The 58,647-nt window shown below is 47.7% G+C and overlaps 1 protein-coding gene across 1 annotated transcript; it reads left to right on the top strand.

The window, feature by feature from the left end:
• Positions 1-11,092: 11,092 nt before the first annotated feature.
• On the top strand, positions 11,093-37,348 carry PDE6D (phosphodiesterase 6D). The gene is made up of 5 exons (XM_083613006.1): positions 11,093-11,320; positions 31,004-31,092; positions 34,195-34,320; positions 34,556-34,661; positions 36,593-37,348. Exons 1-5 carry the CDS (start codon positions 11,268-11,270, stop codon positions 36,672-36,674), a joined length of 456 nt encoding a protein of 151 aa, XP_083469132.1. The 5' UTR covers positions 11,093-11,267; the 3' UTR covers positions 36,675-37,348.
• Positions 37,349-58,647: the final 21,299 nt, after the last annotated feature.

Raw genomic sequence — 58,647 nt, 5'->3', positions numbered from 1 at the left:
GCCAACAGGGGGTCTGGTGGTCATAGCTGTCAACCGTCGCTTATTTGTTGGGAAACTCCCTTATCCCAGCGCCGTGTCCCGCTGCTGTCCCTTATTGATGATGTCCCTTAAATTTCCCGGGTTTCAAAGGAAGCAGCTCCTCTCCCTCCCTCCCTGCCGGCCAGGGAGGAGGGAGGCTCCAACTGTGTTGCTTGGCTGCGTTGCTCACCCAATAAGGAGTCTAAGAATGACTGAGAGGTGGAGCTTGCATGCCTTGTGCCGATCAAATCGGCTGCGTTGCCTGGGGACTCGCCTTTGCTCAGCGCTTCCCAGCAGAGAGGTGATGGTGGTTTTCCTTGCTGCATCCCCTTTGCCGGGTTGCTGCGCTGTGGGAACCACTGCTTGAGGCCTCTTTGGCTGCTGGCTGGGCTTTCTGCCTTTGGCTCGGAGGGGCTCGGAAGTTGAACATAGCTGTGCTCTGAAAATCCCTTATTTTGGCTGCTGATCCCTTATTTTTGAGGCTCCTGGTCCCTTATTTTCAAATCTGTAAATTGACAGTTATGCAGGTGGTGCAGGACAGTATCCCAGCAGGAAGGAAGATTAAGCTGTCAGTTAGTTCATCCTGCACATGGGATTAGGCAGGAGAGAGGGGACCACCTTGTCCTTTTAACTCGGGCAGCAAAGTGTCTTGCCTGGGCCCTGCCCTGCCTTGATCCCTTTAATTTAAGAGAACAGCTTCGGTCCTATCCTACGGCTAAGCGCCCTCTGAGGACTTCCGGGGCTCCTAAGGTAACCTCGCTCAGTAAAAAGATGGATGCTCATCGACCAGCAGTTGCAAGACAAAAACAAGCATTGATCGGTCTCTCAGAGATGAAATTGAAGTATCTCTGCTTTGCTACAGCTCCCTCAGCTCTTGAAGACTGTCTGCTTTTAATGACCTGCTAACAGGGTAAATGGGTAAAAACATCAGGGGGCCAACAAGCCTGTTTTCTATGTGAGAAATGGAATTCTGGCTTGCTTGAAGGGCAAAAGCTCAATATCCTTCCATTTGAATTCTGCCATGCCTTTTTTTGGTTAAAAAATATGTATATTATCATAACTCTCAGTCCAAGTAAATATGGGGGGGGGAGTTGCTGCCATTTATCTGTATACATCTCAACAGCAAGAAAAAGCTTTTCCCTCTGGCGATAAAATGTGTGTGTTGGGGCTCACTTGTGCTCTAAGGTTTTATAATCTTGTGATGTTTTTATTATTTTATTGTACACCCTGCTGATATTCTTATCTTAAGTGGCAGTTTATAATTATTCCTACAAATAAAGATATACAGAAACACCCCCCCAAATGTATATTATCGTTTTTTAAAAAAAATCAAGTACAAGCATTGAATGTACAATCCTATAATTCTGTGAAAGAGCAAATCGAACAGGGTGGGATGTATGGCTTGACAGTATAAAAACGCTGCATGCACCACACTCAAAAATAAAAAGGGATTTTATTTTTTTTTAAGATAGGAAAGATGACCAAACATCATAGAATTGAAGTCCACCATCCGGCCATGCAGGAGTCACAGCTAACAAATCCATGACAGGTGGCTACTCAATCTCTGAAAACCTCCAGTGAAGGAGAGTCCATCCCCTACCAAGGGAATCTGTTCCACTGTCAAACAGCTCTTGCCATCAGAAAGTTCTTCCTAATGTTTTACTGGAATATGCTTTCCTGCAATTTGTTTTTTTTTAAATGATATTTATTCAAAATTTCATCAATACATAAACAAAAACAAGAAAAACAGAAAAATACAGCAAAAAATAAAACACAAAGAAAAAACCAAAGAAGAAAAAAGAAAGATACAAATCTCAGATTACAACTTTTCATTTGCTTATTTCTTGAACCTCCTCACACCTCCCTTTTTGTATTCTAGTTTAATTCGTTATTCCAGCAAATTCTTCCCATGTTTCTCAATTTTAATTTAAATGATTAATCTTCACAATCTATCTTATTTATTAATTCAACATAACCTTTGCATCTTTTAATATAATCTGTTATTCAGTTTACCTTAATCTCTTTAACCTTATCTTATCTTAAAAATCTTAAAATTTCAAAGTTTACATCATATTCATTCATATCTCCTTAAATCATTTCTGCTAAAGCCAATTTAGTTCCTTTCCAGCATATTCCCTGATATTTCATTAATGTTACACTAATTCCAAAATTAACAAAAGAATTTCCCTTGATATCTCTAATTTTTATCCAACATCCCTTCTTCCTGGTTTCAGGTCATGTCAGTCCTTTTGAAGGGTTAATCTCAATACTATCTGCACCTAAGCTAACTTCTGCAGTTGTGGTTAAGCAGCTAACAAAACCGCAATTGCTTTAGCTCTGCAAGCTGAGAGGCCAACTTCCTCTTTCTGCCGGCTAGCAGGCCAGGCTCTCTGCACATGCTCTCTGATGCAGTAATGCAAGAGAAGAACACACGAACAAGGGAAGGAGGGGCGTTTAGATAGCCATATGCCATATAAGGAAATAAGCTTAACCTTGCCAGCTGATTGGAGAATTTGAAGAGGTGGGAAGAGATGGGCAGACTCTCAGGTATAAAAATGCTTGTTTACTTGTATCGTTGTAGCCAGTCTTTGGAGAGGACTCCACTGGCTGCCTCTGCGCAGATCTCAATAAATCTCTTTTCTCTGACCAAGAAGTCTCTGGAATTGTTTTTCCCCTCTGGCCACGGGGTTGGCGGACCGCTGGACCTCCGGGTACTGCTAATCTAAGGCTTCATTTGGGGGCTCGTGTCCGGGATGGGTCCCCACCCCACGAAAGGTGGACCGAGGGGCCAGACTCGACCGGGTGAACAGCCCCGGACCGGCGTTCGCGGCTCCAAGTGCGCACCCCTGCCTGTTCGTGGGGGGAGCCGGCCACACCGCTCCGGAGTGGAGACACCCCTGGTCGAGGGAGAAAAGAGGACGGCCGAAGGAGAGGTCCACAGCGGAGTGCAGGTAAGCCCTAAGGGAAAGGGCGTGGTAGGAAGCCCGATCAGCTTCCTCTGGCTGTGAGCAGTAGAGTGCCGCCAGAGAAAAGGAACAAAGGAACTGGCCGTGGCAATAAGGTGCCGCCCCGCCAGACGGGAAAAGGGAAAAGGGGAAATAGACGTGGCAGTAGAGTGCCACCAGTAAGGTTGGGGAAAGGGGTAACAGAGGGAAAATTATTTTGGTGTGTTTTGTATGTTGCATGTCAGATACTCCAGTGGTTGAATTGTCAAGTGTGGGCCGGGGCTTAGCGTCCCCTTGGCCGAGCGATTGCAGGGCTGTGCATTTCTTAGCAACGCGAGTTCGCTAAGTCACAGCCTGTAGTGGTTGGTGTGTGAAAGGATCTTAAGCCCGGTTAGGAGCGGAGTATCTAAAAAAAAAAAAGGGGGGGGGGTCTGGGGCAAGCTAACGTAGTCCTCTGAAATGCTTTTTAACCAACTGGAAAGCAGCTACGAAGCATGATGATTGGGTTCAAATTGAGAAGAGGAAGAGGATGATGAGGAGTTTATGAAGGGACTAATTGAGTTAGCAAAGAAAGGAAAAATGTGGACACAGTATCAGACATTGAGATTGCAACAGTATGTACAACCCTATGCGAAAGAAGTGGATGTTAGTTCCCATTTGTTGGCACAGAAGGAATGGATAGAAGCAGAAACCAGGGCGTCCCTCCATAAGTCCCATAAGGCACAGAAAAAGGGTGGGACTGCAATGATGCCTCTACGCAGAGTGTATGACCCACCAGCCCCCCAGGACAGGGTGGGGAAGCACCACCTTGCACTTATACAGTCCAACATGTGCCTTTTTCAAGTGCTGATGTGTGTGTGCAGTTGGAGAAATTAGAACCCTACCTTTGAGGAGAACCCAGATGATATTGCCAACGCCCCATTATAAAGGCTGCCTTTGTAGCTCAGGCAGCGTCCGATATTCACCAAAAGAAAAAAAATCCAGAAGCATGAGAGGTGCATCGGCCATGGGCTGGAATAGATGTTGAAAATAGCTCAAACCACTTGCAATCAGAGAGATGAGGAAGCCCAGAGAAAAAAGCAGAAGTATAAAACAAAGAAGCTGATGGCATTACAGGCAGCCACCCCCACCCCTCAGGAAAGAGGAAGTGCCCGGGGAGGAGGGCGAAGCCGTCTGGGGAGGAATCAGTGCGCCATCTGCCGACAGGAAGGGCACTGGAAGAGAGAATGCCCTATTCTATTATTAGGAAGAGATTTGTTGGTAAAGTTGCAAGCCCAAATTACTTTTAAGCCATCGGGAGAAGCCACATTGTCCACTATGTCACTTGGGGAACTGGTTGTGGAGGCACCCCTGAGGGAGTACTGGCGCCTCATGATGGTAAAAGAAGAGGAGGGACCCATCCCCGCCAGTATTCTGGAACAAGTGAACCCCGCGGTAGGGGCTGAAGGCAACCCCCTAGGAATGGCAAAGAATATCCCACCAATAATCGTGAAGCCCAAGCCGTTTGTCAATCCTGATGCAGTAAATAAGTATCCCATCCCACGAAGGGCGACTGAAGGAGTGTAGGTGCATCTAGAGCGGCTGCTCCAACATAGGATCTTGAGGCAATGCCAATCACAGTGGAACACCCTTTTGTTACCAGTGAAGAAAGGAAGCAGGCTATTATCCTGATACCAGAACCAAAGAACTCTGTGGCTTTCTGGGGTCTGCAGGATTTTGTAGGATATGGATATTTAATTACAGCATCATTGCCAAGCCTCTACATGAGTCAACCAGAGGAACTGAGAGAGACCCCTTTGTTTGAGGCACAGAACAACAGCAAGCCTTCGTGAATTTGAAGAAGGCACTACAGCAAGCCCCAGCGCTTGGCATCCCAAACCCTGAGAAACCCTTTATTCTATTCGTGGATGAGGACCAAGGGACGGCGAAAGGGGTTTTGTGCCAAAAATTGGGAAGCTGGCAACAGTCAGTGGCATACCTATCTGAGCGCCTGACGCCTACAGAACAAGGCTTACCGCCGTGCATGAGAGCAGTTGTGGCAGTAGCCACCCTACTGAACAAAGCAGACAAATTCACCTTTGGCCAAGACACCATTTGTGTGACCCTGCATGCAGTCCCAGCTTTGCTTGACATGAAGGGACATGAAGGGTACCTATTTTCTCTCCCAAGCGAAGATGAGAAAGTGCCAGATGTTACTGCTGCATCCGCGTTTGAAGTTTCAGGTCACCACCGCCCTCAACCCAGCTACCCTGTCCCCGGTAGGAGAAGGTGAGGAGCAGATGCACATTGCATTGAAGTAATGGATGAAGAATATTTTAGCAGGCCTGACCTTAAAGATGAAGCAAACCCCCACTGGCCTTCATGGTTTGTGGATGGAAGCAGCTTTGTTAAGGCTGGACAGCGAAAAGCAGGCTATGCAGTGGTAGCCTTGGAAGACCAAGTGATCGAAGTGCAGCCACTCCCGCCTGGAACGTCGGCCCGGCTGGCATAAATAACAGCGCTCACCAGAGCCTTGTGGAAGGAAAGAGGTTTGCTTACCTCCAGAGGAAACCAGGTGGCCCACCCACAAGCCTTATTGAACCTTCTGGATGCCGTATGAGAACCTGAGGCAGTAGCAGTGGCACACTGTTATGGACACACAAGACTGGACCAGGAGAAGTGGTCAGAGGAAATCGACTAGCAGACAGAGTGGCCAAGGAAGCAGCCCGGGAACCAGCCCCCAGCGTCAGTTATTGGAGCACTGGTCCCTGGAAGGATCTTGAACACCGCTGATAAGCCAATATACACCAAAAGGAGAGGGGCACTGCAGATGCCCAGGGGCTGACCATGTCCAAAGAAGGATGGTACCTTACTCATGATGACAGAATATGGATTCCAGAGTCCCTTTCTCGGCAGATTACTCAGAGATACCATGAGTCCACCCACATGGGACCAGATGCCGCAACCAGACAGCTGAAGCAGTGCTTCTACATAGCCCACCTTTATCAACTGGCAGCCCAGATTTCCAGGAAGTGCCCGCTATGTCAAAAGAATAATCCCAGAACCGGACCCTTGGCTCCCCCGGGGATTCAGCATAGTGGAACTGCACCCATGGAAGACCTTGTTGTGGATTTCACTGAATTGCCGCACTGTGGACTATACCGCTACCTGCTTGTGGTGGTCTGCACGTATACAGGATGGGTTGGAGCTTGGCCTACCAGAACTGAGGGGGCGTCCGAGGTAACCAGCTGCCTGTTATAGAAGATCATTCCCCGCTATGGACTACCTAGGTCAATAGGATCTGACAATGGACCAGCCTTTGTCCACCAGTTTTGCAATAACCCCCCATGCTAGTCAAAATGTGCAGTTTGATAATTATGTGCAGTAATTCTCCCGAGATTTTTTCTCTTTCTAATAGGTGGACCCACGAACGCACCCCGTGTGCTCTGACTGAACCCCTGCACCAGTTCGAGCCGGGTGACGAGGTGTGGATCAAAGACTGGGCCCAGACACCTCTACAACCGTGTTGGAAGGGTCCCCACACTGTCCTGCTGTCCACACCCACCACTGTTAAAGTCACCGGCATCACCCCTTGGGTCCACCACACTTAAGTGAAGAAGGCTATTTTAGATTGGACAGTTACACCAAATCCTGATGATCCTCTGAAGCTAACCATCTCCAGAAGAGCGCCAGACGACTGGACAAGTGGATGGGAGGGACGCCCGCGGGCAGCGTCCCCAACGTAGAGACTTTTTTTTTTCCAGCAAATTCTGAGGCACCGCCAGGACTTTTGATATTGGGGCCAGAACTCTTTGATATGGTCACTCCGTGTGTCAGGCCTCTGCAAGGGTGGATATATATTCCTGTGGGTATATGTTAATATATGTAGAGGGAGAAGCCCCCTTTCGGATACAGTATGTTGGGAGGAAACCATGAGAGTATTAAGCATCCACAAGGACAGGTGGGAAAATTGGTTAAGATAATAGGCTCCTCCTCAGAGAGGTGGGACACAATCTCCCAAAAAGCAAGGCAGCTGATAGAGCACGAGTATCAGTGGGCCCTTCAGCAATAAAATAGATATGTCCCAGATAATATTTCAGCCACCATTGACCACATGGAAACAATGATAGCTGGAAACCCGTTGAAAACTACAGGAGGTGATCTATGGGGTTGGTTATATTTTTGGCTGCCTCATGGCAGTTGGCTCAGGCATATTGTGGTATTATTAGCAGGGCCGCTGTTAATCCTTCTGCTTCTTTGCCTCTGTATACCCTGCTTCGTGCAATGCTTACAAGGTGTGATGCAAAAAAAAAAAAAAAAATATCATGGCCCTTATTGTTCTCCCCCAGGATTATAAACCCAAGAGACCAGGACGAACCTAGGAGATAGGTTGTCCAAAAGAAGAGGAGGGAATTGAAGGGTTAATCTCAATACTATCTGCACCTAAGCTAACTTCTGCAGTTGTGGTTAAGCAGCTAACAAAACCGCAATTGCTTTAGCTCTGCAAGCTGAGAGGCCAACTTCCTCTTTCTGCCGGCTAGCAGGCCAGGCTCTCTGCACATGCTCTCTGATGCAGTAATGCAAGAGAAGAACACACGAACAAGGGAAGGAGGGGCGTTTAGATAGCCATATGCCATATAAGGAAATAAGCTTAACCTTGCCAGCTGATTGGAGAATTTGAAGAGGTGGGAAGAGATGGGCAGACTCTCAGGTATAAAAATGCTTGTTTACTTGTATCGTTGTAGCCAGTCTTTGGAGAGGACTCCACTGGCTGCCTCTGCGCAGATCTCAATAAATCTCTTTTCTCTGACCAAGAAGTCTCTGGAATTGTTTTTCCCCTCTGGCCACGGGGTTGGCGGACCGCTGGACCTCCGGGTACTGCTAATCTAAGGCTTCACTTTCTGTCCATTACATCCAGTCCATCAATCTGGTGTTCTTATGTCCGAGGCCCTTAAGTCTCTTCTAGGCCCCTTCTGCACATTTTCTTGTCCTTGTTTGTGCTTGCGCACTTCTTTGTCTATTGTTGGTTTCTTGGGGAGTGGGTCTCTGGAGGGTTCCATCCGGTAGTAATTTCCATTTTCCTTCGTCAGACTGGCCCCTTCCCTCCTGTCCCACTCCCCGTCGTCATCTTTGTAATCCAAAAAGTATTTATCCAAAAGATAGTTGTTCACCTGTTTCATAGTCCTACTAGAGTTAAGAGCTTCCTTGACTTCAAACACTTCCCAGCACTCTCCAAGTTCAATCTTCCAACGCAGTGGCTTTAGTTCCTGCAGGACTTTGGATCTCTCCATTTGTGTTGTTTGAGGAGTAATCACTGCCTCTTCCTTCTTCATCTGCCCTTGGACTTGCCTTGTCAAACCAGATTCTTGAATTGGTCGCTGTATAACTTCTTTATCCTTATTCCCTGTTAAATCATATTCACTGGCCACAGCACTCATCAAGTCCAATTTTTCATGCATCAAGTTCATTTTCTCATGCAGCTGCTCCAGCAAGGCATTTGTCATGCCAAGGGCAGACACCAAACCTTCCTTCCAACACATTTCTGTTCAAGGTCAAACGGCTGGTCCCATGATCCAAATCTCGCAGCTGTAGAGTCCAAGTAAGCTGCAACAACAAACTGACAGGCTCCCTCTAGGGGACACAATTTCTATTTGCATCCATTTTTAAAATGTATCCAACAAAGGAGATTACTTTCGGTTTCAAATCCTTTCGATTTTCAGATACTTTGTATCTTTAAAATACAGAAATGCAGAAGGTAGCGTTGAAGTTAATTTGTTTCTCTTCTTTTTTTTTTTTAAACTATCTGTCAAAGCACTCCACTTTCAATCAATGGACGTCTCAAACAATTTCTGTCCCGACACCCCGTCCCCAGGTTTGGGACGATGGAAACTTAAATTCCTTTACTCTCCTCCTGCAGGATTAAACAGTCAAATCCCCCCCCTTTTCTCCTGCTTCCAAGGGGGTTTTATTGGTTGTGGATGCAGGAAATTTCCAAGTTTAAAGCAGTTTTCCAGGCTATTAGGTTGCAAGGACTTTGCTTCAGTCTATGTACAAAAAGCGGAAGGCGGACTTCCTGTTTAAACCTTCCTGCTTGTGCCTAATTCATAAATTTTGCAAATTTCTTGATCCAATTCTCCGTTTTTACTCACGGGTACTTGATTTAGAGTCCAAATGTCATCAGGAAAAAGTCAGCGCTCTCCGGCGATGGCTGTGCGGCTTCCCTCCATGGAAATAGCGATCGGTTCGCAGCACCGCGCTGCTCACCCCACTTCGGAGCCCCGAAAAGGGGTTTCCTCGTGAGTAGGGGAGGCGCTCTTGGTGCTCTGCCGAACCCCATGTTCCCAGGCTTCTCCGACTGGGATTTCTAGCGGGCCCCCGCCTTCGCCGCGGCGGGAAGACCCAATTTCCACAGAGCCTGTTCCTCCGATCGGAGGAACTCCGCCATTCGTCGTTGGCGCTAACCCGGAAGTCATGCTTTCCTGCAATTTGAATCCATTGGTTCTGGTCCTCCCCTCCGGAGAAGCAGAAAACAAGCTTGCTCCATCTTCCAGGTGACAACCCTTCATATATTTGAAGGGGGCTGTGGTATCACCTCTCGCCTCCTTCCTGGAGGTTTTTAAGTAGAAGTCAGATGGTCATCTTTAATGGATGCATTAGCTGAGATTCCTGCACTGCAAGGAGTTGGACTAGATGTACCCCGGGGTCCCTTGCAACTCTACATTTCTATGATTCCATGCATATTGGGAGAAATTCACCAATGAATTTTCAGAGAATCATAGAATCGTAGAGATGGAAGGCTTCTAGTCCAACTTCCTGCAATGCAGGGGGAAAATAAAAGATTGGTTGTGTTGTGGAAATGTGAAGAGCTGAAACTTAAGATGAGAAAATGAGATGAAAAATGAGCAACTGAGAGAAACCCAAGTGGATGGATTCTCTCATTCCTAAATTGGGTGTAGAGGAGAAAACTGTAAGATTAGACCTGAATGCTTATAAGAAGCAAAAAGCACAGCCTGTGATGGTTTCATCGGAACCTGGCTGCATGGCAACAATTTGTGGTGATCATTTCACTCAGGGTTACTAAGACGGCTTGTATTAACACAAATAAGGTAAGAAAGCACTTCTCCATTCTGCCCCAAAGGAATCTCATTGAACTTCTCAATTTGTGGGTTGACATTCAGCTGCTTTGTCCGAGACAAAGTCTCTGAACTCAACTTCTAAGGAAGGGAGCTTTAGTCCGCTGAAGCCTCTGCTGTATATAAACACATAAACTTGCTAGCCTGTTCCAACACCACAGGACTCTGCTCTTTTTGCTGTCATTGGCCAATATAGCTGACCCCGCAACCCACAAAAAGGTTTAAAAAACATTTAAGAGTAGTATAGTCAAATGAAATGTTTTTTATTTGCAAAATATGTGTAGATATATTTTTTCAAAATGAGAGCAAGAGAGCATGAAGCCGTGATATTGAAGACAATCCTAGTTGTGACCCAGAATCACCGTTCGAACAAAGTGCTGGAGAAAACTTCTTCATAATTATATTTTGGTAATGATTCATGTTATTATGTAGCTGCATTGTTTTGTACTTTCTGTATTTCCCACGATCGTATTATAAAACAGTTGTGTTCTGTGTTATAAATCCAGCACAGCTGGGAGCTGTTCCTTTTCCAATCTATTGCTTATCAATATATATATATATTTTGTGACAGGAGTAAATTTTTATTCTGAAAAGTGTGGCCCCTGGTTTGAAAGAAAAGAAACCCACACAGGACTGGACCCACAATCTCTCACAACTACCGTAAAGCCACACACGTGTGCGTCAGGCGATGATCGCGTAACGTGTGAAGGATGCCCGGGAGTCTAGCGTGACCCGCAGGTCCGGCCGCCAGGGGGCGCTCTTCACCCAGAGGCGGCCGCTTTCCCCGCGGGAGGGACGGCGCGCCCGCCTTCCGACTAAGATTGTCCTGTGGCGACACCCGTCCTCCCCCGCCGCCAGGGGGGCAGTCAGTCAGTCAGGCGTCCCTGCCTTAGCGACCAGCGGCGAGGGAGGCGGGGCCACCACCGCCGCTAAACCCGCGCGGATTGGTCGCCGGCGTTGCCAGTCGCGCGTGCGGGGGGGCGGGCGATTGGCTGGCTGGGCGGGGCCAGCCGGGACCAAAGCGGGTTGGTTGGTTGGTGGGTCTGTCTGGGCTCAGCGGCGGGCGCAGCGGGGTCCGGGCCGGCGCGCTCTCGCCTCCTTCCGACGCCCCCGCCCAGGTCCGTGAGGGAGCGAGAGCGGGAGCTCAAGGCCGGGCCGGGGGGCGCCCAGCCCAGCCGCGAGGAGCGGGACCATGTCGGGCCAGGAGGAGGAGCGCGCCAAGGAAATCCTGAGGGGGTTCAAGCTGTATCCGGCCTGGCTTGGCGGGGGGGGGGGGAGGGGGGTAATTACGGTAGAGAGATTGCGGGGGGCGCGCCAGACGGGGAAATACGGTAATGGCTAAATATTATTATAGGCGGTTTTAGCGCGAGGAGAGGGGGAAGCAATGCATGCATGGGGGCGTGATATTCGGAGGGAGCGTCAAGAGTTGTAACTACGGGGTGTGCAGATTCCTGCATTGGAGGGGGTTGGACTAGATGACCGCCGGGGTCCCAGCCAATTCTGCAGCCCTGTGTCTGGTACGCCTAACTGGTGTAGATGGGGTGGTGTGCTTGCAGGGATATGCCCTTGCAGGACTTAATTGGCCGGGGCGTGGGGAGCTGGGTGTGTAAATGTTCCCTTGTAGGTGCGTGCAAGTATTGGGATGAATGGGGCATGCGTTTTGGGGGTGTTCAGCGAGTCAGTGGAATATACTTGGGTGTGATTTACGGTGTTCCTGGCATGGGGAGAGCGCAAATAGCCGGTTTTGTGTCTTCGGGGGTGTTTGGGAATGGTCTTATGTCTGCAGCAAGCCTTCCTCCTTATGCACTCTCCATGGGCAATGTGAGATGGGGACTTTCCCTCTGTTACAGATGCTCCTCAGTTTTAGTCTGCTGGAAAGGGGTCTGCGGTAAGCTTCAGAAGCACATTGACGTGCCTGTTTGTGGCTTGGTGCCAGCGGGCCCTGGAGCTTGGCAAGTTTGCAAGCCTTCCATACTGTATAGGAGAAAAACTGGAGAGCTGGAAAGAGCCAGAAGCTGCGGCTCTGGCCCTATCCCCCTCCATTGCAAGATTCTATAGATGGGAGCCTCTGCGGGATTAACCCACATAATCCAGATCATAGTGTGCCAAGAGCAGGAATGGGTGCATTGCAGGAAAGGGCTTTCAGAGCAAATGGGCCCAACTCGGCCTGATCTGAGAGGTGGTAATTCGTTTACCCAGCAATTTGTACTTTCAAATGACAGCTGTCTTGGGCTGCGGTTCTAGGTATGATTACTTAGGAGTAAGCCCCATCAAACCTACAGGAATAGACTTCTGAGTAAGTGTGCCTAGGCGTGACCTATTAGTAGCTATGGCCACTTCTCTCTCTGCCCCCTGTTTCTTTACCATCATATACCTAGGAGAGAGAGAAATGCAGAACATGCCTACAACATCCTGCACGACAGTCAGCTGACTGCCATTGTTTGCAAAGTGCTATGCACTTTGTCGCAGGCACACCTTTATCTGCCTTCCACCTAGCACCATATATATGTATATATAATATGTTTTTATTAAAAGATTTTTCTTGGGCAACAATAGACCACGCACAGTCTCTCTTTTCAAGTCATAGAATCATTCAAGCAGATCAGTCATTTTCAGAGTGAAATTCTAATGCTACAGGCAGCACGGGTCTGAGGGGAAGAAAGAGGGGAAATACATTCTTTTACATGGTATATGAACAAAGCTTTCGTGTCAGCGTCATGTAAACAGGTACTTTATTTTTGCTGGCGATGCGAAAATCCAGAGGACCCAGGAGGTTACACCCAGTCCTTTTTTGCTGGCAGCACTCAAGGGAATGCAGTACCAGCACCTTTCCCCCCAAATGTTAAAAGTGTGGCACTTACTGTAACAACTTCATGATAAGAGCCAGCACCTTTTTTCCTGAAAAACAGGAGCACTGGTTACACCTAGCGCCAAGTGTGAAATTAGGTATCAAGTAGGTGGGTGCAGCCAAAAGGAGAACTGGTGGGCCTGGTTAGGCCTGCAGGCAAAAGCTTCTCCCTCCCTGCTGTCTTTGGTGCCACTTGTTTTGAATGGTGGTGGTATAAAGCAGGCTCTCTCAACCTCAGCCCTCTAGCTGTTTTTGGCCTACAACTCCCATGATCCCTAGCTAGCAGGACCAGTGGTCAGGGATGATGGGAATTGTAGTCTCAAAACAGCCGGAGGGCCGAGGTTGAGGAAGCCTGGTATAAAGCAATCAAACTTCCAGCCATTCAGTACAACTGAGTGTAGTTTGTAGAAGGAGGCATTTGTGGGGATCAGTACTTTGTCTCCAATGGGAACTCTGGCTAGTATGGTTTGTGTTGCCAATAATGCAGGAGGTAGACGGCATGCCTCTCTGGTTTGCTTTTGAGTATGAACACAGCACATTTGGGCAGCCTGGGGACTGTTATCACACGCAAAGTGGGCTCAAATGAGCTTACTAAACTGCGGGAAGTTTCAAACACAGGCTTCCTGGCTGAAGCAGAGCCTCATCTGAGGACCCCTGTACTTGATTGGTATGCTTTGCACAACCTGTGTTCTACCCCAATTGTGTTTGTGGCGGTCTGTTTTTGTTTGGTGCTCACAATTGGAAAAAGGACAGTTGGAGGAGTGGAATGGTTCTTCTCTAGGGCAGAGGTCAGTATCCATAGGGAGTGGCTCAGTAACGCTGGGTAAATAACTTTCCTGAGAAACTCTTGCAGCCTTTCTCTAATGTCTCTAAGAGTTTTTACGCACTCTCCGCTGGCAGAGGCACATTTCATTGCAACTGCTCTTGAAATTACCCTGACTTTTCAATAGCTATTTCACTTTGCAGTATATATGGGGTTATTAGTTTTTTCTTTTTTAGGAACTTGGTTGGATGCATGGTCAGCTAGGCTTCTAAATAGCCACCTGGTCACCTATGATGAGTTAGAATTTCTTCCAGGTGACCAAGAGGTAAAACTTTGCAAAAGATCTTCAGCTGATGGACCAGTATACTGGTCAGTTGGTGGACTAGTATAATGTTAGGGCAATCTAGTAACTGTGAAATTCACCTGCAAGGCCAGACCCTCAGTTTTTAGCAGAAGTGGCTCATTATTTTTCTTCTGGTTATGAGAACTAAGAACTAGCTTGTAGAGGAAAAAGCTGTAACTTGCCATGTAGGCCCCAGGATACTACATGAGACTCTGCATCATGGTTACCAATTTATTGAGCCCTTGTTTATGAGCCCTGGTTTCCTGATGTTTTTCAGAGCTAGGGAGGTGTGGACAAGATAGATTGAGAAGATTCATAGTCAGCAAGAACTGAAGGCTTGATGAAGGTTTAAAGACCACATTTTGAGTTCCTTGCCAGCAAGGTGTCCTTCGAAAATAGTGCCAGGGAACCTTCTTTATCTGGGGACTGAGAGAAGTTTCTCACATCCATCACACCCCCCCTCCTAACAGTGAGAGCTTGCTAACATCAAAGCCTTACTTTGTAAGTTTCCCGATGTGATTCCTCCTCTGTGATTTTTGTATTTGTGCTGTGGCTTTTCCATGTCAGGATTGGTGTCCTTGCAGTGTGCCCACCTTGGTCCTTTTGGCTTCGGTGGAGCTGTCCAACAAAGCTGTTTCTGATAGGAAGCCTCTTGAGTCTGACGCTGTACTCCTGGAAAGCAAGCCATGCCCTGAGAGAAGAGATAAAGCCACCAGTATATTCTCTGCAGTTCAGCTGTGCTGAAGCATGGCCTGTTCACTGAGCTTTCACATTCTCCCTTGCCTTAGATCAGGGGTGGGCACTTGTGTCCTCGCTGCAGTTGCTGGACATCAACTCCCATTCTCCCCCACCCTTGGCCATGCTAGCTGCGGCAGGAGTTGGTGCCCTGCAACTTTTGGAAGGCCACAGGTTGCTCACTTCTACCTTAAATCTTTGTGCTTGTCCATCCGTCCTTTTCCATCCTTTCCCCTTTTTGGTGCCAGAGCTCGTTGCTCTGAAATGTGAAATTGCAAGCAGGCAGAGTACCACTAAACAGCAGCACACCACACATCTGACATAAGAGCTTTCAGGTCACATGAGGCAAGTTCCAAGCAGTTATGAGCCTTGACAGTTCCCTCTCCCTCTAGAAATTAAGTGGTGTCAGCCACCCTTGGTTTTTTTCCTCTCTCACCCAATTTCTTTGGAAGCAAGTGACATTAGCGAGGATTGGATAAGCTTGATTCTTCTCTTTTCCCTCTGCCCCCAGTGGAGGCTTTTTCAAAGCAGGAGGTTTCGGGAATGTTGGGTGGGAGACTCCAGAGAGAGCCTATTATTGTACTACCCTCCCAGCTCTAGGATTTCCAGAACTCTTCTTTGTGTAGTTGATGCCACAGTCCTCTAAACTTTCTCGCAGTTGCTTCTATTTACTTCTGCGTCGCTCAGGAAGTTTTCTTTCAAGACATGATGAATATAGACATAGCTGAGGGAATCCACCCTCTGACTCAGTCATGTTGGACAGTGATTTCCTTCCTGTAACAGTAGTAATGCAGGGATGTTCTGTGGGAATAAACCTTGGGACTGAATAGTTTGGCCCAGACTCCATGGATTTAAATATTCACTTAATGGGATTTGTGTATGTGGTGTTTTTGGGTCTGCTTAGTTGGGCTTTGCTCTAAGAGAGAAGATGTGAATTCAGAAGAGTTGAGGACAATTTGGTCGTGTGCTTTTGTTCAGTATTCTGAGCCTGAGTATGAGAGCCTTTCAGTGGGGTAGGAGATGGGGGCTAAAGGGTGGAGATAAAAATTATGTAAAATAATATAGTCGTGTGGTCATTTGCTTGTTCACCAGCCTGTGGGAAACCACTCATGTTGTCCCACTGCCACATGCACAATTTAACCTACAAAAGTGTGCCTCCTGAGAGCAGATCCGTGCATGGGATGATGCCCTGGTGTGTGTTAGGTCTGAATAAACAGCTGTGTGTGAATCAGAATTTGCTCCTTTTTATAAGGAAGCAAAGAACTTGCCAATAGGTCAGATTGTGGGTTGGTAGCTGTTGAAGTGAGGGTTCCTACAGCCAGCTCATACTCGATTGCTATCTTACTTAGGGTTGCCATATTTCAAAAAGTGAAAAGAACCTTAAAAAAAGAAAGAAAGAAAGAAAGAAAAGCAAAGAAAAATAAAATGTAGACTTCCAACATGGTTTGCCATACGTCTGGATTTTCCCAGACATTTCAGTGATTTCAGCCTGGACATTGCTTCCGACTGCTGTATTCCGGCTATGTCTGTGCAAGCTAGGTGAGCAAGCTGCCCTGGTCGAGTTCTCTCACCTTGTGGAAACTCAATTCTCTGTATGGTCCTGCCAAGTGACCTGAAGAATCTGATTGTGCACCTGGTTGAGATTTCTGGTAAAATGACTCTGTAGCCATCTTAAATTTCTTCCTGCTGACTAATCTTCCCTCCAAAATGTGGGTCAAGTTATCACTCCTACATACAGCTGGTGTTTTGTGGATGGTGGTCCTTGGGATGTCCTCTGTAAGATACATAGGTTGCACCTGTAGCCATCTGGCCAATGCATGATCCCCATACTTCTGTGTGTAAATCCTGAATTATTTTTTGAAGTATAGCCGTGAGCTCTGCGTGCTACAGATGTTAAACAAGACTGACAACTGAATCGGTTCCTAAAAATGAAATTCCTTAGCCAACAGCCTCAGGCAGGCAACCACTTACACATGTGTTTATCTGTCTGTGTAACTGTGTGTTTAGCTTCTGACTTGCATGGGGAAATGGTTGAGCATCCTCCAATATCAATACGTGTACTACTACTACGTATTAATATTTAGCTTTAATATAGTGCTTTTGAGTGTTTCAAGTTCAGACTATATTATGGTGAGCTTTACAACAGACCAATAAGGTAGGCTGATATTATTCCCATATTGCAATTAGATGGTGAGCCTGACCAAATGTGACTTGCTGATTTGTTCATGGTGTAGTCAAGATTCAAAGTACAGTTTCTGGATCCACAGGTCAGTCTCTTAAGGCCAAAATGGGAAGTGTTGGCAACAAACTCATATAGCAGAATTTGGTTGCTGCTGAGAATCCCTACAAAGGTGGGTTTGAAAATACAGTGTGAGAAGCTGGGAAGAGGAGTTCTGTGCCTTCCCCGGAAACTGCCTCTCCCCAGCCTCTTTCTCCCAACACTGGAAGTAGCCCCCGCTGGAAGAAAACCAAAGTGGAAGAAGTCGTGCTGGGAGGGAAATAGTATGATTGTGTTTTTAAGTTCCTCAAACACAGTAGAAGGGAGACGGAGGCACCAGTGGGTATGATCCCAATGCTGTCTGGGTGTGAGGGCAAGGGAGAGACATTTATCAAAGGACTGATGCATGTGCTTCTTAGACTGCCGATGAGCTGCAAGAAAAGGCGCCTCAATCCAAGCAGTCTTCCAAGGATTCCTCGATGAAGAGACTGAGATTCTCAGAATGCATTTGGGAACATTACCACTCGTACAGCTGTAATCTTTTTAAACATTTGGCTCTTTTCCACAGCTGTTTTTGATCCGCTTTTATCTCCTGTAACTCCCCCACCACCACCATGGATGTTTGTGCACGCACACCTGGAATTTTGGCACAATCTAATTTGGATCATATGCTCACCAGCTCACATTGAATTCTGTGATAACCCAAAAATAGATATATATTTCAGGCACGTGTTAGTGAGTGCTGATTTTCATGTTTAGCTTGTCTGTCAACTTTCAGCAGTCTGGGTCTTGAATTTTCAGACACAAAATTTGGGATTCAGGATTCACCAAGACTATAACACCCTTATGGATGTAAGGAGCTGCCTGATATGATTCTTGGTCTGGTTCTGGATCCAAGGTTCTGGGCAGAGGTCTTTCAGACTAGTACTGAGACCGGGGGATTGAACCTTGAATCATCTGCCTTTGAAGCATGTGCACCCTTTACTGAGCTATGGTGCTTCCTTGTTTCATCTTCTGTGTCTACACTGAACAAAAAGCTTCAGTCTTATACAGTCATACCTTGGTTCTCAAATTTAATCTGTTCCGGGAGTCTGTTTGACTCCTGAAACCGTTCACAAACCAAGGCGCGGCTTCAGATTGGCTGCTGGAGCTTCCATTCAGCTCATGCCATTTGAGCTGTTTCTGAATATATGGGTTGTGTGGTAAGTGACTGTTTGTTTGAATAGGGCGCTCTGGCTTGTGACTGCTGTATGCAACATGCCTGTGAGACGGCAAAAACTATTTGAAATTTTGGGAAGCTTTTAGGTAGAGCAGGCAGAACCTTGGCACGTCCATCTGGGGAGTGCAGTGGAAAAGAATGGGAGTTGCATGGTTCACCACCACCACCCTGGTAGGGGGGTGGTGGGGGTTGAATCTGTGCAGGATTGGACTTTTTAAGTGAAGAATGCCCCCTCCTTTGAAAAGCAGAGGATTCGGCTATGGTTGAATTTCAAGGCAAGCCCCTGCCAAAGAGCAGCTCATAGGAAAGCTGAGCTTTTAATCTGACATAAGTCTTCCACTAAAGTGCCCGACGGAAATGCTTCTGATGATTGCTATGAGCATACGCCTGGTAAATAAAGCAGATAATGCTGTTTCCCAAAATATTAGCAAAAACTGGATTAAGCAGATTCTGCCGACTCCTCGCTCCCAAGGACACAGAGTTGCTCACTTGAGTTGCCTGAGGAGGTTTAAGGCCATGCAGGGAGTGCCGAAGGCAGGCAAAGAAATGGCTGGATGACCAGGAGTTGCCAGCTTGGACCAGGGAGCTTTGAACTTCGTACTTCGGCAGCTAGGGTTGGATATTTGAATGGCATTCCATTTCTACATGTGGCCCATGCAGTGTGGTTCTGTGGCCACTGAGACAGGTCCCCACTTTGTGTCTCTTAGCCCTTTCATGCTTCTCACCTGGTCACAGGAGAAATCCCCTTCCTAATGTTTCCAGGATCTTCTGCCCTGCCTCTTCTTACTGGGTGCGGGAGAGACATATGCAGGCTAATAGCTTCAAGGTGCTGCAAACTGCTTCAGACATGTGCACCATAATGTGTTGATATTGATCGCAGTTATACTAGAAGGTGTAAATAATATTTTCCAAAGTGCACTTCAAAATGAGCATGTTTGCTGTTTGAATGACTACTAAATAGAATCTGTGTTGTGAGGGAAAAGGGGACATGAATAACTCCAAAGGTAAAGCTGAATAGCATTTGCTCGGTTGGAGTACTTTGCAATTCTCTGTGGAATGAAGGTGGACAGATGGCTTGTGTGAGAAGCATAAGTGAGCTCTCCAATTACTCCCACCTGCAATTTTCAAGCTCTTTAAATTGATCTTCCGGGGGTGGGTGAGGGTAGAGTGACAGAGCACTCGGGTGGGGAGCTAGAATGTAATACAGGGACAGAGCACCTGTGGTCCAGCAACATCTACCCAACCTGACCATTCACCATGCTGGCTGGGGCTTATGCGAGTTGTAATCCAACAATATCTGGAGGGCCACAGGGCCCCCACCCTCATATTCCCATTTGCGGCTAGCATTTGCACACGGCAAGCCTTTTCCCTCTGTGGATGAGACTTGGAGCGAGCCAGCCAGAGCTGGGGCGTGAGATCCTGCCAGCGTCTTAGTCACTCCCCTCTGTGCTCCTCTTCCTGCAGAATGAGGCTTTTCTTTCTCTAGCTCCTGGCTTCTCAAGGGGGCTGTTGGCAGAGGGGGACTCTCCGCGCTCTTGTTTCCTTCACAACTCTCAGTCTGTAGTATGTGGAACAAACGGCCACGCTGTTCAGGAATGTGTAAGGCAGCAGGGTTGGCATGGCACCAGAAACGTCTGATATGGGCTGGTTCATAAATAAGTACTACAGTGCGCAGTCGCTTTCTTGGGAGCAGTCTCGCTCTTGACGTATTGTTTTGCCTCTCGCAGAAATGCTTAACACCTGCAGCATTAACCTTGCAAGGACTAAATGTCTCTGTGTGTGTCGTTCGTTCTAAGGACAGGATGAGCCTGCCTTGATTGTGAATGGCTTACTACAGCAATGCCTGGGAGATGCCCCATTCCCCCTGGACGTTGTAGAAACAGTGTGAGCTTAGCTAAGGCTGACTGCAGCGCAAGTGCCGTGTGCCGTTTTGAAGGCAGAGCGGAGAAGTGTTAGTTCAAACTTCTGAATGGCTTGTTCCACAAACAAAGGTTGGAGGAACGCACCTTGCTTTTGAGCCTTTGGTGACCAACAGCATTCTGGCACCGGTTAGTTCCCAGCACATCTTTCTTCCATTTGCTCTGTGCCTACTCTGCTCAGGGACCATTCTCTCAGTCTCTGACTTCCTCTCTCTTCCTCGCTTGCAGATGGCTGTTATCGCTCTGTGAGTAGGGCAGCAGCAGAAACGATCAGCTTGTTAACTTTCAGAAGCCCCTTTCCAGTGCGTTGCCTATGGCTTAGACCTCAAGCTGTCATTCCAATCCATGGAATTTATTATTCCATCTAACAGAATATTGACACCTGAGTATCCAAGGGCTGCTGCTTTGGCCAATAACAAGGTGCAGCGTTAAAGAAAAAGGAAGTCCGCTTAAATGTTTCACTAGAGCACAGCTGCTAACAGCCGAGGAAAGGATTGGTTAGGCCTTGCTTAACAAAGACTGAGGTGGCTGTGTTGATGAAAAGTCTTTAAGTTTTCAGGTGGAAATGAAGCACATAGATTCAGCTCCTCCTCCATATGCATACCTCCAGTAGCTGCAAGCAAGACTCTAGTCCAGTGCCGAAGTGGTTGTTTTGGTGGGAGAGAAGGTGCCATATGGTGATGTCTGGCAGTGGAAGTTTAAACTGGGGGCGAAACACTGTCAAGGCTTCAGAAAATGAGCTTCAGGTTAGCTGGATATGAGGACTGCTGCGGGGCATGTGCAGACAGCTGTTTAGTGTGAGCATAAGGTTCAGTGTCTTTGGCACCCACAGGCCAGCTAGTCAGTTCTGGGTTTCTTCTGCCCACTCGAGCAGGGCAGCTTGTGCAGATCTCTTCTGGGCAAAGGTACTTTCCTCTCCCTGGACTGCTGCTTATGATTCCCTGTTTCTGAAGTTTGATTCACATACTGCTGTGCTGGGCGTTGTGCTGGACACCATTTGGACTTCCTGTTTGCCAGCAGTGTACTTTAGCATGAACAAATCTGGACTCCTAATCACTCCTAACTCATACCTAGGTATCTATAAACACAGAGTATTGATGAGTTAAACCGAAATAGCCTAGGTAAATGAGGCCTGAGACAGGGAAGGGGTTTTTTTGGTGCAGTTCTGGGGGGTTATGCAGGTTTCCTTTAGTGCCACAAGTATGCTTTTGAAGTTGTATGTAAAATTAAGAGTACTATGCCCTAAGACAAGCACAGAGCAGCCCTAATAGTGTGCCTTCATCCACCAAATATCCTGCCTTGCAGGAAGAGTTTTCTGTTCCTTTCTCACAAAAGACTCAGATACCACTCAGATGATCTGTGCTTACAAAGACCAGGAGTTTCAGCCTAGGGAGTGAGGGGTTAAATTTCACATAGAATTCACTTTCTAGTCCCCCCCCCCCCAAAATCCTCAGGACAGACTAGACCAGGGGTAGGAAACCTAAGCCCTGGGGGCCGGATGCAGCCCAATCACCTTCTCAATCCGGCCCGCAGACGGTCCAGGAATCAGCATGTTTTTACATGAGTAGAATGTGTGCTTTTATTTAAAATGCATCTCTGGGGTATTTGTGGGGCATAGGAATTCATTTTTGTCCCCCCCCCCAAAATATAGTCCTGCCCACCACATGGTCTGAGGGATGGTGGACTGGCCCCCGGCTGAAAAAGGTTGCTGACCCCTGGACTAGACCCTCTGACACCAGAGCAGTTGAGTCAGTGGCAGCAGGTGGGCCTGCAAAATCAGATGCAGAGCCCAGGAGTTGATGCCCTTGCAAGAACTCATGCTCACTGTAACACCACAACAGATCAGGTATTGGGGCTTACAGAATGCATCTGCCACTGAACTACAGCCCATAAAAATAAAGAAAGTAACTTGGTTACTTTCCCATAGTATTTTAATACTTTTAAGTGCAAAGCACGCACAGCCGTGCTGTACGGTCCAGGTTGATATTCTTCCTTGGGAATGTTGGGCCGGCAGCTTGTCGTGCCTTGGTGCTTCGTCAGCAAATAGAAGCCCGTTGCAGCATTGACATAGGTTTCCCAGGGAGTGCTTGCCTCAGTCCTGGTCAGAATTTTTATTTTGCTCATTAGATGCTGCAGCAGCCCAGGGCTCAGTGTGAGTCCGCTGTGAAATTTCAGTAAGTTTAAATCTGTAAGGACAGGAGGCCCATCTGCATTCTCTGGGCTTGCCTGGAATCCAGATTTATGGTGGGTAATTGATCGAAGGTGCGTGTTAAGTGTGCGTACATTTCACCCTCTTGGAACTATCCTTTTAAGACACGGCTTTAGCAGGATAAAGTGTCGAACTTCAACCACTCTGCATTGCTAAATGTGTTCATGTAAATGGCTAGTCTGCTTCTGGGAATGGGGTGGGTGTGAGGGGGGAGAGAGAAAAAGAGGAAACATCAAAGCTGGGCGAAGGAAGTGTGCAACAGTTTGGATTCTGCTCAGTGTGCAAATGCCGACCCTCACAGGCTTATTAGCATCCCTGCCGCAGTATCACCACTCCTTTTGACATGTTCCCGGAAGGGTATCCCTGCTTTTGTGGAGGGGAAAAGCAATTCCAGCTGCCAGGAGCTCACATTTGAAACTGCTTGCTTCAGCATCTGGCTGTGTAAGATAACGCCCATTTCTGCCTGGTGATGCGGTGGCTCTCTAGCTCATGTTTACACATACTGTTTTTTATGATGCAGATCCTCCCTCCTCTGGCACCTATCGCCATGGCAGCAGCGTGCCACTTGGCAAGTGACACAAGCAGCTCTCCCTGGTGAGACTGGCGTTCTGCCATCCTTTCTCTCCCAGGTGCGCTGAGGATACCTGGCAGGGAGGGTGCCAGTATCCTTGCTTTGCTGTTCAGGAACAGGGGAGTCGCTGCTTCTGGAGATGAAGATCCTGCTGAGTGTTTGGCAGCAGATCCAAAGTTGTTCATGTGTGCCGTGCGATAAGAACAAAAGGATGAGGAATGGCACGACATGGTCTGCCTCTTCTGGGGAAGATTGTCTTTTTTTATAAAAAAATATATAGTTTTTTAGCATATCATTTTCAACAATTATTAAACATACTTTTATATCATATACAATTTTTTTGACTTCCATCAATCACATTTTCCCAATCTTTTTTCTTTAATTTACATTTCTAACTTTCACTGTTACATTTAAATATCATAACTAATATCTCTCTTCTTTGTAATATTTCATATATTCCTCCTTACAAAACTTCTACTAGCGTAATTTGTTGATTACAGTTGCTCTTCAAATAGTTCGTACATTTCTTCCAATCTTCTGTGAATCTCTGGTCCTGCAGATTTCGAATCCTTCCTGTCATTTTATCCAATTATGCGTAGTCCATTAATTTTGTCTGCCATTCTTCTTTCGTCGGGATTTCTTCTTGCTTCCATTTCTGGGCCAACAATACTCTTGCGGGGAGGATTGTCTTTTGATCCTGGATGTGGAACCTAAGAAGCTTCCTTGGGTTGAGTCAGACCATTGGCCCATACTGCTCTGTTCTGTCCACACTGACTGGCAGCAGCTCTTCTGGGCTTTGGGCAGGATGTCTCCCAGCTCTTCCTGCAGATGCCGGGGATTGAACTGCGATCCTTTTGCATCCAAAGCACGGGCTGCACTATTGAGCCACAACACCTTCCTCAAAGGGCCCAGAACCAGCTTGTACTTTCCCTGAGTTGACATAGGGCCCTGTCCAGATATGCGCTGCTACCAAATGGAAATCTCTTGGTGTTTTCTAAAAACAGCAAAGGGTCTTGTGGCGCTTCATGGACTGACAGGTTTATTGTGGACTGGAGTCCGCTTCATCAGGTGCATGAAGCATTCTCTGCAGTTGGCTGGCTAATATATCACAAACGTGTAGAAAGAGAAAGGAACCGGCAGCACTGGCCTCCCTTTCGATGGCCTTTCCGGGAAAGATCGGAAGCTGCAGTCGCAGAGGGAACAAGATCAGAATACTGACCTCTTCACAACAGCAGTAATTGGTGATAATGCTATCTTTCTAGTCATGCTTTTGATCATTTAAAAGCTGCAACGTGAAGGAAATGCCTCCTTCAATAAAGCCTGAACTGAGTAAATCTGATTTGCCGATAATCATTAGCGCGGAGTAATAGGAAAGAGAATATTATTGTCAATTGCTGCTGTTGTGAAAGAGTCACTCTCTTCTTATCTTGCATACATTTGGGTTTTGCATAGACCTACAGCAGCTATTAATATGCCATGGCCTTTGGCCTCTCAGCTTGTCACACACACACTTTTAAGCACGCACCAGCTGAGGACACCGTTTGATGCATCTGGTGAAGTTTCTAGCCCACAGAAGCTTATGTGACACCAAATCTGTTAATATTGAAAAGTGCCACAACTCTGTTGCAGCAAGATCAACACAGAGTGCTGCACAGTTGTCTTTCTGGAATCGGCGTCATGTTTTCTAGCATCTTCTGGGCTAGGATCAGCCACAACCTGGCAGGTCATATAAGCTTCATTTACCTTTAATAATGATGCTAATTTTATTATTTATACCCTGCCCATCTGGCTGGGTTTCCCCAACCACTCTGGGAGGCTTTGTGGTAAAGAAAGACTTTGTCCACAAATCCCCTTGCTAGGAAAGGAAGGGGAATGCTCTTGAATGGGAAGCAATAAAAGATTTCCTCATTTGAAATTGTTCCTTCCCGTCCCCCATGGATTTGATATACCTCGGTTTAAGAACAGTGCTGTTTACGAATGATTAGGTTTACAAACTCTGCAAAACCGGAAGTAGTGTCCTGGTTTGCGAACTTTACCTCGGTCTAAGAACAGAATCTGAACGGTGGAAGGGCACGGGAGGCTGGAGGCCTCAATAGGGAAAGCAAGCCTCGGTTTAAGAATGCGCTTCCGGAACGGATTAAGTTCGTAAACCGAGGTACCACTGTATAACCATACCCAAGAACACATGTACCTTGAGGCTAGAAGGTGCCAGCTTCACTATACAGTCTGCTATCTGCAAAGTGGTTGTATTGAGTGGGAAAATCTATGCTACACCTGACTGGAGAATAGAGTGTTGAGGTTGCCTATCCTTCTTCAAAGTTTAGCTAGATACTTGCTGTTCTGGTACAGTATTTCTGTCTGCGTCAAACTGCACAACACCATGTGTTTGATTGCATTATAAAATGTTCCTGCATGTACACATACATATCACTGCTATCACTTTCTAGTAGTTCTGTTGGAGCATAATGTCTAAACACCCCACCCCTCTTTCTGGTCAGGCTGTAGCCTTTGAACCCCTCTGGAGGGAAGCGGGCAAATGAGCCAGCTAGGATAGCTGCAACTTTCTGGAGTAGCTTTCTTGTCTTCAGCTGGCTTCCTGGAGAAACTCCTCAGTGTCCTTGTTCTGCCAGAGTCTCTGATATTGTTCTCCGGTGCCAGGAATGTCGAAGTTTTGAAACGGATTGGAAGCAGCCTTGGAAAATCTCTGTGGCAATGCAGGGAGGAAACGCTGAGAAGCCCAAGCAGCTCAGGGTTGGGCTGCCTGCCTGCCTTTGCCTTAAGAAGAGGACCAGGGTGAGGGTACAAAGCTGGGCATGCTGTTGAGTGCATGATGCAAGAAATGAGCAGGGGGTGTTCCTGGAAACTGCAAGGAAGAGAGCAATGGTGAATTGAATGCATAGCTGAGGTTGGAAACCAGGCTCCTTGACCCTGGAGACTGCCACTGAGGAAATGGACTATATTACGCTCAAAATTCTGAGGCTGGTGTCTTAAGGCTTTGAAACAACTTTTTCCTACTCCTCTTACGTCATCTTTCCACTTCACATATGCAAGGCTGGAAAAATCCCAGTCATCTAGGCTTCTTGCAAACGTTTTTCATTCTCTCCCTCCCTCCCAGCTCTGCTACTTTGCATGTTGTGTTTTCCCAATATTCATCTGAGATGGGTTGTGCCAGGATTAACAGGGGCTGGCTGGGAAACTGGCTTCTATTTTGGCTGAGCATTAAGGGTATGCAGCTTGACTCTGGCCAGGACACAGAGAACTGTGAATCTCCTTCTCTGAACCCTTTGAGGGGGTTTTAAGATGCCTTCCTTTCTGACATGGAAGTCCTTTCAACGTGGGACTTGGACCCCAGAGGGCATGAAATTTGGCCAGTGGCTTTGGACCAGTCACTGAGCGTGGAGCGCTCTCTTGAGCTCCTAGGAAGGAGGGCAGGTGTTGGTGAAGAAGTGCAATGGGGAATTGCTTTAAAAGACGGGCGATGGTGAATCTAAAATCCCTTGACTCAATTGGCTGCACATTGCTTGTGTTGTGAGTTCTCTGCTGAAATGAAATCATGGCGTTCAGTAAAGAGCATGATCACCAACAGTTATTTTGTGCTTAGCATCCCTTTCCTCCCCCAATCATGATCATGACCAAGTCCAAAGAGCAGCATTGAGAGAGTGCTTTATGTCTCCCTGTTTGTTATGCTGTGGGGTCCTACAAGAAACTGCTCTGTCCACAATGCTATTTAATATCGACAGGAAGCTGCTGGGAGTGGTCATTAGGAATTTTGGGACATGGTGCCATCAGTTTGCTGATGACACAACAGCTCTGCTTCTCCATAACATCTGCATCAGGAGATGCCTTGCCATGCAGGATGAGGGAAAGTAAACTGAGCTTGAATCCTGGCAAGACGGAGGCCCTGTGTGTGAGTTATTACCAGATCTGAGAAATCGGGTCAGTTATCTGCCGTGGACAGGGTTGCACTATCCCTGAAGGAGCAGGAATACAGTTGGGGGGGGGGCAATTCTGGATCCATTCTGCAGCTCCTTCCCTTTAAATGAGCTTCAGCAACAGCACCTTGATGGAACCTTTTTGGGACTCTTGGGCTTCCATAGACTCTGGAGACATCCTGAGTGCTGAGGTCTCATTCTGTCCGGGCATGTTTCCCCTTTGTGAGAACCATTCCGTCAATAATACTTTCCTTTTCTTGGGTTTATCACTCAAGCTCTAGGGGTGTCTTTATGCAGAATTGGTGATGGGCAGGTATCTCAGGCTGAAGTGTCTGATGGGAGCTGCACTCTTAGCTGAGCCCTCATTTCGCCCTGGAGTGGGAAATGGAAGAAAATAAGCAATTAAAGGACAATGGATGCATCTGGAGCAGTTCCAATTCCCTCCTGAAATCCATCTGTTGCAGCATTCGCTCTTGCTCTCTGCTTGGCCTCCCGTTACAGTCTAATAATGTTAGTGGTTTAATAGTGATGGCTGCAAAAATTGCTGTGCAGGGTAGGGGACTTGGTACAAATGCATTGCAGGCTGGAAGCCCATATTTTTCCTCCTCTCCCATCCAACTCCCTGGGCTGTCTGGGGGGAAAATATGTGGCACTTCAGACTTAAATGCAAAAAGGGAGTGGCTGTTAATCTTTTCAGGACTCATGTGATCTCTGCTTTTTCCAGCTAGTCTGTTCATCTGCCAGCACATTGGAGATGCAGTTGTGCTCTTTAGAGCCTGAGTAGACCAGTGTTTCCCAAACTTGGGACTCCAGCTGTTTTCGAACTACAGTTCCCAACGTCCCTAGCTGGCAGAACCAGTGGTCAGGGATGATGGGAATTGTAGTCTGAAAACAGCTGAAGCCCCAAGTTTGGTAAACACTGAAGTAGACACATGGATGATCCCATTGTTAAATGTTTGGGGGCCATGCTTCCTGAAATCTTGATCTTAAATTAACAGATTATGTAGGATTCTGCAATTCTCTCCTGTGCATTTTTTATACCCAAAGCATCCTAAGTAAGCTGTGTCCAAATAGCAGACTGCTGAGTGAAGGGAGACTACTTAACCCCTCCTTCACTTGGTTTTCCATCTCAATGCCTCCTCCCTGACCTGTGTTTTTACTTCCCAGGCAGGGAGGAGAGATGGAGGGCCCTGGATCTGAAAAAAGCACCTTGGGGAGGACAGTTTGGAGCTGGGAAAGAGTTAAGCAGTCTATCCCCACTTTCCATACTTGTGGTCAGACAAGGCCTGTCCATGCTGCTTCCAGGCTTAAATTAACACAGTGGAAAGAATTGCAGAGTGCTGCAGAATGTGAGTTTGAGTCTTAGAAGAGCAGGAAAAGTTTCAAGTTGTTGGGGATGGGCTTTGAGTGATTGGCTTAGCTCCTTGTTCCTAACCATTGGGGGGGGGGGAGTCAGAATACGTTATGCAAAGCAGTGCCCAATTGCAGTAAATAAATAAGCAAACCTCCTCAGTTTGGTTTGCAGAATTAAGCCCTTCTTACCCCAGAATTTGGCCTGTCTGGATGCAGAGCTGAATGTGGGTTGCAACAAAACCTCAGCTGTCCTGCATTAAATGGAGACGTGGGAATGGAGTCTTCTTATCCCAGGGGAAAAAAGGTTATTTAGAGAAATGCAAACTGAGTGTGTCACAAAGCAAGAGAAAGTTTGTACTTCTGAATCAATTTACTACATGTACAGAATAAAATATCTGAACATTTGAAAGGTACCTTACCCTAGCCTCCCTGCTGCCTGCTTCTGGTTAGCAGCATCTTCCCAGCTGCTCAGGCAGGGGTGTTTCCTGCTGCTGGTTCCAGGGATCTCTAGACATGCCCGGGATCGAATGTGGGACCTCCTGCAGGGACCACGTCACATGCTGTGTCCCCCTTGGCAGTTTTCTGGTGTAGCTTCCAGATCCCCTTTGGCCAGAGAGAACATGGGCTTTGAACCCATGGCTGCAAACATCGCCAGCTGGGTAAGCCTCAACCACTTTACCACGGTTCCTTGGGCATTTTCTTTTCTTTTTGACGGTGAGGATGTTGCCAAAACGTAGGCCATCAAAGATCTTGTGTGGTGGCTGCGTTGGTGTTCTCTGCTTGCCGTTCTCTTTCATTGCATTTCACAGGCCCAGTTCTGTGTTTCAGCCGGTCAGGTCACCTATTAATACACTCTGCATCCTGGTCAGAGTTCTTCCATCTTCTCAAGCATGATGAGTATCCTCGAGGGGTGAGACTTACGTTGGTCTTGGTACCTGACCTCCCCCACGATCAGTTCACTGAGTCCCCTGCCTGATGACTTTTAGGAAACAATCAAAAAATCTGTTTATTTCTTTAGCTTTCAGTGGGAATCCAGTGCTGCCGCCGAATGGTTTTGACTGTTTTCTTTGTTTAAACTTAGCTGTGTTTCGTATTGATTTTATGCCTTTCTGCTGTTGGCTACCTTGGGAGTCCCTGTGATTGAAAGGTGGGGGGAGATTTTACAATAATAAGTGTGTGCACAAACCAAGTTAAATGTCAGCCCTGGAAGGGCACTGCAGTGAGACATGGCTGATTTGGGAGGCAGGAGAATTCCCCTGTCTTATGCTGCTCATTGCAGTCTGTTCTTGAGGAATTGGAGGTTACTTGACCTTTGTCTGTAGCCAGACACCTTTTCTGGGTTGAATATTGCATTTGCTTTGTGGTTTCTTCCTCCCCTGATGGCTCCACTTCCCAGATTTGTCTTCTTTCTCCAGTCCCGGGTGCAAATTTTCTCCTCCTCCAAACTCCTCTGACAGTCTTCTTTCAAATATCCATACTAACGTGGCCTCAGTGACTTAATGATACTTAATGCTCTCTGGATTCTGCCTACAGGTCCCGGCTGCTCTTCTTGAGATAAGAATCTATTTTTAAAGACAGCCTTTCTCTCGCTCAGGTAGAAGACTGGCTAAACCAATTAAACACATTAGGAGATAACCGTACATGTGGCTCTGGTTCAAGATGTCTGATTTCTGCACCGCAGGACATGTTTCAGTTGCCGACCTTCTTCATTGTTACTTAGGCAGCTAACTAGATCTGCTAGGCGTCACCTGCTCTGCTTGTCATTCCTCCTCACCTGCTTCTGAATTATTTCCCCCTCTGCGTATTGTTCCTGGTCAGCTGTATGTACACAAGGCCCATTTTGCTCATGCTCTTCTCGACTGCTGTTTTCTTTTCTTCCTTTTTCTAAAAAAGAATTGCAGCTACTGAAAGATGTTTCTGCTGCCAAAGAGAGAGCAGCCAGTATCACAAGCTCTGTGGTGTAAATCCTTTTCACCAAACACTGGTGCTTCCCTAAACAGCAGCTTTCTGCTGAACCTTTGGGAGTAGGATCTGGGAGGTTGCAAGGTCAGTGCTGGAGCCCGTGCCTCGTACGCGGAAGATGCCAGGTCCGCTCTCCTGACATCTCCAGCTAAAAAGATTGCAGCTTTCGGAGAGTGGCTGCAGTCAGAGTTGAATTGTATTGGTCCAGATCAGCAGTTCTCAACCTCTGGGCCCCAGATGTTGTTGGACTACAACTCCCATCATCCCTGAGCTCTGGCCTTGCTAGCTAGGCATGATGGGAGTTGTAGTCCAACAATATCTGGGGACCCACAGGTTGAGAACCGCTGGTCTAGATGAACTTAGTTGAACTTAATATAAGGTGGCTTCATAGAAATACTTTAAAAAATAATTCAAAAAGCAGCTTGCAATTGGAGCAACAGGAATGTTGCTCAGCTTCCCTCAGCTGCTGTGGGAGAGCACTCTCCAAAAGTCAAAGCACCCATGATTTCTTGTGTGGAGAAGGACTGTTCTCAGAGTTAGAGCACATGGTTTGCATGCAGAAGGTCCCATGTTCACTTCTGGCATCCCCAGTTTGAAAATAAGGACCAGGCAGCCAGTGTGGGGCCGTTTTCTTCCCTGAACCCCATGCCAAAAAAGAAAATACTGGATTAGATGGATACGGGAGCCTGACATAAGGAAGTTTCCTTTGTTCATGGGAGCTGAATGTTGCTGTTCATTTTCAGTTTTGGTCCATTTGATTCTTGGTGCCACAGGAGGCCTTTGTCCCTAGAATAAGGCCGTGCTCAGTATCGTTCCACAATGCTGCTGCTTTTTTCCTTAATTACCTTCCAAACAGAAATTGGATGAATCTCCGTGATGCAGAAACAGGGAAAATTCTCTGGCAAGGAACAGAAGACCTCTCCGTCCCTGGAGTAGAGCACGAAGGTACTGTTGAGCCTTGGTGTGTGACTGGACTTCTGGGTGGTTTGTGCGTGAAGGATCCTGAAATACTGAGCGGGTTCAGCACTGTTTGATGGGGTGCTGTCTTGTGCTGAGCGATATCTGGTTTTCAATATAACGATATATCACCAGCTAAATATCACAATATCTCAATATATCATGATATATATATGCGGCGGAGGGCCTTAAAATGTAAGGAAGTAGTAGATGTAATAAAAATATTAAATAAACTTCCATATATCATACTTCTTTGTGTATAAGGCTAGGGTTTTTTATTAAAAAATTATGTTCAAAATTGTGGGTCGTCTTATACATGCATACAATTTAGATTGGCTTGCCACCTAAATTTTTGACTCCCAAAAAGTGAGGTACGCTGTCATTCAGTAAGATATTTCCAGGATGATGCAGTTCTTGAGCAAGGGTGTATATCCAGGAACACACACCAACCTTGGCTTTAAGTGAGAAGCAATCCTAAGTGTTCACTCCTGCTTTGTGAGCTTTGCCAATGTTGGCGGACTCAGGAAATTCTAGCCGGTTATAAAAAGGGAGGAAAAGGGTAGACCCTCCACTGCTTGAGAAAGCCCACCACTGCCACTACTTCGAAAGGGGGAAAATTTGGCTTCTTCTGTTCTCCGGGGCCTTTTTGTCCCTTCCTAGCATTTTGTGCTTTGCTAAGGATATTTGTGGACATGTCTAGAAATGTGAGGCCAGATGGGGGCTAGTGCACTGGCAAGCCATTAATCTGGCTTTTTGCTCCCCCCCCCCCAAGATCCACTTTAGCAGATCCCTTGGCCTTTTTATGCAGTGCTTTTTGCGGGAAATCACTGTTCCTAACCTTAATAACTTAAAAGCGGATCTGATACCTCCTGAATCATGCCTCAGTTGAAAGGCTAAAAGAAGTCATTAACGACTCCCCGACTTCCCCCCCCCCCCCCGCCCCAGGGAATGGATTCGGCCACAAAGATAACTCAGTAATACCTTTTTCCCATGCTGGCTTCTTGTCTTTGGAATCAGGGGACTGCTCTCCCTTTTGGAACTTGGTAGTCACATTCCTCTCCCTCTTTACATTGTCAAAATCCCAGTTTATGCAGCGCTTATCAAGAACACATCATTGAAACCCTCCTGACCTTCAATGGCCTGAGTCTGATTGGTGGCGTCTCAGGGATCTCTGAGTCACGAAGCTTTAAGCACTTTGTGTGCTGGTTCGCAAGGCTTGGGCTTGTTCTTTCAGCATGTGCTGAGTATGGAAAGCCTGGTTTGGGGGCCCAGATCCCTGTACCCTGAAAAAGATGCAGGTTCAGTGGTTAGACACAGAGACCTATAAGCAGCTTACTTCATGGAAGCGCTTTTTGTGGAGGGAAGCCCTCGTGCCCTGAAGTGACCTTTGGAACAGTGGTTCCAACCATCTCTGTCCTCAGGGAACGCCTTCTGCATCCATTTCTCTGATATGATGCTGCCGCCTTTGCAGAACATTCGCAGGAGGGGTCTAGAGAGTGGGCAGTTTCCAGAGGGTCACTGAGCTGACCTTTGCGGGCTCCTGTTTCCCCACATGAACCAGGAAAGGGCCCCTGGAACAGGCATGAGCAGCCTTCAGGCTTGCAGGGTCCAATTTGGGTTTTGCTAGACATGGGTGGTGCTGTGGGTTAAACCACAGAGCCTAGGGCGAAGGTCGGTGGTTCAAATCCCCGCGATGGGGTGAGCTCCTGTTGCTCTGACCCTGCTCCTGCCAACCAAGCTGTTCGAAAGCACATCAAAGTGCAAGTAGATAAATAGGTACTGCTCCGGCGGGAAGGTAAATGGCGTTTCCGTGCGCTGCTCTGGTTCGCCAGAAGCGGCTTAGTCATGCTGGCCACATGACCCAGAAGCTGTACGCTGGCTCCCTCGGCCTATAGAGCGAGATGAGCTCCGCAACCCCAGAGTCGGCCTTTACCCTTTAGACCCCTGAAGTCCACTGACTGGAGTCCATGCGCAAATCAGCCGTGGAGAAAGGAAAAGGACCAGACGGAGACAAGACTGGAACTATGGTACCCCTTAAGCGACTAGAAGTCAGAAATGAACAGCACCTATTTCAGAAGTCCGATTTGCCTCCTGCCCTCTCCCTTTCCTGGAACATGATCAGTATCTCCCCTGTGGTCGCATGCTTCGGGAGAGCCATGACTGGTCTGCTGCCGGTCAGGGAAGTCTGTCAACAGTGGCTGATCTCAATCATAAGTTTCCAAGGGGCCTTGAGGTTGCTGCAAACACCCTTTTAAAACCATGATCTTAGGAGGAAATTATGTGATGCAGCCGGGCCAAAAAATGTCTAGTAGCGCCTGCCCTGTTTAGAGCTGGGCTATATGTTGGTAAATTGTCTGAAACCAGTATATGGCGTTCAGATCGCAATACCAGTATCAGACATTTTGAGCTGGCAAGGGAGCTTCCTGCCCCCCCCCAGCTGAGCAGTTTTAAGGAAGCCTCGTGAAGGCCGGAGAGGTATTGGGGCTTGCTCAGTAGGGCTGGGGGATGTATCTTGGCTGCTTCTTCCTCCTCTAAGCAGCCAAGGTACATTCCGGACATTGTAACGTATCAGCATATTGTGGTATTTAGCTGCTGATATATCACAATTTTGAAAACCAGATAACCCCCACCCCTAGTCCTGATTGTCTTGTGTGTGTAGTGTAAGCCCAGCCTGCTTGACCAACATACTTCATTTAGTCATTTATAACATGTCAGTCATTTGTGGCATTTAGTCATTTATGGTTCCTTTCTTGGTCACTTTCCTGATGCAGGAGATCAAATGAGTGGTCTGTCTGAAAGTGCTTAAGGTTACAGCTGGGGTGGGTAGGTGCAAAAGAGGCCCAGGGCTCCTGTACCTTTAATTGCTTAAAAATATAAAAAAACCTCCTTGCCTACACAACTATTAAAGGTGTAAGAGCCCAGGCCTTTTTTGCATCAGACTGCCCTAGTTACAACCTGTTGCACGTGTTTGCTTCACAAAAGTCGGACGTGTATTTTTCTCCTCTTTTTGGACCTCAGTGCCTTTGGCAACAGCAGTGTTTGTCCTACTACTCGGAATGATAATCTAATTTCCCCCTTTCTCTCTGCTAGCTCGAGTTCCTAAGAAAATTCTGAAATGCAAGGCTGTATCTCGGGAGCTAAACTTTTCCTCGACTGAGCAGATGGAGAAATTCCGACTGGAACAGAAAGTGTATTTCAAAGGACAGTGTCTAGAAGGTAATGTTCTGTTCTGTGAGTAGCTGTAGGTGATGTCTAACAATATGGAAGGAAAAGCAGATGTTAGATTGGGTGAAATGGTTCTCTGCAACAGATAAAGCTTATGACCTGTAGGGTAGAAGTCCAGATTTGCTTCCCAGTCTGTTGCTTAGGTGGGTGATATCGGGGGTGAGGGGAGAGAGAGAGAGATGGAATTAGAGCATTTGCAATAACTGTCCCCTTCTTCCCTTTACAGAATGGTTCTTTGAGTTTGGCTTTGTGATTCCCAACTCAACAAACACTTGGCAGTCCTTGATAGAGGCCGCTCCTGAGTCACAGATGATGACCGCTAATGTTCTAACGTGAGTTGTCACATACATCTAGTGCCACTTTTCTTGAAAAAGAACTCACCGTGAACACCTCCCTCCCTCCCTGTCTTAGAATGGCAGTAGCGTTCACCTGAGAGGTGCTGACTTGAGTTCCGGTGAGTTCTGGCTGGAAAAAAGCCTTGCATATAAAAACACACTGCAGAAAGAGAGATCCAAGGGCTGCCTGGAGTGTGGAGCGGGCTGGACTGATAAAGCATGTCAAATTCAGTAGTGTAAAGCTATTCTGCGGCCGAAGGGGTCAGAATTAGGCTCCAGACCATTGAGCTCAGTGCCCTGTGCAGCAGACAAATTGGCTTCTGTAGAGCCTAGGGAGGGATCTGTGCACCCTGAACCACCCACTAGAAATTTAAATTGAATTGAAATACTTTATTGTCCCTTGTACAACTTGTGTACAGTGAGATTACACGAGCACCTGCCACTCAGCTCTCTTAGTCTTAATTCCCCTCGTTTACTGACGCACACCCACCAAACCCGAAAGTCAGTTGCCCTGTTGTTATCTTTTCATTCAGCAGCCTAACAGCCCACGGAGAGAAGCTGTTCTTTACCCTGTTGGTGCAACTAATCCTGCTTCTATATCTTCTGCCCGAGGGCAAGAGATAAGAAAGTGCCGGCCAGGGTGTGAACCATCCCTGAGAATTTTCCTCACTCTCCTGAGGCAACGTTCTTCTGCTATTTCATCCAGCGGATTCACGAGACAGCCCATAATATCTTGTGCTGTATGCACCACCCTCTGTAGGCATTTCCTATCAGATGATGTCAAACCAGCGTACCACACATAGAAATCTCGCTCACGCGGCGTCTGAGAGTTCAGGCGTTGCTCTCGCACTTCCAATCATAGAGTTTCCCCCAGCCTTGAGGCCTGCAAACCTGCTTCTTATTCAGAGAGCCTGGTCTGGTCTAAGATGTCTTTGACACTTCCTGTGTTCTGCAGTGGGATGTGTGCACCTGCTTTAGAAGGCCTCCAGAAGGCGTCCACCTACCCCAGTTAGCTCTCCTGGGAGCTCCCTCGCCTGGAGGCCCCTCAGAAGCAGGTGTTGCTTAGCCCCGGTGCATCTCTGCCTTCCATCATGTAGGTTTCTTTTACACCAAGTCTCCAAAAATATTTCAAAGCATTTATCATCACGTACCATTTTTTCTTTTCAACATACAAAATCTCTTCTTGACTTCCCACCCCTCCTTTCCTGATGTTTATTTTCTGCTCCTAGCTGTTTTATAGCGCATAGATGGGATGCGGGTGGCGCTGTGGTCTAAGCCACTGAGCCTCTTGGGCTTGCCGATCAGAAGGTCGGTGGTTCGAATCCCCGCAATGGGGTGAGCTCCTGTGGCTCTGGCCCAGCTTCTGCCAACCTAGCAGTTTGAAAGCACGCCAGTGCAAGTAGATAAATAGGTACCACTGCGATGGGAAGCTAAACGCTGTTTCTGTGCACTCTGGCTTCCATCACAGTGTCAGAAGCGGTTTAGTCCTGCTGGCCACATGACCCGGAAAGCTGTCTGTGAAAAAACGCCGTCTCCCTCAGCTGGAAAAGTGAGATGAGCGTCGCAACCCATAGTCGCCTTTGACTGGACTTAACCGTCCAGGGGTCCTTTACCTTTACCTATAGCATGTATATTTTTATTGTCTAAACCCCGCCACTGTTAGATCTTTCAATAATCCACTGCTTGTATTTCAAATCCTGCCCGCGACTTCATATAGGGGTGACAATTTGATAGATAATCCATCAGTGGTCTCCATTCTTCCTTAAACACTTCGTCCTTATGTCCTCTTAATTTGCCAGTTCATTTCACCATTTCAGCATAGTCCATCAGTTTCATAAGCCATTCCTCTAGCTTGCAGTTTTAAGAGCAGCCCTTTGATTCTCCGCATCTTGTTCTCCCCTGATCCCCCCCCCCTTCTCTCTCTGCAGTGGGAACGTTATCATAGAAACCAAGTTTTACGACGATGACCTCCTCGTCAGCACGTCAAGAGTAAGACTGTTCTACGTTTGAAAGAAGGCCCCGGCAGGGCGGGGCACGGGCCTGGTTTAGTTCTCCCCCCTCTCACCTGGTTCCTGGTGCCGAATCCCCAGCCCACATCCAAAAAAGTGTCCCGTGGAAGAATCTCTCTCTCTCTGTCTCTCTCTTCCCGTAGGCGCTGAGCCCGGGGACCAGCTCAGCGCGAGTTGCAGCCTTGGCCCATTCTCTCTGCTCTTCTGGCTGGATGAGGCCGAGCCGCAACACGGCGTGTCACCATCTGCTCAGAATGGGGTGGGGGGTAGAAGAGGGATGGAGGACTCTGTTTTATTAGAGACCCAAATGGGCATGAAGGATCAAGACTGTAAATTATGTTTAGGTTTTTTAAAAATCCTTTGTACGTCTCTGTATCTTAGTATCCCAGCTTCCCCTCCTTGGCAGGCTGGAAAAATGCTTCAGTTCTCCATTGTTCTGTTTGTCAGTTCGGTTTTAAGTTAACTCTCTCGCTCCTTCTCCCTTCCTATCTCTCTGTCTCTGTCTTTTTCTCTCTCTCAATTCATTCCATCTCTTTATTTCTACATAGGGGGCCCAAACATCATCACGTCCCTCCCGCACCCCTTCGCTCCTTAAACTTGTAAAATAGACTGATATTATTACATAATGTAATTAAAATAAAACATTTCTGAATTAAAAAGCAAACATTCCTACCACTCGGAGGTCCAGGCGAGATTTTAATCCTCATCCCCTCCTTGACCAGCTGAGTCCAAACACAAGGACATAAAAAACTATTTGCAGGCCGGAGACTGGCATGTGCAGGGTGTGAATGGAGGGAGGGTTTTCTCTGCTTAGACGAGCGGGGAGGCTTGCGAAGGAAGGATAACTGCTCCTTCATATACCAGAGAGGTTGAAGATGGGTGGCAGAACCTTGCATCTAGAAGCCCCCAGATTCAGTCCTTGGCTGTGTCTCCAAGTAAGGATGGGAAAAGACTCCCTGGGTTGCTGTTCCTAGTCAGTGCAGAGGATATAGAACTAGTACGATACGATAATCTTTATTATCATTGTCCCATACAGAACAACGAAATTGAAAAAATCTACATCAGACATTCAAACACCAACAAGCCTGCTATCCCAGCCTGGTTAGCCTAAAAACTCTGATACCCCATAATTAAATACAATATACTCCCACAGAGACTTCCTTACGCTGCGTTTAAAACCAAAATCGCATTTGAATAGAAACTGTTTCTTAGGCGGCTAGTCCTAGTCTTAATAACCCTGTACCTTCTTCCAGAAGGCAGAAGCTGAAAGAGATCATTTCCGGGGTGCGCACTATCCTGCGCTATCACTGCAGCTTTCTTATGGCACCTGGAAGCATAGATTTGATCCAAGGTGGGAAGAGTGCACCCAATTATTCTCTCCGCAGTCTTTACAACCCTGGATGGCATTGTTTTTTCCCAGATAGACCAGGGTAGCTTCCTGTGTCCGTGGAAAGCTGGCCATCGCTTGACCTCAGTGCCTTGGATAACTTTCCACCTGTGAAGGTGGATGCATATTGGGACACGTCGCCTAGAGCATAGAAAGAAACAGGACAGGTAGAGCAAACATTAGGTCTGTCTTTGGTAGCCTGGGCCCTCTAGAGACTTATGAGCCACAACTCCCAGCAAAGTTGAGGCGTGCCGAGTGCTCTGGAGCGACAATCTGGCCCAGCCCTTGAACTCAGGCTTCTCAGCTTGAAGTTACCTGCTTTTGCTTTTCTGTACCAGCGGGAAGGCATCCAGGTAAGATGTAAGGTGGACCATTGTTCCTTTCTGAAGGACAAGCCATGCTCAGGGCAGGAAGTCGGGAGCCCTTATGGCCACAGCTTGTTCTTCCTTTTCCTTTGGGAAATGCCACTGCCTTGCCCACAGACTTCACCTCCCTTCGTGTTCTGTAAGCCCCAGGCAGCTTTCTAAGAAGGGTGGTACGCTGGTATCAGTTGCGCTGGTAACTAAGCCCAAGCACATTTCTTTATCTGAAAACTTTCAACGACCCATTGGTAGAGCCGTTTGTCTCTTGCATCTCTCTACGTAAACTTGGCACATTGCCTCGTGCGGATATCCGACTGACCTCCTGTGAGGGCAAGCAGTCCTCTTTCTCTGAATCTGAACAAGCTGGTCTCACCTGCTGCAGGGAGAATGTAGAATTCTTCGGCGCTGGGGAAGGCTGGCTAGAAAGGGGGCGGATCAGAGCTTTGCCTCTTGCAGACACACTTGGACAGGCTGTGGAACGAGGGGCTGGTTGTGTGCGTGGGAACTCCCCTGGGCCATTAATATTTTTGTGGCACCCCAGCAGTTCAGCTACTGGCACACGCTTTAACCAGTTGTTACCCTGCTTTTTTCTCCCCCCCCCCTTTAGCATTAGACACTTAAAAAAAAAACCCAGCTGAAACAATAATATTGAAAAAACAAAAAAAAAAAATTTCCTTCCAGTAGCACCTTGAAGACCAACTAAGTTAGTTCTTGGTATGAGCTTTCGTGTGCATGCACACTTCTTCAGATACACAATTCTGTGTACAGGTTCTGTGTATCTGAAGAAGTGTGCATGCACACGAAAGCTCATACCAAGAACTAACTTAGTTGGTCTTTAAGGTGCTACTGGAAGGAAAAAAAATTTTTTTGTTTTGACTATGGCAGACCAACACGGCTACCTATCTGCCACTAATAATATTGAAGTAGTAAGACAAACATGTTGCCAACTCATAGCTCCTCCAGCCTTCTTTCTCTCCTCCCACATCTCAGGTGGTGGAACAAAAAACGGGCTCAGCTGTGCTGTGCTGGGGAAAGGTGTCCTACTCTAGAGGTGCTCCAAATAGCTTAAGCGTTCAGGTGGGTGGAGAGGGGGGCAGGCGCAGCTGCGGTCAGAGCGCCTAGGGGGAAACATGCAGGAAAAGGTTATTCTTTTGAGACCTGCAAGAACAGAATAGCCTCCGGTCACAGTGGCCGAGAGGGGTACCCCAATGGGAAACCCCAAAAGTGCAACAGCCCTGTCCCCAGATAGCATCGAGCCACTTGGGGCACAGCACTGAGACCATAACACCCCCCCCATTGCACAGAGCGTATCTCCAAGGGCCCCCGTTGCAGAAATGAAGGCAGGGCGTCTTGCATAGCAGCGGTTGTGTCTCTGTGGTGGATTGTGCGCCCTCAGCCTTCTGAAGCCTGATTATCCCACCACAGCAAGGCGGGCTGCGGGCTCATCTGTGGCTTTCTAGAGGTAGCTACGTAACTCTCCCGTCGGTTCCTATAGAAACTGCTTCCCCGGGCGACTTGCCTCCTTAGAGGGCTGCCTTAGTTCCACGCTGTTGCCATGGTGCTGCCTTTGCAACAGTCCCGTCGGAGATTCAGGCGGGAGCAGCTGTTTGCGGGCCTGGGTCACTGGGTGAGTTCCAGAAATAACATCCGTGTGCATGTACAGAGGGGGCAGCTAGGGCAGTTGCCTCCATTAAGCCCTCTGAGTGACCTCCCCTGGGGCATCTAAGTGGCCACTGTTGGAAAGGCAAAGCTGGACCACGTGGTCTGATCCAGCAAAAGCAAGGAAGATGGACAGAAAAGCGACCGGGACATCTGCAACCGACTTTACGTTCTTCCATCGAGAAATGGAATTTGCACCCCACCAGCTGCCACACCAAGCCCCACATGGTCTATGCTCCAAACTTCAGAATTTTAGAGCAATCTTAGTTAATCTGGAATGACTTCTGCCCATTCACACATGCATCCTGACTTGCTAGGAGCAGAGCCCACAAGTATCATGAAGGCTGTTAAACTTCTCTGGCTGCCTTGCACTCGCCTTCCTGAACATCCTTGCCTCTCGCTGTCCCCTCGGCTCAAGCCACTGCCGGCAGAATTCTCCCAACCCAGCTGGCTGCCATTGGCTTAGCTGCTGTGATGTCACAGAAATGCTGTTCTGCCTTGGGTCAGGCAGCTTAGGAGGACTTGAGACAGAATTCCAAGTTGCCTCAACAAGTTGCACCATATGTTTTGGGTCAGATCAATCAAGTGGCGGGGGGGGGGGGTAGTGGGTACCTTCAATAACCACACTATTGTGATGTTTAAGACAACTTTACTTGGTTATAGCAGTGGAGAAACTCACAAAAGTGGGGTTTCCGGGACTAGAAATTGCACATGCTGATAATAGAGGCAGTCTTTCACCTTACCTTTTACACCTGCATTGAAATTGTCATGTTCTCATAGGAAAAGCATGCCTGCGTTATCTGAGCTGCACTCCTGATTTGCAGAGAAGAATAGGGTCGCTTCTTTATTTCTGGCTAGCCTAAGGCTGAGTTTTACCTGCCCAAGCATTATTGACTCGGGCTGCGTGAGCAGATTCTCCTACTAATATCCTTTCACACTCCTTTTACAGTTTTTACATCTTTCCCCACATAGGCTATCCATCAATGCATGCACTACAATTTCCGCTACAGGCCCTTTTGAATAAAACAGGCTGCTTGCTGTTGATGGGTCAGAGGGTGAACGCGGCCTCGAATGTGGTGGCACCTGCTGAACTCCAAAGGCGAAAGAAAAGCCTCCAGAACTTGTCGCTGCCTCCGAAATCATTTGCGAGAGGGAGGCACACAAGCCTCTCAAGGGCCGCAGAAAGTTTTTGCCCGCTGACATCCTGGAGGAGAAGTGTAGCTGTGGCAGGAACTGTCACAAAACCATCGTAAGAAATCCACTCCCATGCAAACCATACAAACAAGCCATATAGCACGCATAGGGGACTGGATTACAAGCGGCTAGAGAACCAGGATACAGCTTTTCTTTTATATAACTGGAAGCCTAATGATACAGTTCTCTTTGGGTGAGGTGAAAAGCCCAGGCAGGTAATGAGCTGGTGGAGCATTAATGGCTTGGGTTGCAGGGAAACTCATCTGGTGCTTAGCTTGTTTCCTAATTAGCTGCAGGGTGGGGGCGATTTGGCAGCATGGCAGGGTGCAGGAGTTAACCCTATCCGCACTGTAGCCCCAATCCTGCTCAGCGCACATCCAGAACTGCCCCAGAAGGAAAACTTCCTTTCCATGCTAATCTAATAATAATAATAAATTTTATTTATACCCTGCCCTCCCTGGCCAGAGCTGGGCTCAGGGTGGCTAACAACAATAAAATCACAGTAAAAAACATAATGGGGGGGGGGGCAATTTAAAATACAGGTTAAAATGCAATTTAAAATGCAGTCTCATTTTAAAAGTAGCTGATAAATCAAGACCATAAGGGGAGGGCAACATAAGGGTCAGACTGAGTCCAAACCAAAGGCCAGGCGGAACAGCTGTCTTGCAGGCCCTGTGGAAAGATGTCAAGTCCTGCAGGGCCCTAGTCTCTTGTGACAGAGCGTTCCACCAAGTCAGGGCCAGTACTGAAAAGGCCCTGGCCCTAGTTGAGACCAATCTAACCACCTTGCGACCTGGGACCTCCAAAATGTCATTTGTGGACCTTAAGGTCCTCTGCGGGGCATACCAGGAGAGGCGGTCCAGTAGGTATGGGGGTCCCAGGCCCTAATCTTGTATCTCCCACCAATGGTACTTTTTCCCGGTCTGTGTCTGAGTGCTATTTATATTTTATCCCACTGCTTTCCCCCACAAAAACCCATTTTTTGCCGCTGAATCGGAGAAAACAGCACTTTGGGTTTCCTGCAGATTGCTTTTAGCTCCAGTGGTAAAGAGCAGGTTTTCCTGGGGAAAGATGGGCAAAAAGATTTTTAAAAGTGCTTGGATGGAGACCTGTGCCTAGAAATGCAGAACAAATATAAGTATGCACAAGTCCCAACTCAGTACTGACCTTGGTCTCAGCACCGTATTTGCATTGAATATTAAGAAGGTGGGGGTAGTATCTCTGGTAGGGGGACACTGTGCTCCTGGGGCAATTTGTCTGCCTTTGGTCCTCACCCTGCACTCTGCTCTCACCTGTGGCTCCTAGAGGCTGTCCGCATGTGACAGCAGCCACATCCCAGGAAATGGCTTCGACTGGCTGGTTAAACCAGGTGAGAGGAGCTGAAGGGTCTCAAATCCTTGGGGAGTTAGGGGCTTCTCCTGCATGAGAAGAAAGGCTCTGATGGATGAGACTAAGAGTGGACCCAACGGTCAAGAAGGTGATTTCTGCGCATGCTGTAGTAGAGGGAAGTGAGGGGCAGATAGGGCTTGTCAACCTGGGAAGGTGGCCCCATCTAGGAGAAGTAAAACTCTGGTCCTAAATCTCCGCTGCCTTGCAGGATATCTTTGGGAGAAGAAAAGGCTAAGCAGTAAACCCTACACTTAAACCACAGAGCCTAGGGCTTGCCGATCAGAAGGTCGGTGGTTCGAATCCCTGCGACGGGGTGAGCTCCCGTTGCTCAGTCCCAGCTCCTGCCAACCTAGCAGTTCGAAAGCACGTCAAAATGCAAGTAGATAAATAGGTACCGCTCCGGCGGGAAGGTAGACGGCGTTTCCGTGCGCTGCTCTGGTTCGCCAGAAGCGGCTTAGTCATGCTGGCCACATGACCCGGAAGCTGTACGCCGGCTCCCTCGGCCAATAAAGCGAGATGAGCGCCGCAACCGCAGAGTCGGCCACGACTGGACCTAACGGTCAGGGGTCCCTTTACCTTTACCTTTAAACCCAACACAAATCTGGAGTGGAGACACTGGGCGCCTGGTACGCCTCCTTCCAGCAACTCCTGCAGACAAGCTAGTGCAGGGGTCAGCAAACTTTTTCAGCAGGGGAATGGTTCACTGTCCCTCAGACCTTGTGGGGGGCCAGACTATACTTTGGAAAAAAAATATGAACAAATTTCTCTGGCCCACAAATAACCCAGAGATGCATTTTAAATCAAAGGGCACATTCTACTCATGTAAAAACATGCTGATTCCCAGACCATTCACAGGCCAGATTTAGAAGGTGATTGGGTTGGATCCGTCTCCCGGGCCTTAGTTTGCCTACCCCTGAGCTAGTACCAAACATATTTCTCCGCTTTCCTTTGGGCCCCATCAGCGAGGCTGAGAGCAGGGTCTTGTTGCTGGCCAGCCCAGGACTTCCAGACACACTGCCCAGGCTTGTGGCCCAGAGAAATCACTTTGGTGCTGTTAATAACAGCAGTTTGGCTTCACCCGCAGATGCACACTCCATTGTCTCACTCCACACTCCACAACAATTGCCTGAGAAAAGCCTTGTTGCATTATGTAACAGGGTCTGCCTAGACCACTCTGCTGGCTCCTCCCTTTAGATGATTCTGCAAAGCCCAGGCAGGGTATGCAAGGAATCCCTCGCTGGTAGCTGAGTTGCACAGCATCTTCCTTGCAGAAGGTCCCTCTGACATTTCCAGGTTGGGCTGGGAGAAAACTGCTGTCTGGGATTCCAAAGAGCCGCTGGCTGTTGATCCTTCCTGTGCCGTTTCCTCTCCCAACGACTGGAATAGAGGCGTCTGTCTCTGAATACAGAGAGTCCATTTAGCTATCCTGGCCATTAGCTCCCAATAGTCTGTTCTTCTTACATACGTTTGTCTAATAAAAGCCATCAGCCGCTGCCACCTTTTGGACTCGGAGTAACTTTTAAAACCTAAATCCACTAAATGTGACTTTAGGAGAAAAACCCGCAGCAAATCCGCTACAGCCTTTTTTGAAGTCGAATAAGCCCACAACTATGAACTTTTGCGCAAGGCAGCAAACCTTTTACTAGGACATAAAAAGGAGTGAAAAGGCAGCCCAAAAGGTAATTGTCACCCAGGCTGATAATATCGATCTGCTTTGCAGCTTGGTTGCTAGAGATGACTAACCTGCTTTGAACCTCTTTATTTTAAATGAATGCCAGGCAGGGTCTGGGGGGAGCAGGGCAGCCCTGCAGGCTCAACCTCAGCCCCTGTCCCCTCCTCCCCTCCTTTTTTCATCTCTGTTTCTCCTCTCTGTGTGTACCTGCAAGCCCTGAGAAGCATCTCACTTCTCAGCCAAGCCAATGAAATTATTGCAGTGGGGCGAAATGGGTGGCCTTTTCCTCCTTGAAACTCCGCTGTGTGTGTCCTGGGGCAGAGCATGCATACATTTCCCTGCCCCTTGTTCATTTCATTTTTTAAATTTACACCCTGCCCTTCTTCCCAAGAAAGGCTAGGACGACAGCAGCACAAAAGTGGAAAAAACCCATATTGTAAGATAGTTAGATAGATGATAGATAGATAGATAGATAGATAGATAGATAGATAGATAGATAGATAGAGTGGTCCCTCGGGTTAAGTACTTAATTCATTCTGGAGGTCCGTTCTTAAACTGAAACTGTTCTTAACCTGAAGCACCACTTTAGCTAATGGGGCCTCCTGCTGCCGCCGCGCCGCCAGAGCACGATTTCTGTTCTCATCCTGAAGCAAAGTTCTTAACCTGAAGCACTATTTCTGGGTTAGCGGAGTCTGTAACCTGAAGCGTCTGTAACCTGAGGTACCACTGTAGATAGATAGATAGGCAGGCAGGCAGGCAGGCAGGCAGACAGACAGACAGACAGACAGACAGACAGACAGATAGATAGATGATATAAATATCGATACTGTGTGTGTGTGTGGAAGCCGCCCAGAGTGGCTGGGGGGACGCAGCCAGATGGGCAGGGTATAAATAATAAATTATATTATTATTATTATTACTATTTCAAGGCTGTTAGGAACAGTATCTTTCAGCCATCGAAAGCCTGATTGAACAGGACTCTTTTATTTTAAAAAATCAGATGAGGGGTCATCTAGTCCAAGCCCCCTGCAGTGCAAGGATCAAGTCCTCTGGGAGGCTTATAATGAAGGAGGCAGATGCATCGCAGCAAGGAAGGAAGGCCTCCAATAGGGGACCACCACTGAGAAGGCCTTGCAGTGAGCCCATCAAGTTGTCTTAAGTTTTCGCAGCGTGATTTGCAAAGAGCGGCAAGGCAGGATGGGGGTAAGGCTGCTGCTGCCCCCGTGTTCTGCCTCCCCTGTGCCAAGGCAGGGAAGTGGGGCTCTCCTTCGACTCTGCCAGCCACTCGCCCTCACCCCCTGGGCTGCTCCTCCTTGCTGCGTGATGTAACGGCAATGGACTCTGTCCCTTGGATACGTCATCTCCGTGTGTTTCTGCTGCCCTCTAGTGGCATCTGGGGAAATTGTTGTTGTTGTTTAGTCGTTTAGTCGTGTCCGCCTCTTCGTGACCCCCTGGACCAGAGCACGCCAGGCACTCCTGTCTTCCACTGCCTCCCGCAGTTTGGTCAAACTCATGCTGGTAGCTTCGAGAACACTGTCCCACCATCTCATCCTCTGTCGTCCCCTTCTCCTTGTGCCCTCCATCTTTCCCAACATCAGGGTCTTTTCCAGGGAGTCTTCTCTTCTCATGAGGTGGCCAAAGTATTGGAGCCTCAGCTTCAGGATCTGTCCTTCCAGTGAGCACTCAGGGCTGATTTCCTTCAGAATGGATACGTTTGATCTTCTTGCAGTCCATGGGACTCTCAAGAGTCTCCTCCAGCACCATAATTCAAAAGCATCAATTTTTCGGCGATCGGCCTTCTTTATGGTCCAGCTCTCACTTCCATAAATCACTACTGGGAAAACCATAGCTTTTACTATACGGACCTTTGTTGGCAAGGTGATGTCTCTACTTTTTAAGATGCTGTCTAGGGTGGTCATTGCTTTCCTCCCAAGAAGCAGGCGTCTCTTAATTTCGTGGCTGCTGTCACCATCTGCAGTGATCATGGAGCCCAAGAAAGTAAAATCTCTCACTGCCTCCATTTCTTCCCCTTCTATTTGCCAGGAGGTGATGGGACCAGTGGCCATGATCTTCATTTTTTTGATGTTGAGCTTCAGACCATATTTTGCGCTCTCCTCTTTCACCCTCAATAAAAGGTTCTTTAATTCTTCCTCACTTTCTGCCATCAAGGTTGTGTCATCTGCATATCTGAGGTTGTTGATATTTCTTCCAGCAATCTTAATTCCGGCTAGGGATTCATCCAGCCCAGCCTTTCGCATGATGAATTCTGCATATAAGTTAAATAACCAGGGAGACAATATACAGCCTTGTCGTACACCTTTCCCAATTTTGAACCAATCAGTTGTTCCATATCCAGTTCTAACTGGATATAATATATAACTATATTATATAATTATATAATATTATATATTATATTATATATATATTATATATAATTATATATAATATAATATATAATATATATAACTGGGGAAATAGCTGTGCCCAAAGAATCCTAGCATTGCAGAGCTGGAAGGGACCCCGAGGGTCAAGTAGTCCAACCCCCTGCTAGGCAGGAATCTCAACTAAAGCATCCCTGACAAATGGCCATCTGACCTGCTTAAAAACCTCCAAGGAAGGAGAGTCCACCACCTCTCATTGGAGAGTGTTCTACTGCCGAACAGCACTCACTGTCAGAAAGTTCTTCCTGACGTTTAGTCGGAATTTCCTTTCTTGTCACTTGAAGCCACGGGTTCAAGTCCTACCCTCTAGAGCAGGAGAAAACAAGCTTGCTGCATGGAACAGCCCTTAAGATATTTGAAGCTGGCTATCATATCTCCTCTCAGTCTCTGCTTCTCCAGGCTAAACATACTCAACTCCTTCAACCGTTCCTCATCAGGCTTGGTTTCCAGACCCTTGATCATCTTGGTCGCCCTCCTCTGCACACCTTCCAGCTTGTCAACATCCTTCTTAAACTGTGGTGCCCATAATTGGACATAGTACTCTAGGCGTGGTCTGATCAAGGCAGAATAGAGTGGTTTGCTGGCCTTTGGTTGCATAATGGTGGCAACCATCTGCAATAAATAAATAATAATAATAATAATAATTTATTGTTTATACCCTGCCCATCTGGCTGGGTTTCCCCAGCCACTCTGGGCGGCTTCCAACCAAATATTAAAAACAATACAGCATCAGACATTAAAAACTTCCCTAAACAGGGCCGCCTTCAGTTGTCTTTTAAAAGTAAAATAGTTGTTTATTGCCTTTGAAGGCAGGATTGCTGCTGCCATGTGGGAAGAGTCCTCATGAACAACTACAGCATGGGCCAGTCCAGCCCATAGCTGTCAACTTGCAGATTTGAAAATAAGGGACCAGCAGCGTCGAAAAGAAGGGATCAGCAGCAAAATAAGGGATTTTGGCTTAGCTTATACAGAAACCCGGCACTGATGGAGCCATGCTGCTTTGGCTGCGACTGACTGTGTTTTGCAGGGGGTTTGACTAGATGATCCTAAGGGTCCACAACTCCCACCAAAGAAGAGTGGCAGACCAAACTGATGAATGACGTGGAGATGGCAAAGCTTACAGGCAGAATTAGAAACCAGGAAAAGGACCTCTTTAATAAAGAATGGGGAAAGTTTATAATTTAGTTGAAAAGCTATTGGAAAGAGTTACATACATTGGTAGGATTGACAGAAAACTTGTAGTAAAAATTTGAACTATGGATGGACAAAGGATTTATAAAAATAGAGATATCAAAGGGGTGCAGAGGGGGAAATCACTACATTAAGATGCTGCACTGGTTGGAGGGGATGCTAAGCAGCACGTCGGGGCTGCCATTGTCCTGGAGCGAGGAGTTCCATTGGCCCTTCCCTGCCCGAGAAAGAGGGGGGGAGGGAGAGAGACTCTCGCCCACACCGCCCACGAGTCCAGCATGAGGTGGTTCCGCTGCCACTGAAGTGCTGCCCTTCTGCTGCCCTTCTGCGTCCCTCCCCATTCCCTCCTCTTCCTCCTCCCTCAGGCCGCCTCCTCAGCCGCCGCTGCCGCCTCCGGCTTCCCCTGGCAGCGCGGCGGAAGTCTCGCAAGAGAGGGGCTGCCTGCCCGCCCGCCGCCACCCGTCTCCTCACGACGTGCCCCTGAGGGGGAAAAGGGAGAGACGGAGACGCGGCAGCTCGTGTGCACGCTCTCTCTCGAGGCAGAGGACCCCCAGCTGCTGCTTCCCTCCCGAGCCGGGAGAGCATGAAACCCAGGAAATTTAAGGAACATCATCAATAAGGGACAGCAGTGGGACATGGCGCTGGGATAAGGGAGTTTCCCGCCAAATAAGGGACGGTTGACAGCTATGGTCCAGCCTTCCCCAAGCTGGTGCCCTCCAGGTGAGTCCAAAACACCTGGAGACTGCCAGCTTGGGAAAGTCTTCTCTAGAGCCATTAGGAACCATCACTCTTGCCTTCTCCTCCACTTCCAGTCTTCTCACACTGCTCTTTCAGACAGCTGGCAGCAAACAGCACGCATCAACACCCAGAGAAACTTCGCCCCAAGCCACAAGGATTTGGCAGCTGGCAGCCTGCCCTCCCTGGGCCTGTCTTACCAGATCAATCTCAAGTTGGTGAAATTGTGCCTCCTAATGAACTTAATGATCCACAAGTGCGAGGATCTATGCTGAACAAAAGGTGCCAGCCTTTCCTACAGGGCACATTACTTCCGCAGCCGTTGTCGCTACTGTTGCCAGTTGGCCAACTGCAATGCAGAGAGTGCTGGCAAGGAGAGGCGCCCAAGTCCGCACCTGTGGGGCATCGGCCTGACAGGCTCAGCCAAGGCACGCCAAGGCTTACTCCCAGAGCCTATTGTCAGTCTTAGGGCTCACCTGTGGAACAGACCATCATAGAATTTGTAGAGTTCGAAGGGACCCTGAGGGCCAAGGGAGATGTCTGTTCCACTGCTGAACAGCTCTTAAGGTCAGAAAATTTCTCCTGATGTTAAGTCGGACTCTCCTTTCTTTGTCACTGCTGTTGGTTCGGGTCCCACTGTCACGGTCTGGTTCACGGGCGATCAAAGTCCCAGCAGGGGACGTTAGGACCAGGGGCAAGATGGCGGGGTGGGAGCAGGAGTGGGGGTCCAGAAGCCAGGAGTCAGGAAGCCAAGAGTCTGAGGGTCAGAGAGCTAGGAGTCAAGAAGCTAAGGGTCCGAGGATCAGGAAGCAAGGAGTCACAAAGTCAGGGGTCCGAGGGTCAGGAAGCTAGGAGTCACAAAGTCAGGGGTCCGAGGGTCCGAGGGTCAAGAAGCTAGGAGTCACAAAGTCAGGGGTCCGAGGGTCCGAGGGTCAAGAAGCAAGGAGTCACAAAGTCAGGGGTCCGAGGGTCAAGAAGCAAGGAGTCACGAAGTCAGGGGTCCGAGGGTCAAGAAGCAAGGAGTCACGAAGTCAGGGGTCCGAGGGTCAAGAAGCAAGGAGTCACGAAGTTAGGGGTCCGAGGGTCAAGAAGCAAGGAGTCACGAAGTTAGGGGTCCGAGGGTCAAGAAGCAAGGAGTCACGAAGTTAGGGGTCCGAGGGTCAAGAAGCAAGGAGTCACGAAGTCAGGGGTCCGAGGATCAAGAAGCAAGGAGTCACGAAGTTAGGGGTCCGAGGGTCAAGAAGCAAGGAGTCACGAAGTCAGGGGTCCGAGGGTCAAGAAGCAAGGAGTCACGAAGTCAGGGGTCCGAGGGTCAAGAAGCAAGGAGTCACGAAGTCAGGGGTCCGAGGGTCAAGAAGCAAGGAGTCACGAAGTCAGGGGTCCGAGGGTCAAGAAGCAACGAGTCACGAAGTCAGGGGTCCGAGGGTCAAGAAGCTAGGAGTCACAAAGTCAGGGGTCCGAGGGTCAAGAAGCTAGGAGTCACAAAGTCAGGGGTCCGAGGGTCAGGAAGCAAGGAGTCACGAAGTCAGGGGTCCGAGGGTCAAGAAGGAAGGAGTCACGAAGTCAGGGGTCCGAGGGTCAGGAAGCTAGGAGTCAGACGCAGCAAGGCAGGATGCGTGTTGCTGTGGCAAAGAGCCGAAGGGAAATGCTGACCTTATATCCCTTCCCGGCTCTTGCCCCCAGGTGCTGTGAGTTACCAATCATCCTCACCTGTGCGGCCGCGCCTTGCCTCTCCAGAACAAACTTAGGAGGGCCCCAGTCCTGCAAAGTCCTACTGGTCACAGGGCCTGGCTCCTGCACGCACTCCTGACACCCACCCACCAGAGCAGGAGGAAACAAGCTTGTTCTCCTTCCCATGTGACAGCCCTTGAGATATTTGGAGCATCTGCTTTGCATTCAGAAGTTCTCAGGTTCAGTCCCAGGTGGCATTTCCAGGTAGGACTGGGTGAGTTACCCTGCCTGAAACCCTAGGGAGCTGCTGCCAGTCAGTGTATACAGTACTGAGCTAGATGGGTCAATGGCCTGACTTAGGATGCATATTAACTTAAAACACACCGACACCCCCTGCTCATCATCCTTTGGGGGTTGGATGCCTGGCACGTGCCTGGCTTTAGCAGAAGGCAGCTTACGATCTTCCAATAATAATAATAATAATAATAATAATAATAATAATAATAATAATAATTTATTATTTATACCCCGCCCATCTGGCTGGGTTTCCCCAGCCACTCTGGGCGGCTTCCAACAATACAATACTAAAATACAATAACCTATTAAACATTAAAAGCTTCCCTAAACAGGGCTGCCTTCAGATGTCTTCTAAAAGTTTGGTAGTTGTTCTTCTCTTTGACATCTGGTGGGAGGGTGTTCCACGGGGCGGGTGCCACCACTGAGAAGGCCCTCTGCCTGGTTCCCTGTAACCACACTTGTCGCAGGGAGGGAACTGCCAGAAGGCCCTCAGCGCTGGACCTCAGCGTACGGGCAGAACGATGGGGGTGGAGACGCTCCTTCAGGTATACTGGACCAAGGCCGGTTCTCCCACTTCCTGCTTTTATCAAATTAATTATATTTACTTGCGATTCCTGCATTGTAGTGGGTTGGGCTAGATGAGCCTTTGGGTCCCTTCAAACTCTGTGATCTCACACTCTCCCACATGTGGCCAAACATAGATGGGGCTGCGACACAAGCATTTCCGTCTCCAGTTCCCAGGGGACTCTGAGCAGGAGGAAATTCCTGGAAACAAAACAATGGGCCTTTTAGATCTAAAGGGGAAGAGACAAGCCCTTCAGTGGCTAACTGGTGAGCTCAACCCATTCATCTTCCACTGGCTATTATAACTTTCAGGAGCTCAGCCTACACTTGAGTAGGACCCTGGCACAGACACATGCCCGACTGACATGTTCTCTCCCTCCTGGTCGATCATTCGGGAGCTTCATAAGCTTTCTTCAGCCCGAACATCATAGCGACCGATGCCACCCGACACCGGCACACTTAGGGATCCGCAGAGTTTGCGCATCATGCGCATGACAGACCTCAGCAACTCAGCATTTTGACTAATCTATTTTATTTACATATAAACACACACGGAGCACTGCAACATGGCTTCCTCTCTCTCTAGCATCAGACAGCAAAGAGAAAAAGAACAAAGGACAACAGTCCCACTTCACAGAACACAGTAACACAAACATCCTGTCTACGTCACTTCCCACTCTGTGGAGTCAAAACATACACCGTAATGTGTGGGACAACAATCCCATGACTGCAATCATGGAGCAGGAATTCTAACAGCTTGCACCATCTAAAACTAATCTCCTCTCTGCTCACATAAAGGACTACAACATTTGTTCACCTATTTATTAGTGTGTACAAGGGGATAGGTCCCTGCCCTGAGGAGCTTGCAATCTGCAGCTGAACAGAGGCAGATGGAGGAAGCCCTTCTCCACCTTTCTAGGGGACCTGGAAGTTCTCATTATGACCAGAGGCTCTCTCTTCACCCCACAAGGGGAGAGCCGCCATTGCTTCTTTGTCCCAGCATGCCTTGCTGCAAACTAATATCTTTCTTCCTTTTTTTTGCACCAAAAGCAAATTCTAACCTAACCTAATTAGCTCTACAGAAAGAAAGAAAAAGGCTTCCCCGATACTTGCATCTTCAGGAGGCTCTGAATTGCAGACTTCAGCTTTTCATCCAGTGCAGAAGCAGGGGAGTCTTTTAGCATATCCGCCCCCCCCACAAGTCTGACAAGCCGCCGTTGTGAATGACAAGCGCAACGCGTCTTTGGTAAAAGAGCGCACAAAGTCGAAAGTCCTTTCACTAACAGTAGGTATACATTTCGGTAATACCTGGGTATATATGTATTTTCTTTTTCTAGCTTGATCAAAATTATTATTTCATAACAGGTAAATAGTTAAGAGTTTAGACGGCTTCAGTGGCGGGTGCCTGGTGTCCCCTAGAATTCGGCGCCTGAGTGCCCCGCACCCCTTGCACCCCTGGGTAAAGACGGCCCTGCTCAATGGTTTGGGGTGATGGGCATCGTAGCCAGCAACAATTTCTCTAGCTGAGAATCTGGGAGAGTAGAATTTCACTTCTCTTGGCGCATGTGAGATCTCCCCACCTTTAAGCACACATGATTAGCAGATAATAAGGTAAAAGGTAAAGGGACCCCTGACCATCAGGTCCAGTCGTGGCCGACTCTGGGGTTGCGGCGCTCATCTCGCTTTACTGACCGAGGGAGCCAGCGTACAGTTTCCAGGTCATGTGGCCACCATGACTAAGCCGCTTCTGGCAAAGCAGAGCAGCGCACAGAAATGCCGTTTACCTTCCCGCCGGAGTGGTACCTATTTATCTACTTGCACTTTGATGTGCTTTCGAACTGCTAGGTTGGCAGTAGCTGGGACCAAGCAACGGGAGCTCACCCCGTCACGGGGATTCGAACTGCCGACCTTCTGATCGGCAAGTCCTAGGCTCTGTGGTTTAACCCACAGCACCACCTGCGTCCCTTAGCAGATAATATGCAGCCTTAAAAAATGTCAAGATAGTCCCAGTCATTTATCATTTTTCACCAGCCTTCCCCACCAATTGTACTGATCACACCAGCCTCCTCTGCAGCTTTTAAGGTTGGATCCAATGGACAGAATGAATCTGGAGAAAGCAAGAGGTCACTGAGGGCACAACTTGAGATGGTGGTGACAGGGCCCAACGAAAGCTAGGTGGATTCCCCACTGGCGGGCAGCAATAGGGAAAATCACCAGAAGCCAACAACTGGAACAAACAAAGCCAAACCGTCAGTGGTCAGCTGTCTTATACCAGGTCAAGCATCTTGTCCATCTAGCCCCAAACTTCCTTCTCTGGCTGGCAGCCACTCTGCAAAGCTCACCAGGCAGCCATTCCCAGCCTTGTTACGTGACATTCCTTAGGACATTTCGCTGTCACTCTTTTGAGGTGGGATTCAGTCACATGCCGGCCAATTCAGATGGTGCAATTATAGTTGATTGGGAGGTAAATTGTGCAGCAAAGCAAAGTATCCGACTTGATTTGCGGCAAGGAAAGGGATGGGGAAACCGCACTGGGAAATGTGAGATAACTCTTGCTGGATGCAACGTCATCTGACCTCCCAGCAAACCAGTCGGAATAAGTGCTCGTTTAGGTTGCAAACTTTGTCTAATCTCCCTGCAAGCAATCAAGATGAATGCTCAGTAAACAGGTCACCTGGAAGCATCTTACAGAGAAATGCAATGGATAGAAACTGGTGTTGGCAAAGCAGCTGCCAAACCAGTAGAACATTAATAATAATAATAATAATAATAATAATAATAATAATAATAATAATAATTACACAATTCAAAGTGTTGGTGCTGACCTTTAAAGCCCTAAACGGCCTCGGTCCAGTATACCTGAAGGAGCGTCTCCACCTCCATCGTTCTGCCCTGACACTGAGGTCCAGTGCCAAGGGCTTTCTGGCAGTTCCCTCACTGCAAGAAGCCAAGTTACAGGGAACCAGGCAGAGGGCCTTCTCGGTGGTGGCGCCCTCCCTGTGGAACGCCCTCCCACCAGATGTCAAAGAGAAAAACAACTACTAGACTTTTAGAAGACATCTGAAGGCAGCCCTGTTTAGGGAAGCTTTTAATGTTTGATGTATTACAGTATTTTAATATTTTTTTGGAAGCCGCCCAGAGTGGCTGGGGAAGCCCAGCCTGATGGGCGGGGTATAAATAACAAATTATTATTATTATTACTATTATTATTACTAAAGGAAAATGCACTGAAAATCTTGGAATGGATGAATGGTCAACGGGAAGATATGTAAACATCCCCAGAAGCAAAAAGGATGAATGCGGCATGGATCACAGTGTCCTGGGGCCGTCCAGAACACAAATCAGAACAAATGCTCAGAAAGGACTGGGTCCAGTCGAACCGCCATGTAAGCTTTGTGCCCGCAAATCAGGACGAATGCTCCCCAAACAGGTCACCCGGAGGAACGGAAAGTGCAAAAAGCAGCGCCCTGGTTTATATTCGGAGCTTGTCCTCCTGCAGGTCTCCTTTCAGACACCAGAGGGCGCCCTCTATTCATAAATCCAGCAGGCGGCGATTTCAATGTTCTCATTTAAATCGGGGATTCCCAAACTTTTCCGGGCAGCGCCTACGCTATAAAAAGCATTATTCGGAATAGAAGATTGCACAACCCAAGATACGTATATTTAGGCACCTTGCAAAAATGTTTCTCTGTTACCAGGCCTTTGGCTGATTAACATTCTTTGGACTTTCAAATGTGTCCGTGGGAATGTGAGGGGGTGGCAGTTTATTTTTGTTTTATTAAGCATGTTATGTTCTCACTTTGTATTTTTATGCCGTGAATCTTCTGTTGGGATCTTCGGATGAAGGGCAGTAGACAAGTTGTTGTTGTCAAACTGGCATCCGGGCAGATTTCCTCCCTAAAAGCTCAACAACATCAACCTTGCCAAAAGTCAATAATTTTGTCTGGATTTTCACTTTTATTAATTACAGTCATACCTTGGGTTACAGACGCTTCAGGTTGTGCGTTTTTGGGTTACGCACCACGCCAAACCTGAAAGTACTGGAATGGGTTACTTTTGGGTTTTGGCGGCCGCGCATGCGCAAAATCACTAAATTGCACTATGCGCAGAAGCGCCAAATCACAACCCGTGCTTGCGCAGACATAGCACTGCGGGTTGCGAATGCTGCGGGTTGTGAACGTGCCTCCCACACAGATCATGTTCGCAACCCGAGTGTCCACTGTATTATTATTTCATACAACAATAAAATTCAAAACCGTAGCAATCAATTGCACATTTATTGCGAATGTGAAAACTCGTTTAATGAATTCAGCAAAACTGATGGACTTGCTCCGGTGATAGCAGCTTTTCAAAGTTTCTATGCAAAAGGATAAACAAGCACAAATGTGACATCAGAAAGGGCAACCAACGTGTGGGATAATATTTTGGTTGCTGGACTTAAATGTGGCTATTCTTGAGAAACAGGCCTTCAAAGGAAGAGCCCCACTGTGAAACAACTTGATTAAATTTGATTCTATCACCTGTGGCACAAATAGAGATAAGGGGTGTATGTTTTTTTTATAAACTCCACTGTAGGTGTGAATCAGCAAACCAATGCTAGGATGTCAGAGTTTCTGCTGCTAGAAATCTTGATGGTCTGAGCATTCTGCCTGTGCCTGCAGACGGTCCCAATCCCTGAATCATAACTGTCAACATCTTTTTTAAGGGAAATTCCCTTATTCCGAATAAGATTCCTCGCATGAAAAGGGAAAAATTGACAGCTATGCCCTGGATAGGGCTGAGAATGTCCAGTGCTTGAAGCCCTGGAGAGCCTCTGCCAGCCAGTGAGGGCAATATTGGGTTTTAGATAAACCCAGTCTCTGACATTTTCCTTTGCTCTTTCCCGGAATTCTTCTTCTTTGACGATCCCTTGTAGCCGAGTAAGATTGTCTTTCATAAACACGGTTTTAACAATGAGTCCGTAAGTGACTGCGGAGGCCGATTCTGGATCCGCACGTCGTTCCACAGTGGGGACAGAGGTTTCCGGGCGGGAGTTGATCCTGGTAAGGGTTTGCCAAGCGTGTCTTCCTCTTAGCACATTTCTCTCTTACGTCCTGAGTTCGAGTGTCTTCAAAGCCCATGACACCTTTGATAAAGGCTGTTCTCCTTTTTTTAAAAAAATATACATTTTTATTAATTTTTTAACATATCAGTTCCAACAGTCATACAACATAACTTCTCATCTTATACAAAATTTTTAGACTTCCATCAACACCTCTGATGATTTTCTGTTCTCTATCGCTTATTATGCATTTCTTAATTTCTATATTACATTTAATTATCCTTAACTAATAATTCTCCTCATTATCTTTCTTGCAGTATTTCAAATAATTCAAAAAAATTCTTCTTTTTTCTTTTTTATGTATTTTTCTATGTTCTCTTTTTTGTATCTTTTTCTTTCTACATGCCTTTTTCTATTTTCTAAACTTAAGTTTTTGTAAAATCTCAATAAATATCTTTTTTTAAAAAATATATTTCAAATAATTCACCTTACAAAACTTCTTGCAATCCTACTAGCGTAATCTGCTCATCACAATTGCTTTTCAAATAGTTCGTAAATTTACTCCAGTCTTCTGAGAATCTCTGGTCCCGCAGGTTTCGAATCCTTCCTGTTAATTTATCTAACTCTGCATAGTCCATCAATTTCATCCTCCATTCTTCTTTCGTTGTTAATTCTTCTTGCTTCCATTTTTGTGCCAATAATATTATTGCTGCCGTCACTGCATGTAGAAACAACTTACAATCCTTTCTATTTATAGAATCTCCTACAATGCCAAGTAAAAATGCTTCTGGTTTATTAATAAATGTATATTTCAACAAGTTGATGTTGAAAAAGATGATAAAGGTTGTTCTCCAACGGGAGCGCTCGCTGGCAGGTGTTTCGCCAATGTTGGTGTTTATACTATGTTTTTAAAAATTGGAATATTGTAGCTCAGTGTGGTGATGTATGGAAGTGAGAGCTGGACCATAAAGAAGGCTGATCGCCGAAGAATGGATGCTTTTGAATTCTGGTGCTGGAGGAGACTCTTGAGAGTCTCATGGACTGCAAGAAGATCAAACCTCTCCATTCTGAAGGAAATCAGCCCTGAGTGCTCACTGGAAGGACAGATCCTGAAGCTGAGGCTCCAAGACTTTGGCCACCTCATGAGAAGAGAAGACTCCCTGGAAAAGACCCTGATGTTGGGAAAGATGGAGGGCACAAGGAGAAGGGGACGACAGAGGACGAGATGGTTGGACAGTGTTCTCGAAGCTACAAACATGAGTTTGGCCAAGCTGTGGGAGGCGTGGAAGACAGGAGTGCCTGGCGTGCTCTGGTCCAGGGGGTCACGAAGAGGCGGACACGACTAAACGACTAAACAACAACAACAAAGCTCGGTGCACAAGCTGGGCTCCGTCTCTTCTCTGTGCAGCCAAACGTACCCTGTCTGTGTTTTCTGCAGGTCTCTCTCGTCAGATCTGGGCCACCAACGCTGCAGGAGAAGAAGAAACCGGCCTGATGTGCGCCAGCTGAAGGAGAAGGCCCAGCCCTTTTCTGCCATAATTGGGAGCGTTTGTCTCCAGCTGTGCAGATGTGTGGTCTTCCTCTTCCTCTTTGTTCTCTCCGCCATCTGCAGGGGGAATTCCCCCCTAACCTGGCAGGCCTCCGTTGCTCTCATCCAAGAGGCTCCGAAGGTGGAACGACTTGGCAGGCTCCCCGCCCCCCGCCCGACCTGGTGCCCTCCAGGTGTCTCAGACTACAAATCCCATCAGCTCCCCAGACAGCTGTTGGAGAAAGGCTGAGCTCTCCCTCATTGACCCAGCAGGGCTGCATACACACCGCCCGTGTGACAAGCACATTTATAGCAAAGCCTTCCCCTTTAAATCAAGGAATGGAAACTGTAGTTTGTTAAGGGTGCTGGGAACTGTAGTGCCAGGAGGGGCAAACTATATTATTGCTATTTATTGCTGAATGTGTTGCCCGCCCTTAATCAGAAGGTCCCGGGCACGTTGCAAGCATTTAAAATTCAGAATTAAAAACAGTTAAAGCATGTTAGGCTACATGAACCATTTCCATCCCAGCTGATTCTAATAAGATCTGTGACTTGTAAGAACTGGTGCCTAAGCTTGCATTCCCCCCTCCCTCTCCTTATTCCTTTTTCCTTATGTGTTGTGTCTTCAGGGGACCGGCTGTTTACTGACGATAGCATACTTTGAAGAGAGGGATTGTGCTTTGAATGGATGCTGTTGGCCACTGCAGGAGAGTTTTTCCTTGAAGCTGCAGAGACATCATAGCTCAGTTGGGAGAGCATGACACTCTTAATCTCAGGGCTGTGGGTTCAAGTCTCACCTTGGGCAAAATATTCCTGTGTTTAAGGGGTTGGACTAGATGCCCT

Source organism: Podarcis filfolensis (assembly GCF_964270895.1).
Source record: "Podarcis filfolensis genome assembly, chromosome: 5".
NCBI lineage: Eukaryota > Metazoa > Chordata > Lepidosauria > Squamata > Lacertidae > Podarcis > Podarcis filfolensis.
The sequence above is the reverse complement of the archived record's forward strand: the minus strand, read 5'-3'. Positions and strand labels throughout refer to the sequence as shown.

Excerpts from the sequence above, each read along its gene's own strand:
- PDE6D (XM_083613006.1), top strand. The coding sequence starts at position 11,268 with ATGTCGGGCCAGGAGGAGGAGCGCGCCAAGGAAATCCTGAGGGGGTTC. Across the intron at positions 11,321-31,003 it reads ATCCTGAGGGGGTTCAAGCT|AAATTGGATGAATCTCCGTG; the intron begins GTATCCGGCCTG and ends CCTTCCAAACAG. Across the intron at positions 31,093-34,194 it reads CCCTGGAGTAGAGCACGAAG|CTCGAGTTCCTAAGAAAATT; the intron begins GTACTGTTGAGC and ends TCTCTCTGCTAG.